Source organism: Neofelis nebulosa, chromosome 14 (assembly GCF_028018385.1).
Source record: "Neofelis nebulosa isolate mNeoNeb1 chromosome 14, mNeoNeb1.pri, whole genome shotgun sequence".
NCBI lineage: Eukaryota > Metazoa > Chordata > Mammalia > Carnivora > Felidae > Neofelis > Neofelis nebulosa.
This window is the reverse complement of record NC_080795.1, coordinates 15695505-15767593: the sequence shown is the minus strand read 5'-3', so window position 1 is coordinate 15767593 and position 72089 is coordinate 15695505. Positions and strand designations below refer to the sequence as shown.

The window sequence follows — 72089 nt, the reverse complement described above, 5'->3', positions numbered from 1 at the left end:
AGAGCCCAGCACCTGACGATAGGGCTTATGAAAGTTTGAAGTGGAGGAAGAGGAGCTGTAGCTTGGGGCTCTTGTTAATGACTCCCGCATCCTCACTCTGCAGCCAAGCCTGGCAAAGTCCACAAGAAACAGCAGGGCTTAAATAGCTCACTGCTAGTCCTAGCAGGGTTCTTGTCAGTCAGATATATTCACTGCCTACCTATTGTGTGCAGAACGTAGCGTTTCACTTGCCAATTCAGCACTGAGAGGTTGGTTTAGTCCTTTTTATCTTTATGACCTGCAGACTGGTAACAGCATTTCTAGCAGTGTGTTCATTTTAACAATAATTTATTCCAATAAAACAAGGTGGATGTTCCCTAGATATGGACACCATATGCCCTGAATTTTCTGGGCTAATCTTGATTTCATGTAATTCTATTTTCATTACAATAAAGGCAATTAGTGAAATACATAATGAAATGTGATTTCAATTTTTTATATTATTCTGAGACTTCATATAATGAATTGGCATATCAGGAAAAAAATATTTTGCTAGATTACATGTATGGATTTCTTTGGAAAATGTGGTTACTGGGTAGGTCATGGTGATCCTTATGAAGGGATTTTATTTTTACTTCTTGAACAAAAACCATGCTCTTTCAGGAAGGTGTTCTAGCACCTTTGTAAACTTTTGGCTCCACTGATGACTTCCCAGCTCTTCCGTTTCCCCTTCAAGGAACATTAAAGGCTGTATTCTGATATAGCCATGGATCTCAACATCTGTTAAGAAATGTTAGGTTTCAAGTAATAGAGACACCAGCTTAAACTGACATAAAAATACGGGAGATTTATTAGGTCATATACTTGAAAAGGTAAGTCAGGGCTGGCTGTAATTGAGGCTTAACTTGGAAACTCATATATGTTGTCCAGGACTGGTTTTGTCTCAAGTTTCCCTGTCCTTTGTGTTGACTTCATCCTCAGATTCCACACAGGGCCGTGGATAGCCCTCAGTTACCTTCAGCGTCTCAAAATGGCCCTCGCAGTTCTAGCCCTTTCATCTTTACTCCTCACTGGCAAGGAAAAGAAAGATTTCCTTTGGTAGCATCCATGAAAGAAGTAATTTCAGTACCAGAAACCCTAGCAAACCTTTCTTCTGCTTCATTGGTTCTGCTTGGGTTCTGTGTCTTTTTATCAACCAATTAGGTCCCACTTTAAAATTTGGGGTGAGGTCAATCTATATCTATGCCATGCCATGTGATTAAAAATGGTTCCTCCAAAACAAAATTAGGGAGGGGAAGGATGCTGGAAAGAATGAAATATCCAATGTCTACTGTAAGTCTCTGTGTTTGTGCATACCGTTAAAACACAATTTCCTAGACTAAAAGAGCAATTTGCAATGCAAAGCAGTCAGATCATATTATCTGTACATGTTGAGTGGTCAGCCAGACTCACACACTGGCTGAAAGGTTGTTTTTGTTTTTTGTTTTTGTTTTTTTTCCTGAAGACGAGGCACATAGTTCATAAGGTGAAATTTCATGCCTGACACAGAGTGTTGCACCCAGGAGATGGGCAGGTTTACTCATATTTAGTCAGAATTACAAATAGATCAAGAAACTCCACGTCGGCAGAACAAAGAAATATAATAATATCAGTATTTCTCTTAAAAAGCATGGGAATTATGAGGATTCCAGAGGCCCTCAGATCATGGAACAAAGAAGAACATCCTAGAATTATGAAGCTAAGGTGAAATCCTGAATATGCTGTCTCCTGTAAACTTACTCCACTATAAGAATTATCTGGGGGAACTTGTTTAAAACACAGATGTTCAAGTTCCACCCCAAACTTTCTGAATCAGTAGCTCCAGGGGAAGGGCCTAATAATCTGTATTTTCAAAAGCAAGCAAATTGGGAAACATCAATTTACTCTACATCTCCCACTCATCTGTGAAAATCACATAAATTTGTATTAGAACAGGGAGGATACTGTTGCCTCATTTATTCATTCAGCAAATATTTATTTTACATTTATTCTGTTCTAGATACCATGCTTCTAGGCAGTAAATATACAGAGAACTATAGTCAGATAAAGCCTCTGGATTCATGGAATTTATGGTGTTATAGGGAACACAATTAATAAATTAGGATTACATAGACACATGATTACTACAAAGGGGAATTATAGACTGCTTGAGGAATGATTAGGAGAGCTAGTGTCATCAAGAGAGCCTTAACTACTTACCCATTGGTGTTTTCACGCATGTGAGATACAACTGAATGTCCAGTAGGAGATGACAAACGTGAGAACGAGTCCAAGATAGACCACACTCCACTGATGACCAGGGAAGCAAACTGGCCAGATCATGTAAGTATAAGAACATCATGGAAAGAGATCTTGAGGAAACACCCCCATCACTGGTGTTTATTCTATCTTCATACATCTCCCGAATGTTTACTTAAACTGAGAGGTTAAGCTGTTTCCTGATCTCAAAAACCGAATTCCTAGAACCAAGGGATTGCTGATTTTACTACCTTCGGCACTTAACAATGGCGAAGTCAAGCTCATGCATATAGAGTTAGATGTTGGTGCTGTGTGCTTGTAAAGAGCTTTGCAATTTAGTCAATTTAATCAAATAGATAAAACTTGCCTTTGTCGTTTCTCTCACATGCAATTTGAATATCAGAAAAGATGAAATCAGAAGATGTTCTGTCACTTGCATTCACGAGAATAGAAGACTTTCTATCCACTTTTCTATTACTGTTTCAGTGTGGCCATTCAGTAACATGTGAAACAGTGGTATTACAATGCTTCTTTTGTAAATGAGAATTACTGTTGGGATGTATCACAAATTTTGATTGACGGGGGCGGGGAGAGGGGCAGAGGGAGAGGGAGGGGAAGAATCTTAAGCAGGTGCCATTCCCAGTGTGGAACCCGATTGGGGTTCCATATCACAACCATGAAATCATGACCTGAGCTGAAATCCAGAGTGGAAGCTTAACCAGCTGAGCCACCCAGGGGTTCCCCAAGTTTTCAGTTTAAATACCAAATTTTTATTTCTGAAGATTGTTGATTCAAATCACAGAGTAGTAATGAATATTTTGACTTTCTGACTATTCTTTCAGCTCTGAATCTGGTATAGAAACTGCAATTCTATTAATTCTATTATGTTGATATTTAAATGTTGTCTAGTAAAAATGCTATATGTAAGGCAAAGGAGTAAAAATATCAGGTGATTCTTTATAACACACAGATGAAAATCTATGGTGTATTAATTTCAAGTTGATAGTCCAATATGGAAAATTCTTGTCTTACTAATACCCAGGATTTTAAGATTGTGTTACTTTTATTGAAAACCAGCTTCTTGTTTTCCTCCAAAGTAGTTTATTGTGTAAACATAATGTATTGTTTGGCTTAGACAGGATTTTTTAAAAGTATCAAATTTATAAAATGCTGCTTTGAGACTGAATTGCACTGGTCAATATTGCCATGATTTCCTGGCATCTTGGAAATATAACTCAAGATTCATTATAAAATACTTGTTACTAAGACTAAGTTTGTGTCTTTGGAGTAAGAGCCCAATGGCCATAAAACCAACTCTTCTGTACACACAATTAGTTGCTTGTTTTTCATAAGTATGTTTTGAATTTTGCCTACATGAGGCTGAAATATCTTCAGGAAAATTAAAAATTCAATTAACAAATCAATATTTTAATTTTATAGCCTAGGCACTTGGAAATACAGACTGCTGGGACTTTTGTTGATGATGCTATTGTTGCTGTTGCTGTTTGGTTGATTTTTTTGGTTTCCTTCCAGATGTTTTACAGCATAAAGATAGCCATAGAAAATCCATTCTTAAGTAAATGGACACGTTTCTCTTCCTTATTATATAGAGGAGATAAAGATGACTGAAATCAGTATACTTGTTGGCAACTACATAATAATCTTTTGTTTGAGTTATACCTGGCTTAGAGGCTACAGTATCAGCATAATGAGATAGAATTCTTGAGGGAAATCCTTGGGGGGAAAGTCAAAAACAAAAACAGGAAAACAAAATGATTGTCCACTTATGATACTGGGTATTTTGGGGGATTCAGATGGTGTGCTGTTTGTCAGGCAAGAGAGGATAGGCAATGAGCAAAAGAAGACATAATTACAGAATGGAGAGACGGAGACCTGATAACATCATTTGAATTCTTAGATCCAGCCATGCTACATGCAACTTTAGACTTTCCATATTTATTAACCAATAAATTTCTTTTTTTTAAAACTTATGTTACATTGTGTTTTATTTCTGGCAATTGTAGCCAAAAGTCCCAACTTATATATCAGGTGTTGAAAAAAAATTGTGCAAAGTTCTATTTGTGGTTATGAGAGAATAAAAATATAACACCATGTTACCTATTATTCATGATCTTTAGTAGCAATATTATAAGTTTTGATAAAATGATATTTCTTATGAATTGAAGGTGGGTTCAATTAGAAAGTGGGTTAGGGCTGATAACAGTTTTACTGAAGGCAAAATAACAAACTAAGATAAAGTTTTTATGCCTTTAATTTAATAACTACTTTTGTACTTATATGGTATAGGAGGCTCTGCCATAGCACATTCTGCAAACCCTCTTTAGAAGAAAAAGACAAATGAGGAGAATTCACTGTAAAATATATAATGGTGGTTTATTGTGTTTAATAGAGTCAACCTGATGTCCCAAACCTTCTGCCTTTATAACACAGATGACCATAAGTTCAGTAAGTTCTGTTAACTAACACATAGCACCGTATATTATACGTCTGGGGAATGTTACTATAAAAAAAGGAAATTTAAAGATTTGGAGCACTAGGGGCTCCTGGGTGGCTCAGTCCGTTGAGGGTCCAACTGTGGCTCAGGTCATGATCTCACGGTTCATGAGTTCAGGCCCCGTGTTGGACTCTGTACTGACAGCTCAGAGCCTGGAGCCTGCTTCAGACTCTGTGTTTCCCTCTCTCTCTCTCTCTGCTCCTGCTCTGCTCACACTCTTTCTCACTCTCAAAAATTAATAAACATAAACATTTTTTGAAAAAAATTGGAGCACTAAACTATCCATAAAATTATTGAATAATTCTAGATAACTGAGGCCTTGCAGAAAGATGACAAATTTTAATGATCCTTAAGCAAGAAAAAGACATTTGATATGTGGGAAAGATTGTAGAATCCCTGGAGTTTAAAGACATGTTTCCTTCTGGTTTATTGTCTATTGCATACCTGAGGCAAACGCAGTCAACATTTTAGCCCATTGTTTCCTGACACCTGTGTCATTGAGTGAAAGTTTGTACTTGTGCTTTATTTAAATGCTTACTATAAATGAGACATACTTCTACTTTGTACCTTACTGATAAATGGACTTTGCTTTCCATACCAAACTTTACCTCTAAGCATTCACTTCTAAACCATCGCCACCATAGGTTAATCTCTGGCACCAAAGATAAGATAAAAGGTGCTCAGATATTTGAGATATGATAGGGAGCCACTTATAGATTCCCGTACTCCGTCATTGGACAATTTCTTCTTACCTGATAAGCATGCTTTCCTACAGGAGACTGCATTTTCTTTTTTCTGATTTTTTTTTCTTTTTCTTTTTACATGCCAGTTTAACATACAATGTTACATTAGTCTCACGTGTACAATATAGTGATTCTATATATTACTCAGAGCTCATCAGGATAAGTATCCTCTTAATCCCGTCACCTCTTTTACCATCCTCGCTCCCCCCTTCCCTTCTAGTAACCATCAGTTTGTTCTCCATAGCTAAGAACTTTTTTGTTTGTCCTTTTTTGATTTGTTTGTGTGTTTTGTTTTTTAAGTTCCACATATTATTTAGCATTATACCCTTTAGATCCATCCATGTTATTGCAAATGGCAAGATTTCATTCTTTTTCATGGCTGAGTAACATTTTATTGTATATACATACCACATCTTCTTTATCCACTCATCTATTGATGGATATTTGGGTTGCTACCATAATTTGGCTATTGTAAATAATGCCGCAATAAGCATAGGCATACATGTATCCCTTCGAATTAGTGTTTCTGTATTCTTTGAGTAAATACCCAGTGGTAGAATTACTGGACCATAGGGTAGTTCTATTTTTAATTTTTTGAAGAACCTCCATACTGTTTCCCACAGTGACTGTACCAGTTTGCATTCCCACCAAAGGAGCACAGGCGTTCCTTTTCCTCCACATCTTTGCCAACACTTGTTGTTTCTTGTGTTTTTTTTTTTTATTTTAGCCCTTCTGACAGGTGTGAGGTAATATTTCACTGTGGTTTCGATTTGCATTTCCCTGATGATGAGTGATGTTGAGCATCTTTTCATGTGTCTGTTGGTCATCTTTGGATGTCTTTGGAGAAATGTCTGTTTATCTCTTCTGCCTGTTTTAAATTTTTTTTTGGGGGGGTTGAGTTGTATAAGTTCTTTTTTCATTTGCATTTTATTCATTGCTTATGTTGCATATTTAAACAAATACAATAAACCTCATTTTAAAAACGTAAGGCACATAAAAGTCTCTGTCCAAGGTCTATATTATTCTTTAAATTTCTGTTGGTTAATAAAGATATTCCCACTACAGAACTGGAGCTATCTAGAAATGCACATGATAAACTTTTTGCATGCAGGATACCTGAAATATTATTATATCTTACCTCATGACATAATTGAACAGTCTCAAATCAAATGTTTGTATGTGAATAATGATTATAACTATTGTTGTTATTTGCAAAACCTTAATCAGCTTATCCACATATGTACAGTCAGGTCCCCAAATGTTAATTATATAAAATCTAAAGGAAGAATAGTATCTACCTGCATCTGTGTTCCATTTCTTTAAAGGGAGTTTTGGCATTTTTAGTCCTCCTTCCATGAGTCATGTTGCTACTTGCAAAGGCCAATGTTATACAGTGCTGAAGACCATGGATGGATACTGCTCATATGACACCTGAATCCAGCCATCCTGATCCATATCACAACACCTGAATATATCTGTCAACCCCTGCAAGATGATGCAGCCCTTGATGAAGTCATCAAGGGCCCCCATACTTGTATGTCACACTTGTGGATGAAGATGTCGTGAAACTGGTCAGAGGGCCCATACACTGAAAGTGCTTGCTTGAGCTCCTTCTTGTCAACCATCCTAGAGTGATTCCTGTTCATAAGTGTGGAAGACATTCTGCCAGTCTGTGATGTATTTCCAGATAACAGTGAACTCGCTGAAGGTCACACCAGCCTTGTTCTCTTGGTCAAACATAGATATCATTGACCTGACAGTCACTGGATTCAGTGGAGTCCACGTGCCATTGGATAGTGCTTGCTGAAGTTCATTGTCCAGTATCATTTGGCTCCTATCTTTGTCAACCCTCTGGGAACCCTCTGGGAAAACTCTGATCTGTCAGCGCTACACCTCTGGCAGGGCGGGACGGAAGGACAGCAAGGGTAGGTGGTCATGGACCCAGGCATGGTTGGGATGAGACATGGGAGAAATTTTACATATTTTAAATACTAACCCTGTATTGGACATATCATTTGAAGGCAAATGCCTTCTCCCATTCAGTAAGTTGCCTTTTTGTTTTGTTGATGGTTTCCTCTGCTGTGCAGAACTTTTTTATTTTAATGTAGTCCCGATAGTTTATTTTTGCTTTTGCTTCCCTTGCTTCAGGAGACATGTCTAGAAAAATGTTGCCACTGCCAATGTCAAAGAAATTATTGCCTGTGCTCTCTTCTAGGATTTTTATGGTTTTAGGTCTCACATTTAGGTATTTGATCCATTTTGAGTTTATTTTTGTGTATAGTATAAGAAAGTAGTCCACTTTAATTCTTTTGCATGTAGCTGTCCAGTTTTCCCAACACCATTTGTTGAAGAGACTGCCTTTTTCCCATTACATATTCTTGCCTCCTTTATCAAAGATTGACCATACAATCGTGGGTTTATTTCTGGGCTCCCAATTCTGTTCCGTTGATCTATGATACATATTTTTGTGCCAGTATCATTCTATTTTGATTACTACAACTTTGAAGTATATCTTGAGATCTGAGATTATGATAACTCCAGTTCTGTTCTTCTTTTTTCCTTTTTTTTTTTTTAAGACACGTGTACTTATTAAGTGCTTCAGCTTGTCACATTCTTTTTTAAAAAAAATGTTTGTTTCTTTTTGAGAGAGAGAAAGAGTGCATGCTCACAAGTGGGGGAGGCGTAGAGAGAGAGGGAGACACAGAATCTGAAGCAGGCTCAGGCTCCAAGCTGTCAGCACAGGGCCTGGCACCGGGCTTGAACTCAACAAACTGTGAGATCACGACCCAAGCTGAAGTCAGACACTTAAACTAGTGAGCGACCCAGGCCCCTTGTTCTTTTTCAAGGTTGCTTTGATTATTTGGGGTCTTTGTGGTTCCACACAAATTTTAGGATTATTTGTTCTAGCTCTATGAAAGCTGCTGTTGGTATTTTGACAGGGATCACATTAAATCTGCAGATTTCTTTGGGTAGTAGGGACATTTTAACAATATTTGTTCTCTCAATTCATGAGCATGGGGTATTTTTCTATTTATTTGGGTCCTCTTCAATTTCTTTCATTAATGTTTTATGGTTTTCAAAGTTTGGGTTTTTCATCTCCTTGGTTAAGTTTATTTCCGGGTATTTTCAGTGCAATTGTAAATGGGATTATTTTCTTTTTTTTTAGGTTTATTTGTTTATTTTGAGAGAGAGAGTGAGAAGAGGCAGAAGGGGAGGGAAAGGGAATCCCAAGCAGGCTCCATGCTATCAGTGCACATCCCGACACAGGGCTCTATCTTACAAACAATGAGATTATGATCCGAGCCAAAATCAAGAGTTGGATGCTTAACCACCTGAGTCACCCAAGCACCCCAGGGTTATTTTCTTAATTTCTCTTTTTGCTACTTCAGTATTAGTATATAGAAATGCAACAATTTTTGTGTATTGATTTTGTATCCTGCAACCTTACTGAATTCATTTATCAGTTCTACCAGTTTTTTGGTGGGGTCTTTAGGGTTTTCTATACATAGCATCATGTCATCTGCAGATAGTGACAATTTTACTTCTCTCTTACCAGTTAGGATGTCTTTTATTTCTTTTTCTTGTCTGCTGTGGGTAGAACTTCTAGTACTATGTTGAGTAACAGTAGTGAGAGTAGACATCCTTGTCCGGTTCCTGATCTCTCTTATAGTTGATCTATTTCCTCTGATTTTTCTTTTTTTAAATTATTTATTTATTTTGAGGGGGGAGAGGGGCAGAGAAAGAGGGAGACAGAATCCCAAGCAGACTCTGCACAATGAGCATGCAGAGTGCGATGTGGGGCTCAAACTCAAGAAACTAAGATCATGACTTAAGCCCAAATCAAGAGTTGGACGCTTAACTAACTGAGCCATACAGGCACCCCTGCTTTTTGTTTTTAAAATCTTTTCTCTGCTTCTCATATTTGCATGTCCTCAGTTTCTTCTTTCTTACTGGTAGTGTTCCTATTCATAGCTAACAACAAACCTCACCAATTTTTATCAATTTTTGTTTTGTTCATCTGTTTATGTGTTTATTATTTCTACTGGCACATACTATAATTTTTATGATTATGATTATTACTGAAGTATGTGGTTAAATTTGACCATATACTGGTTATTAAAGTTAAAATTATTTGGAGAATTAGTATGAACCATATGGTGATGATGGCTTCCTCCACTGAGAGTGTCATGGGTAGAACTATGTCCACCAAAAGTTAACATGCTGAAATTCTAACCCTCCATATTTCAGAATGTTAACTTACTTGGAAATAGGGTTATTGCAGATGTCATTAGTTAAGATGAGGTCATCTGGAATAGGATGGACCCCTAATACAATGTGACTGATGCCCTTAAAAGAGAAATTTGGATATAGATATGCACATAGGGGGAATGTCATGAAACGAGTGGAGTTGTGTTATCATAATCAAGAAGGTACCAGAAGCTAGGAGAGAGGCCTTCCCTAGAACTTTCAGAGAGAGCATGACTCTGTCAAAACCTTGATCTCAGAACTCTGGCTTCACAAAGTATGAGACAGCAAGTTTCTATTGTTTAAGTCACCTGGTTTGTGGCAGCTAGTTTGACCTCATTGTGGCAGCTTCAGGATAAGAAAGTGTACTGCTTGCACTCTGGGTGGGGATAAAGAAACCCATGCCTTTGGCTGATGAGTATACCTTAGGCTTAGGAGCTGGTCCTCACAGGGTCATTTAGAATCTCTCTAGTGCTCCTCAACCACCTGGTAGATGGAGACAGTTCTTGACTCAGTGGTCAAAAACAATAGAGTTCAAGGGCAGCATAGAGTTCCCAATCTATGGGAAGACCCTTCAACTCTAGATTTAGCACTGATTTTCTGTTCTATGTACTGTCATATTTTACATATCTGTGTTTACAAACTCAGGGCATTGGTGAGTGACTCTTTCCCCTTCACTACTCAGTCTGAGTTAAAATATGCTTTCACAAAGATGCCTGGATACATTTATAGTTTAGTGAGCCAAATAGCTTTGTTTTCTAAAGGTAGGTCAACTGAAAGAAGAGTTCAATACACTCTTTCCAGCCAATTAAATATTTCTGAAAATAGCTCTTTAGTTAGGCAGTTTAACCTAAATTTTCAGAGAAATAGTGAGTAAGCTTAAAAGCAGATTAATAAAGCAAATAAACCATTCATTATAATTAAAGACTTTATTGATTGAAACTTGACTTATATTGTTAACTTAATTCTAGATTTTATTGTGGCTTGAGCAGAATGTTTTCTCACATTGTTCTGACTTTCCCTAGTCATCAGGCTAACTTCTAGACTGCTTTTTTCCACCTTGCATGCATCATCCATATTCAATCATAAATGTCTATTTATATAATTCTTAATACCAGATCTTGAATTAAAAGCAAAAATAATGGTGATTGTTTATATGTATAGAATGCCTTCCAGTACACAAGGCACTTTATATAACAGAAGCTTTCCTAAACCACTTTCACATATACAGTCTACTAGATGAAGAAAACTTTTCATTTATTTCTGGGCACACTGAGGACCAGGGACTAGCAGGCCCCTTGTCAGCAACCTGGTCACCTTTGTGCCCCACAGTGGAGGAATTTGTACCAAGTTCTCTGTGCCCTCAAAACTGTTTAAGTGAGGAGTACTTGTTATTGTAATTGTATGATTTAGATAAATGTTATATAAATCAGTGACATAGGAGTGCAAAAAAGAGAATTGTGTCTATAAAATCTAAATCTTCAGAAGGACCACAAAAGACAAATCACATCAAAAATCAATCTGAGGTGTGCCCGGGTGGCTCAGTTGGTTAAGCATCCGACTTCAGTTCAGGTCATGGTCTCACAGGTCATGAGTTCGAGCCCTGCATCAGGCTCTGTGCTGACAGCTCAGAGGAAGCCTGGAGCTTGCTTTCAGATTCCGTGACTCCTGCTCTCTTTGCCCCTCCCCTGCTCACACACACACTCTCTCTCTCTCAATAATAAATAAAAAACATTAAAATTTTTTAAAAAATCAACTTGAAATTGGTTGTGGAACAGACATCATAAAAAAAATTGAGAGACAAATCTGGAAGAATTCTTCCCAGGTCGCTTTTCAAATGCTTTAAATTGTTACTTTAACTTTAAAGACACACAATAGAAATCATAGACAATAAACTTTATGAATGTTTCACCAAGGAAGGAAGATTCATCTTCAATGACACAGTCAGGCTATGGTTGGCAGAATAATATTCCCACCCCTATCATCAAAGTTATCCACATCCTAATCCTCCAACCCTGTGAGTATGTTACCTCATATGGCCAAAGGGGGTCTTTCAGATGTGATTAAATTAAGGATCTTGAGATGGAGAGATTATCCTGGTTTATCCAGTTTGATCCAAGGTAACCCCAGTGGTCCTTGTAAGTGGAAGGGAGATAGTAGAGTCACAGTCCGAGAAGGAGATGTAATGAGGGAAACAGAGGCTGGAGGGGTGAGTGCTGGCTTTGAAGCTGGGAAGGTACCATGGGCCAAGGAATGTGAGGGACCTCTAGAAGCTGGAGAAGGCAAGGAACAGATTCTTCCCTGAAGCCCCCAAGGGAGGCTTCCCTGTAGCCCTGCAGCCCTACAGACACCTTGCTTTTAGCCCAGTGAGATCCATTTTGGACTTCTGACCTCCGGAATTAGAAGAACAATTTTTTATCCTTTTAAGCCACTGTGCTTGTGGTAACTTGTTACAGCAGCAATAAGAAATTAATTCACATAATTTTTTGAAGTTCGTTTATCCACATATGTATAATAAGTGTACATTCAAGTTTGAAATTAAAATTAAATCATTATAGTGTGTACGTATCACTTTTTAACAATTTCCAATTTACCCAACTTTTTGGTTAATTGACCAACCACAGGCTCCAATTTTTTTTTTTTTTGAGTGACAAGACTATTATTCTATGTGGTAACTCATTTTATCCACAGTTTTGTGAAGTCCATATCACAATTGCTTTCAAAGTTCTAGTTTTGTCTTTGTCTCTGGCTTTCTGATTGGGGTGGAGGAAGTCATTTAATTTTCTTCTTATTTTCATTTATGAAAACTGGGGGCTTGGACTTTTACACTCAAACAGTGTATGATTTTAAAACTTTCATCAAATAATCTCACTTATCTTCTCTCACCTGTTTAATTTGTAGCTGAAACCCTTGGGTTTATCTATGCTTTAGCTCTGATTTAACTTGAAATTAAAGTCCGTGTGCTTCACAGCTGCTGGCTGCCCTTAACCAGGGACTTACAACTGAAATGTTTGAAGAACAGTGGAGTCAAGAGACCAGGATTTCAGATCTGATTGACACTAACTAGCTGGGTGTCCTTTGACAAATCTTTTAATCTCTCTGGGCCTTAGTTTTCTCATTTATAAATTATGAAGTTGGAGTCAATAATTTTTAAAGTCTTTTTTAGCTTTACAATTTTATGACTCCATAATTTAATTCTAGAAAAATTCGGCTGTAAGAAATGCTAAATTTCTCATCAAGGTGGGAAGAAAAATATTGTGGTTTGTAGGATATGCATGCATGTTCCTGTATATTCCTATGAATATCTTTTCCAAGAAGTTGAAAACATGTATTTACATTCTGTAATTTACCTAATTCCCCCCCCCCCCCTTATCATACAAACCTAAAAACTACATTTAGACACAAATGCCTTTTTGTTGGAATGACCTTGTCTTAGCCATGGATACATCCTGCAAGACACAGCAAGTTTCCACTCGGTTACGGACATTGAGCTCAGTACTAGAAGCTCCAACATGTCACATAGGAGGAATCAGACTTCAAGACAGATCCATTCTAGTATTACCTGATAAGTGCTGTCACAGAAGGTAGTACAAAATGCAGAATATGGGCAAGGGAAGAAGTGGTTAATCTCGTCTGTAGTAGTGACAAAAAAGGTTTTTGCACCTTTTTGAACAAAGGCTTTTTGACCCACAAGATGCATCCTGAAGGTTCTAAAAAATAAAAAGCAAGTTTGGGGGTCGGGAGAGTATTTCAGTCATAGAAAATAGCCTGTTCCAAATGCAGGGGTGTGAAAGGCATGGCATAATTGGGAAAAAAGGTGAAAATTTCATCATGTTTAAATAGAGAGCAAGTGTGATAAAGGACTGGGAAAGTGCATAGAAGATAAGACAGAAAAAGTGCAAGCTGTTTTCTACCAAGCTAGAGGTGACAAGAAATCAGCAAGTGTCTTCCTGGTGAAATGACATGATCAGGTGTTATTTATAAAGGGATAATTCTAGGGACGCCTGGTGACTTGGTCAGTTAAGTGTCTGACTTTGGCTCAGATCATGATCTCACCGTTCATGAGTTCGAGCCCTGCGTCAGGCTCTGTGCTGACAGCTCAGAGCCTGGAGCCTGCTTCAGGTTCTGTGTCTCCCTCTCTCTCTGCCCCTCCCCTGCTCACACTCTGTCTCTCTCTGTCTCAAAAATAAATAGTAAACATTAAACAATTTAAAAAAAATAAAGTGATAATTCTAGCAGGTATTGGGCAGGTGCAGACTCAGTACGGGAGGCTTTGTAGAAGGAAAGGGGAGAGGAAACTTCAAGAGATAGTGAACATTGAATTAAAGCAGTGCTAGCAGCCATTTCAGAAAAAGAAGCCATTGGCTTTTATAAACGGGTATTCTTTCCCAAAGCACTGCCCCCTACCCCAACAAGGGCTTCCAGGTCACAGACCAAGTCTTAGTTTATTCACCAGAACGGTACATGAAGAATATTTTACAATACAGAGCTCCTGACCATCAACACCGATAACACAAAACACATGTATTTTAAAAACACATGTAAACAGAATTTACAAGGATCAATGGATTATAAAGTGGTTTCTTATTCCCTCTCAAGGCTATGAATACATTGTGAAATCTAGGGCAGTTAAATACTGTATTTAAATTCGGATATGGTATTTACATATGTTACTTATTCTTTTTATAAAGATATGCCCTAGCGAAATTTAATCAGCCTTTGCAAGTTTATATACTGTGTCTGTTGGAAAAATATTTTAAATTAAGCTGTTGCTTTAACCTGACTAAATTGTCCAACCGACCTTACTGGCAAAGGGATGTATTAGAATCAGGTTTCACTACGAGTGACAGAAAATTCAAATAACAATGGCTAAAACAGATAGAATTTCGTCTCCTAGATAAATAAATATGATATGTTAACACAAAACTGGGAGTAGATAGAGCAGTCATCAGAAACTGAGGCTCCTTCTATCTTATTCCTCTGCCGTCCTTAGTCCATGACGTCCACTACATGATTCAAGATAGCTGATAGTGCTCCAAGTATCATTTTCTCCTTTACCAGTAGGAAGGAGGAAAGAATGTAGACAAATGTACCTCTTTAAGGACTTCTCAGATCTCATGCGTGTAGCAAGGTTGGTGAAAAATATAATCATTATTCTAGATTGCATCGTTTTGACTAAAAATTGGAGAGTGTATAAGGAAGATGAGACAGTATGTATTAAAAGATAACTAGCAGTCTCTGCTGGAAAGGGACATAGGACCGAGTGTGAAAACAAAGCAGGGTCAAAATTAATTACTTTAGTAATCCAAATGATCATTTGGTGACCAGTTCCATAATTACAAAAAAAAAAAAATTCTTGGTAGTTTGGATACAAACTGCCTAGGAGATACATCAGCTGGGAGATTGGGAACTGAATGGTTTGACTGTTCCAACTTTCTCATCTTGCTTATATATATGGCATATATTTTTCTAAAAAAATGACAGTGGGTTGGTATGGCAGTTTGTCTCCAAGATGGCTGCCATAAATTCCTTCCTTCTATATATATATACAGATGGAGGACTCTTAAATTATTTGTGTTCTTTGGGGAAAAGAGAGATGATTGGTGATTTATATTCTTTTGGTGTTAAATATTTTATATTATTACATCACCTAACACCCTTGCCAACACTCACTCACCAACCCCCACCCTCCGTGGCACCCCTCCTTCTTCTAGCCTGATGAACATCATGCCCTGATGCTATCCCAGGTGCCTGGTGTCACCAAGCTCTGCTCACTTCAAAGGACAATTGCTGTTCCAACACCATTTTCTTCCACTTCATACTCTCTGTTTCCCCCCCGGGGAAAAACCAAACATCTTATAAATAAATTGGCACTTCTGGATAAAGAAGTACTCATGTTTGATTGGTCATATCTCTCTCTCTCAGGTCATGTGTAAGCTTGTGCCTAGGCTTGTGCCCACCAGAAAGGTGTTAGTGACTCAAATCAGAGACTGGTGGGCTGGTTATGGGACATGACTTTGGAGTGTCAGGGCCTCATAGTGCCCTTAAATAGTTTTTCATGAGGTAAGGTGGGGGTCACTTTCCTGCTTGAACATAGCGCTGGCACGTATGTAACACCCTACAGATTAGGTAAGCGCTATTAGAATTTTCAAATGGGGAAGAAAAGTAAAACATTAAAATGAGAATTGTAGGTGTGGCAGTTTGTCTTCCAAATGGCTGCTGCCATCAATTCCTTCCCTCCCTGTAGGATCAAACCATCCCTTCATGGAGGGGTGGAGTCTGTTCCTCCCTCCCCATTGGATCTGGGCTGGACTTAGAGACCTGCTTGATCACTGAATGAAACCTGGCAGGTTCTACCTGGGCCTTGGGAATGCTTGCTTTTGAAAGGCTTATTAGGAGGAGAACAGATGTAAGAAATGTGACTGTCCTGTGACCGCCATGCTGTGAAAAGCCCAAGCTATGTGCAGAGGTCCTGGAGGAGGAGATTCTGGGTGGGGAATGAGGGACTGACTATGTGCATGAGGAAGCCTTCTTAGAAATGGATCCTCCAGACCACCCACCCCAGCTGAGACCACATGGATCAAGATAAACCATCCAGCCACACCCTTCTCACATTCCTGACCCACAAAATTGTTGAGTAAAATAAAATTAGTGTCTTAATCCCTTAAATTAATCCTTAAATCCCTTAAATCCCTAAGTGGCATAAATAGATAACTGAAAAAGTAGGTTAAAGAAAGAATATAATACGGGGAAAGAGGGATGGAAGATAAGCAAGAGGTAAAATAAGGTTGAAGGATTCAAAAGAATGTAGAAAGCTGTGAAGTCTTTGGTATGAAGCTGAATTTCAATAAACGAGAAGGCCAGGTGATAGAGAGCCGGATCCATAAAGACAAAGTAGAAGAACTGTCTAAGAAAAGTACGTTAACATAAAGAAAGACACTCCCAAAAGGAAAATAAGAGTCTCAGGAAGAGGGAGAATTCGACTTGCATTGCAAAAAATCTGGTCATACTCACCCCAGAAGAATTGTGTAAAAACCAAAAATGTGTAATATGAAAGGGAAGCTAGGAGAAAGAAAGAAAAATCTCATTGACGCCAACGTTCACATTGGATAAGTAACATCCATATATTGAAGTTGCATATGCGCAAGAAGTTGGTGGTTTATAGGTGGAGGAGACATAATTCTTGCCTTCATAGAGCTCACAAACATATTACATCAAATTTTTGTCCTAAATGACAACACAGTAACCCCTCCCATTATGAAGAAATACTGGAACCTCTAGTTGGTAGAGAATAGTAACATTTCTGCATGGTTAATATGAAGCCATATCCTTAAGAAGACTGACCTATGAGGGAGCTGTAGAAAAGCCAAGCCTGGAAGCTAAATCCTGACAATTGGAATGATCCTAATACAGGGCCATGCCTTTTAGGAAACCTAAGTTAAAGTTTGTTGGTGATTGATGATGAGAGTTCAACACTGGATACTATCATAAGGAAGTTACTCAATGAGCTGAAGGGGAGCCTGGTATTACTTTTTTTAAAAAAGAGAAGAGAGGATTAAATAAGAAATACAGAAATGTATCTTGATTCTTGTATTTCTGAAGGAATACAGGGCTCTGTATATCCTGTATATATCCTCTGTATATCTTGGGCTCTATCTTAAAAACCTTAGGATATCTCTTGTCAAGAATCTCATAGTAAATATTATAGTGTATTGCTAGGAGCGCAAAAGCTACCCGGACTTACTTTCCTTCATTTAAAAACAAAATTGATTTGGATCTTCCCATTCACGGTTAAATTTACTGAAAGTGGGGTCTTTCCATTTTGCAATGTAATGGGGGAGTAGATTTTTTAAACAGTCAAGATTTACACCACCAGTAAAGAACAAAAAAAGATACAGTCTCTGATGCTCCTAATCATTTGGCAGTTTTAGCCAGTTTCTTGCAGTGACCATATTTTTGCTTCCCTGTAACTCAGCCTAATCTGTTTTACAAACTTTTGTTCACTCCCACCTTCCCCCCTTCACTCCACCCATGGCCAATGTCCCTTTACCTGTGGCATGTTACACTTGAGGAGAGCTGCTAACAGTTGACAACAAAAGGACCGCTAATCGCACCAATTAAGAGGTGTGAATGTCACCCGTTACCTACCAGCTTTGTTACTGAACATGTTAATTAGTAATTGTACAGGTGCAGACTTTTAAGTTTACAAGGTTAACACTGATGCACAGCTTTGTTTTGGCTGTTTGTTTAAATATTGAAAAATCATGGGTAAAGGGCTGGTCTGTGTTGAAGAGTGAACAGATGTCATTGCTGTACTTTCTCAGACAGAAAATCTTTAGACTGACTTAAAGCAATAAAAGTGACCTTCCAAGAAGTGATTCTCTGTGGTCAGTCTATCAAAGAGTACGTGTTATTGGTTTTCTTGCCCCCCCGTGGAAGAGTGAGGAACTTGCCTTCACAGGACTGTGGAACTCTACTGGAATGTCATTTGAAGGCACTATACTAGAAGCATGCAGAGTTCATTAAGAGAAAATCCCCTAAAGGTGTTTTCAGTAAGCCCAAAGTTTCTATATATTGATCTTTCTGAAGGCTTTACTCATTCGTTGAGTCAGTGTTATAGATAGATCTTGTAGACTTCTTTTTAAAAAAGTTTTGACTAATAAAACACCTGGATGAGGGAATCTGTCTCAGAATCACATACCATCAATTTGATAAGAACCAAGGGATCACCCTGACTAGCCTCTGATTAGGGAAAGTAACAGAAATTCATTTTACAGGGAGGAAAACTGAGGTCCTAGGCATTACATGACTTGCCTGAGTCCATTAAACCAAGATTAACCTCAGTTTGCAGAGTGAGGTAGATATTTGGGAAGAGCTAACCTTCAATTGTTCTCTAGCAGAATGAGTAATTCCTGAGGAACTGGTAATTTTTAGCTTGTCCTCAAGCCTACTGAAATATCTTTGCTCTTTCCATGCATCTGTAAGAGCAACTGTTGTTTTCAGTCATTCAACGGGAAAGTGTGCGGTAAGGGCCTCTTCTATTTTTGTGGTAGACTCCACAACAAATAAAGAACGTCTCTCTGGCTCCTTGGAACCAAAACTGCAAGGTTTTGAGAACTGCTGTGCAATGGCAAAACTAGTTGATTGGTTTGGGACCAGTGCCCAGACCACATTTAAGGGAGTTGATCTAGGTCCTGGGTGACCAGGACCTCCTTGCCCCCTAGTGATGTGTCTCACTAGTTATCTGCCTTACTTCGAGGGGGAAAGTGAAGGTATGAATAGCAGGATGTCCAGGCATATGGGCTGCCCTTCTCTGTGAACACAGGGCATAAATCTGACTTTTTATCCATGATTAAACAAACGAACACACTCCAAATTTTTAGCATGTGCCTGGCTCATTGTAAATGCTCAAGAAATGGTAGCCATTATTGTTAGCAGTTTATTAGCCTCTGGGGACATTTGCATCTTACATTTAATAACCATAAAAATAACTAACATTTGCATTGGACGTTAGCCTTTTCTTTTTCATGAAGCTGGGACTCTTTTCTTCCCTTCATTTTGCATTTAAAATTCAGTTTTAGGTTCTGGTTGTTTTGCAAAGACATGAAATGTATAGTGTAGAAAACTGTAAAAATTTATGTCTTATAATTAAAAATCTATAATCCTGCCTCTCGAGGATAACTGTTATTAACACCTGGGTATGTTACTTTAAGCACTATATTCTATACATGCATAAACATTTAAAAAATTAAAGTGGGAATTGATTATGCAAGCTGGTTTAGAAGCTATATTTTCATTTATAGCTGTATTTAAAACATTTTTCTTTAAAAATATGTTTTTATTTCCATTGCAGTTTTTGTTAGCTGAATATTTCTTTGTGTGGCTTTTCCATAATTTAACAGATTTTCTATTTTTGCATATATTGTTTGTTTCTAATTTTTCATAACTATAAGATACTGTAATGAGTAACATCCTTGTGGCTAAGTTTCTTTAGATAAAATTTTAAAAAATTGTTTTAATGTTTTATTTATTTTTGAGACAGAGACAGAGCATGAGCGGGGGAGGGCAGAGAGAGAGGGAGACACAGAATCTGAAGCAGGCTCCAGGCTCTGAGCTGTCAGCACAGAGCCTGACGCAGGGCTCGAACTCATGGACCACGAGATCATGACCTGAGCTGGAGTCGGACACCCAACCGACTGAGCCACCCAGGCACCCCTAGATAAAATTTTAAATGTAGAATTTTTAGGTTAATATACACATATTAGTATCAATTGCTGCATAATGAATTATCTCAGACTTAGCTCAAAACACCACACTTTCATGAGCTCAGTTGCTATGGGTCAACAGTTTGGATGTGACTTAGCTAGTGTATCTTCAAGGCACCAGTGAAGGTGTCAGTCATCAGTGCGGGTTGTGGTCTCACCAGAGGCTGTGCTTGGAAGTATCCACTTCCAAATTCACTCAGATTGTTGGAAGAATCCATTTCCTTACTGTTTTAGGACCAAAAGCCCCTGTTGGCTATAGGCTAGAGGATGCCTTCAGCTCCTAGAGATAGCTGAAAGTTCACTGCCATTTGGCCTCCTAACAGGCAGCCCCCAGCATGGCAGTTTGCTTCTTCAAGCCAACAAGAGAAACATACTCCAGCAAGACACATGTGAAAATCTTATGTAACATAATCATGTAATCACATGTATCCTCCCCCTCTTTTTTTTTCTGTATTCATTCTATTGGCTGGACATAAATTACAGGTCCCATGATACTCTGGGGGAGGGCATGACATAAGGGCATGAACACTCAGAAGCAGGGTCATGGGGGTCATCCTAACTATTTGTCCACTATAGTACATGTTTAAAACTTTTGTTGAATATAACCGAACTGAAATATATCTGTATTAGCACAGAATTAGTGTGACCTTTTTTCTATCACGTTGGTTAATTTCTATATCATCATTAAAAAAAAAGAAATTACCAATTTGATAGAAATTGTGATACATTTTTATTTGAATATATTTGTTTATAATTGAAAATAAATGTATAGTCCTATGTTCTTTGGTTATGTGTACATTTCTGTTTTGAGAATTGCCTTCCATGTCCCCTGGGTAGAATATTAACATTGTTTATTGTTATACTTGTTGCAAGTATTTTTCTCCCATATGTCTGCTAATCTTTGTTTTTTGGGGAGGGAATATTTAGGAATATGACTTATTGTATTGTAGTTAAATCAGACATTCTTTACCTTCTTGGTATTTCATTACCACCACATAGAGTGTTTTCCTGCCCCAGGATTACAGAAATATTCTAAAATATTAAAAACAAAATTGTAAGGTAATCTCATGATTATTTTTCATTTACATTTAATCTGATATATGAAATAAATTCATTATTATTATCACAAATGGTTGGTAAATTTCTAGAAGCTTATAAAAGACTAAAGATCCCAAAGGACCTTAAGCTTAAAGAATTTTTAGCATCCTGAGGGGCATATGGAATAGATATTTATTTAGAAATGGGAGCTTAGGGGCGCCTGAGTGGCTCAGTTGGTTGAGCATCCAATTCTTGATTTTGGCTCAGGTCATGATCCCAGGATTGAGCCCCGCATTGGGCTCTTCACTGAGCATGGAGTCTGCTTAAGATTCTCTCTCTCTCTTGCTCTCTCTCTCCTCCCCCCACCTTCCTCCTCTCCCCCCTCTCCCCCAGGCTTGTACGCTCTCTCTCTCTCAAATAATAATAATAATAATAATAATAATAATAATAAAATGGGAGCTTAATGCTTCTTGTGGTACCTGCCTGCTCTATATGCTTTAAGGCCCCTCTGATATGCCATGAGTTTAGTTTTTGTCTGTGAATGTAGCAGAGGGGTGGTGTAATAAACCTCAGAGTGGTCACTGTGAGGTCAATCTGACAAAGTGTGGATGACTTTCCACTGGTCCCTCCTATTCTAGTATGGCAGAATCTGCTAACTATTCTACGAAGTGACTTATTCCTCTTTTAAAACAAATTTTTTTAATGTTTTTTATTTATTTTTGAGAGAGAAAGAGAGGGAGAGCATGAATGGGGGTAGGAGGCAGAGAGAGAGGGAGACACAGAGTTTGAAGCAGGCTCTAGGCCCTGAGCCTCAGCACAGAGCCTGACGTGGGGCTTGAACTCACAAGCTGTGAGATCATGACCTGAGTCAAAGTCGCATGTTTAACCAAAGTTGAATGTTTAACCGACTAAGCACCCAGGCGCCCCTCTCCCCTCCTTCCTCTTAAAAACAAAACCTCTTGAGTTGTAGCAGGATTCATGAACAACCATTTATAGTCTACATTTCCCAACTTCCCTTGCAGCCATTCATGGCCATATGACTAAGATTAGGCCAAGGGATGTGAGTGAAAGTTATGTGTATAATTTCCTGCTTACATACTTAAAGAGACTTTTTCTTGATGCTTTTTTCATTTTCTTTTGTGCCAGAACATGCATGTGCAAGAGATTCGCTTTGCCCATAAAGGCAAAGGCAACACTGTAGGGCTTTGGATCTCATTGTGCTGTCTCCAAACCATCAGCATAAACATCCCATGAGAACTTGTTAGAAATGCAGGTTTTTTTAATGTTTATTTTTGAGGGACAGAGTGTGAGCGGGGGAGGGGCAGAAAGACAGGAAAACACAGAATCTGAAGCAGGCTCCAGGCTCTGAGCTCTCAGCACAGAGCCCGATGTGGGGCTCGAACTCGTGAACCGAGAAATCATGACCTGAGCCGAAGTTGATACTTAACTGACTGAGCCACCCAGGAGCCCCAGAAGTGCAGATTCTTGGGTCAAACCTTTACCTAATGAATCAGAAACTCAGGTGGGCTCACAAAGCCCTCCAGGTGATTCCGATGTCCTAAAGCAGGAACTGACAAACTATGGCCTGTGGGCCAAAATCACTGGGGCAGCCTGATTTGGTACAGCTGGTGAGCTAAGAATGGTTTCCATATTTTTGAAGAGTTGCCACAAGAAGAGCGACAAATAAAAACAAGGAATCTTTAATTGAGACTACATGTGGGCTGCAAAAACTAAGATATTTACTCTATGGTCCTTTACAGAAAAATGTTACCAACCTCTACATGGAAGTGCCAGAACTGTCAGAGGAGCTGCTAAATCAATGAGATGGGAGGAACTTAGATTCAAATAATTTTGTGGATTCAAATAATTTTGCTCGTCAGTATGGCCAGTTTCTCAGGACTGCTAGGCAAAGGAAGAATTAGCTGTGTCCTAAGTGACCCACATGTATGTGGGGTCTCATTGTTACGGCAGCCGAGCCCGTACCCTAACTAATGGTTATTTTACCATTTGTTTTTACCCTAACAGGTAAGAAGCTGCTAGGTAATACGCTGATCTCCCTTTCCACACCTGTTAGCCGGTGGTCTGCAACTTGTTTTTAGTCTCCCACATTACGTCTTTCCTAGTGGCTGTTTAAAGATTCAGATGTTAGGTTCACCTAACGATCTTCCACATAACTTGAGCCCCAGAGGCTTCAGAAAAGTTCAAGGTCAAATTCAGTCTACCTGGCTGATGATACAAATGTTTTCTATTACGATAATTTCTTCAGAATAATCAGTAATCTCATAATCAGTAATCTTGTCTTTACATATCCTTATTCTGATATATTGGTTTAGAATGGTTGGTGTGTCAGCGCTGAACAAACCGTCATGACCTGTTTTCTGGCTGATGCAAACAGATTCACCCTTGTAAAAAATACACTGAGTGGCATTAGCTCTTAATAGATAGGATTTAATGGTAGTATCTGCAGCTGTCGGCTGTGGGATTTCTTTTTAAGAGCGCAGTTATGATTTAGGCCAGACACATAAGACTATTGCAATTAGGGAGGTAACTAAAAAGGCTTAAATGACCTTGTAGGGAGAGGGGTCTGTATTCCCAGCTGCGCTCCCAGTGCCGGCTAAGCATCCTGTCTAGATGGGGAGATGGTGCAACACCCCAGCCTTGGAAAGCATATCAGAGGGGAAGGAAGGGAAAGGGTGGTTTGAACTACAAAGTTCAGTTGGCAAACACAGCTCTTCTCTGTCTCTCTGGAAATTTATAAGCCAACTAGCAAGCAAGGTGGCAAAGCCGGATTTCCAGTGGGAGCAATGTGTCCCGAGGTAAGACACTGCACACAGAAACTGAGCTCAGCTTTGGGGCAATCGGTGGGTGAGTGGGCAGAAGAATTGGGTTGGGTTTGCAGGGACAGGCAATGGCTTCGCAGCACTTCATAAGCGCAGTTGTGGCCACAGGCTCGCTCGTGTCATTTTGTACGCAGTAATGAAGCCTGACGAGAGGTCTCCTGCTTGCCCGATAGCCGGCTGTTGTCCTAAAAATGCAAACCATCGCCTCAGGCCATGGAATCGGGAACAGGCAGAGGACAGAGGCTCCGGCTGGGCCTCCCACTGCTAGCTCTCCCTTCAGCACTCCCGACTTGGACAGAGAAAGCTGGTCTTTACCCTTGTACATAAGGACACAGAAGAAAGGGATTTTTTAAGGTGTCCCAGAGGCCGATGGTTTTAATCCAGACTTTTTGCTGAGCAGATATTAAAGATGGGGGAGGGGGGATGGCTACCACCAATCCTCACGTCCCCATGTGTTTTCTCATGCAAAATAAGCTTTTTGAACTTGAAAGCTGCATTTTCGCTTAGTTCCCCAGTGCCCCCCTCTCCCCCCTCCACCTCTATCCTCTTTGTTTTCTCTATAGAGTAGGCAAGTAAATCGGACCCTCCCTTAGCAAGTCTTTTAACGATGGCTCATTAATAATCGATGGGCCTGGCGAACGCAGGGGTTCACAGCTCCGGGGGCGAGGCAGCCGCAGACCCCGCGCCACGTGGGAGACCCCGGCCTAGAGGAAGCCCCCGGGCCGAGGCTGGCGCGGCGGGGCCGCTGATCTGGAGGCTGCGCCTAGACCCGCAGATCCACGGAAAGCAGGCCAGGTCCGGGGCTGCCTGCCTGGACCGAGCTTAGCTATGCAAACCGAGTCGTCCCTTTCCGCAGTGTTTGTTGTTTGTTTTTGTTTTGAAATGCTGGCTTCCTGCTTCCCCAGCAGCCTGCCGGTCCTAAGACTGCAAAGACTTCCTTGACTTGGGGAAAGGCAAATTTTGAGTGGTAACTTGTCCCCCATTGGCTCTGAGGGTCTTTGTTGCCCACTGCTCGTATTTCAGAAGCCCTCCTCCTATCTCTTGTCAGTCTCCTTGGAAGCAAACCCTGAAGTTGGGAAAAAAAAAATATGCATGCTGTTTCCTTGTGTTTTTAGGCATCTATTATTTCTATGGAATTCTTGACAGACAACAAAAGATTAAAAAAAAAACTGTCGATTTTTGCTGTCAAGGAAACAAGCTGTTCTCCCCATTTAAGGCTCCCTTGGTAAACCTGGTTAGAAACTTTATTAAGAATTGATGAATATAGTCAGTCTCTCACAGAAGTCACCTGGAGCTGTTTCTAGATCTCCACTATACGGAGAGCTTGATGAATCCCTGAAAGTGAATCCCGGCTGGATGAATGACCCTGGTTTTCTGAAAGGCCTGGTGGAAGGGGGCTGACCCAGGTGGGGCTTTCATGTGGTGGATGCCCTTGTGCTGCTCTGGAATAGGAACAAGAGCACTAGCCCCTCACACCTGTCTAGCGTTTCCTGGTTCAAGAGCCCTTTCAAAGAAACTATCAACTTTGCTCCCCTGTAACCCCGCGGGAAGGTAGAACATGCCGATCAGGTGGGCCACAAGGAAGTGATAGGGAGACCTCCAACTTGCTGCCCCCTTAGGGTTGCAAGTAATGGTAGCATGTAACCCCTTCTCTATATGTTTCCATCTTCCTTTGACACATTTTTCTCTTTATTCACCATTACGTATTTGTTAATTACTTTCCTTAAAATGCTACTTTCCAGGGAAATGAGGCAGGTATTCTGGGTCATTCTCCTTGCTGTGTTCATATCCCTATTGATTCTATCTCTTCTTGGTTAAGAGCCAATCTGTCCCACGAACCACTGTGATTTCAGTAGGACTTAATGAACTTGAATTGTGACCACATTGGTAGGACTCTGTTTATGTTTACACAGTGGTTTTAACTTTGTTGTCTTAATAGACCCTGACAGCAGTAATTTGGATATCTGGACCCACAAAACGGAGGCCACCCCAGTAGCCCGGCCCATGTCACACATCTAAACCTAAGTCAGCCTGCACTTATGGGAAATATTTTGCTCTTGGGGAAATCTACCACCCACCAATCACAATTCTCCAACTCAGCTCTAGCTAGTTTAACTTACCCTAGAAAGTAGGCCCTCATGGGGTGCCTGGGTGTCTCAGTTGATTGGGTATCCATGACTGATGACTGAGGTCATGATCACTCAGTGGGTTCAAGCCCTGAGTCGAGCTCTGTGCTGATAGCTCAGAGCCTGGAGCCTGCTTCGGATTCTGTATCTCCCTCTCTCTCTGCCCCTCCCCCACTCACATTTGTCTCTCTCTCAAAAAATAAATAAAAAAGAAAAAGAAAGTAGGCCCTGCTGGCTCTATAAGGAAATCCCCGGCCGCCTAGCCAATTCCGCCTTGTATCTGTGTTCTGCTTCTGATGCTCTTTGAAACTTGCTCTTGCCCAAAATCCCTCGAGAAGAGTGGCCCACTGTTTGTGAGGCAATGTACTACTCCAATTCATTAATTATTTTCCCTTGGATAACGAGTATCAGACTTGTTATTAAGTGGTATTACTTTCGTTATTTGACAACCTTCATAGCAATCCCATGAAGTAGGGATTTTCAACATCCTTCTCAGATAAGACAGCTAAAGCTCAAGAAAGTTATGAATTTTCTCTGCCCCCCTTTGTCATGCTGCTACTTGCCTGGCAACTAGGGCATGTTCACAGATGTACAAAGCTTATCGTCTATTTGGGGGAAGCCTGTAAGCCAGCAGTTAAGCTGTGGTATGTACCCCAAGAATCATAATTCAAGGTAGAATTGTAGTCCTCTGAAAAGAATATGAGCAAAGTACTGTATCATTTCACAGTAGGGAGAGATTCCTTTTAATGGAAGGAACATATAGAGTGGTTGGTTAAAGTCATGGTCCTTGGTATCACAGGGACTTGAGCTGAATCAGCTTCATTATTTGGTGGCTGTTGATATTGGACAAATTATTTAACCTAAGTTTTAGATTCCTCATCTGTAAAACTAAGTTTGTTATACTTACTGAATTTCCATGGGGATTAAATGAGATAATCCATGTAACTCATGGGGACTAGACAGAGTGAGGACTCAAAAAATGGTGGCAATTGTTGGAATACTCTGCATGCTTGGGATTTTGACAGCTAGAGATGGGGCAGATGATGACATTTCTGTCTTTCTTTTCTTTTCTTTTCCTTTTTTTTTCTTCCAAGTGTGATGGAAAGAATTTTAAGAAGGGGTAAGCAGGTTGTATTTACATTTTATATAAATCACTTTCTGACATTTTCTGCTTCATAGTCCTAAAATTGCACTGTGTGGTACAAGTCGCTTGCAAAGAAGGTAATTACCAAGATAGTTTACAATTTGACCAGTCCATTACAAAGCACTATTACCTCTTCTCTACAAAAGTTTCAATAGATATTGTTGTCTCCTATTAATAGAGGAGAAAATAGAAGCTCAAGAAGAAAAATAACTTGTTTCCGGTCACACTTTTAGTAGCCGGACCAGATTCCTTCCTTTTTCTGATTCTTGTTCACGACTTCTTTCCTTGAAACTATGCTATGTCTCTTTTGCCTAACATTTTCAGTATACTAGGCATTGCTTCAAGTACATTATACATTTTAAGTCAACTAACCTGTACTGCATTTCCTTGAAGTTGGTACTTTTGTTAACCTACAGGTAAGCGGGTAGGGACAGGGAAGGCAAGTGACTTGCCCAAGGTTTCTTAGCATGTGCTGGACCTCTGCTTGGCACTGTTCCCATGAAATTATGCATCCCCTGGTTGTGTGCTCCGTGACCTCCAGTTTATCTTCTATGATTCCTTCCACCTTGTTCCAAACCGAATAAGAACCAGCCTGAGGTGAACAGGTCGTCAATAGGTGTCTGCGACACCGGGCAGCTCACCTCGCAAGGAGACAACAGCCGAGAGTATTTGAATTGCTCTGTTGCACACTTTCCAGGCTCCCTGTGACCAGGAGAGACATGGCTTAGCAGAGAGGCTGCACAAGTGAAGGTTCTGGGGCAGCTGGGGTGGGGTGATCATGGGATTTGAAGTAAACAGAGCTGGGATGAAGACCAGTGCAGCCATGGGCACTTGCTCTTCCAGAACCCTAAGCAAATCATTGACATTTTGAGGGGGGTCTATGCTATGTCTGAATTGCTATGTCTGAAAAAAAACTGGGAGTAATATGAGCATTTTCCCACCTGCCTCACACATTGTTCTCAGGATAAAATAAAGCAGTGTATGAATATGCAATGTGAAGATTCTACACTGTATATAAATAGAAAGCACCAAAGGCCTCCAACCATTTTTAATATCAAATAAAATCCTGATTTGTCTATTGTCTAGAATGACGAGTGGAAATAATTTGTTTCTGTAACTGAACCCAGATTAGATCTCTGGACACCACCCTTCTATTAACGCACCTTGATTTTTGAATCCATGGAATTATTTTCACTTCCACGTCTTTTAATGATTGCCATCACATTCCTCATTTTAGGAGAGAATCTGAACCCACAGGTCTCATCAGCTTAACACCTTTGTCCAAAGAAGAAAGAGGGGACACTTTCCTGGTTTGTAACATTAACTGATAACTTTAGTCAATGTGGCCCCCTCACCAGGGTATGGGATATAGGATAAGGTCACATTCATTTTGTTATTCAAATTATAGTAGCTGTGTTTCATCCAGTTTCCTCTTTCCCCAAGGGGTTCCATGAAAAAACCAAGACCCTTAGAAATTTACTCAGTCCAAAGAGCTTAGTCTCCATAGATACATCACTTGACAAAGGAAGAAACTAGAACATCTGGCCAAATGGCAGAAGAGCCCCTTTCTCTGCTGCTGTTGTTGCCATCCACAGCAAACCCTGCACGTTGAGGAGCCGATATCCTGCCTATTGACAAGCTGCTCTGTCAAGATTGTAATGGGGTCACTGGTGGTTTGCCAGCATGAGGATCCGGGAAGGGATCCGGGAAGAGAGCCCCTTCCTGCCCCAGGATTCCTGAGCCTCCGGGGTGAGAGCCCCACGCGAGCAGCAATCTCAGTCCTCATGCCCACAGCACTGCCCTGGGGCTGCAATAGTTCCAGAGCCACCATCAGAAGGGAGTTGAGCCTTGGCCACTTCGGGGGGCCTAGGACCAGTCCTCCTCTCCAGCAATCCTGGTACCAGGGTTTAGTCACCGCTTTGGGACTCTCCTTTCCTTCTAATGACTTTCCTCCTCAGGGTCCTTTTGTTTCTCCTGCAGCCTAGTGCAAGGGTCGTCAAACTACAGCCTGTGGGCCACATCAGCCTGCTGCTGTTTTTGTAAATAAAGTTTTATTGGAACACAGCTATGCTCATTTGCTTACATATCTTCTATGGCTGCTTTCATACCGTGGAGTGGAGGACCTATGGTGACACGCTGTGGCCTACAAAGCCTAAAATGTCCACTACCTGGCCCTTTGTGGAAAAAATGTGTTCAGACACCCGTGACCATCAAAAGTGTCATAGTGACATTGATTATGGCAGTAAAATGTTCTTCTACAAGGTTCTGTAGTCAAATAAATGGAAGGATGTAAATGAGTGCATGTGTGAGGGATAGCGCCAATCATCAAAGCAGCTACACTCCAGGTTCTTGTCAAACCACCATCGGCAATTCTTTTATACTCTGTCCCCAGCCACAATGATTTTCTCCCCCAGAACAAAGAAGATGAGCTCTAAGTTGATTTGAGATCTCCACTTCCAGAAGTAGAAATAGGTAGCAAGTTTTAAATAGAGAACAGCCTGACTCATCAGTATCCCAAACACACGCCCAGGGATAGGAAATGCTATCATAGGGAACAGCCAATGGCTTCTCAAAATAAATAAGTGCTCGTACTCGGAGTAGTAGTAGTCACGTCAGGTGCCTTTTGGACTACTAAAAGATAAAGAGACATGAAATCAAACTTTTTTGGAAGATTTTGTGAACGGTAATCTTTATATTGAAAAACATTCACGAGAAAAGCACTAGAGTCATGTTGACCCAACTAATTAAAAATGAGAAGATTCACAATGTAGTTGGCTTTTCCTCTCTTGCTTCATGAGCCTTGTTGTCCAACAGCCTGAGCTAAACATGCTGTGTCAATCTTCTCTTTTACATTTCCTGGGTGTTTTCTTCTGAGATTCTGCAACAACCCTGTCATTATTTTAAATATTTTTGCCTGTAAATTTCAGAATACTTGATCTGATTTTAATAGGATCCATGTGTGAAATCCTTTATTTTTTTTTTTTTCATCTATCGTTCTGATTCTTTCTGCTCTTTAGTACAGCACAGCTTGGTAGCACTAGGTACGTCTTGTTGAAAGTATGTCCATAAATATGTCCCTTGCAGCATGGAACAGCTTGTTAAATTGGCAGTCCTCAGCAGTTTGCCTAGAAAAGTTTGCCTCACTTGCGATAGTCCAAATGTAGGGCAGAACACAGCGTAACTTTTTATCTAATTTTACCAATTGACATATTCTTCAAATTTTTAACTACCTCGTGTCTTTTCCTTACAGTGCCGACACCTGACTTTAAAGTGGCTAAATGTTCTCCCAATTGCCAAATGTGGATAGGGAAATTACCTTTTATTACTGGATATTAATCTGGGGAGAAATTAAAGAAAATAATACAATAATTTAAAACAGGATGCTAAATACACTGTGGGAAATGCATCCTGAATGGCTGGGGCCACTGATTTCTATTCCTTAGGTGGGATTGGTGTTGTTCTTCTTTATGGCAAGGGTGGGGCTCACTAATTTTAATTTTTCAAGTTTTGTTGCTGTCCTTTAGTGGTATACAGTACTTAATAATACCCCCTCCCCTCCTTGTTTTGGAGAAAGAGAGGGCGAGTGCAGGAGAGGGGCACAGAGAGAGAGAGAGAGTAGAGAGAGAGAGAGAGAGGGAAAATCTTAAACAGGCTCCATGCTCAGTGCAGAGCCTGATACAGGGCTTGATCCCATGACCCTGGGATCACAACCTGAGCCAAAATCAAGAGTCAGACACTCAACCAACTGAGACACTCAGGCACCCCTAAGATACACCATTACTGAGACTGATACACTTTGGGATTTTATTGGTATGCTCTGATTTTCATCTCTCACTGCTTAGGATCCTGTTAGAACTAGGAGTGACAAATATAGAAGGACTTTCAATCCATAATTTAATGTCACAAGGATAAGCCTTCAATGCCACAGCCCTTTGCCCTCACCTCTGTGAGAGGAGGCCAGGTTTTCTCCCTCCCTATGTCTATAGAACATGGTCAGGCAGCACGTATGTCTTCAGGCCTCAGAACACCAGAAAAACTCCTTGTCAGCCTGTAATTACACTATTTACAATGTACCAAACCTTTTCCTGGGGGGAAACCGCACAACGAAACAAGACAAAACAAAGCACATATCTGAATGTGGCATCGGTGAAGGGACCCACAGCTTTGTGTTCAGTAACCCTGTTTTGGTGGCCACACCCTCCAGATGGCCCTAAGTGCTTTCATGAAGTTGCCTGAAGAGAATGCATTTTCCATGCTTACTTCCTGTCTTCAGATTTTATCACTCAGCAGAGTATTTGCCTGTTTATGAAGAATTTATTAGAAAATATCATTGCTGGAACAATTCTTGAAGAAAGCCTTCTTAGAAATCCAAAGTGGGCTTTTTAGCAAAATGACACATACTTTTCCACCTTCTTTTTTTTTTAATGTTTATTTATTTTTGAGAGAGAGAGAGAGTAAGCAGGGGAGGGGCAGAGAGAAAGGGGAGCAGAGGATCTGAAGCAGGCTCCACGTGACAGTAGAGAGCCCAACACAGGGCTCAAACTCACTAACTGTGAGATCATGACCTGAGTCCAAGTTGGATGCTTAACCGACTGAGCCACCAGGTGCCCCTCCACCTTTTAAACATGCTTTCCCAGCTGCAGGTGAGTAAGGACCACTGCATTTAGATCATTTTAGTTTTACTGAAATTATGTGAGACATAGACTCGCCTTTGATTTTCAGAGGTGAACATTTATATTCCACACCTCTCTCAAGGGTAAGAGACAGAATCTGAATCTCTGTCTTAGTATTTCTTAAAAGGGCGGGGGGGGGGGGGCGGTTGGAGTTTTACTGACTTCAGAATCAATCATCTTGGGTAGAAGTTACAAGTGCACATTGCTGGGATTTACTTCTAACTCACTGAATCAGAGCCACTAAGGTAGTATTGGGGTAATTCTGATGCATATGAAAAATTTGAGAGCATCACATCCATTGCCCTGTACATAGCTGGTGTTCAATATATTTGTGTGTGTGTGTGTGTGTGTGTGTGTGTGTGAAGGGAATAAAAATATTCCAAGGAAATTTTAAAAATTATTCAAATATAGTACGGTTTAAAAAAGAATTAAATGTCCTTCAGGCTTTATGTTGATTTAACCATGTTAAAACTGTGACCAAAGACATTCTAAATTGTGGAACTGTGGTTGATAATTGAAAGAGAAAATCTCTTGGCATCTTGAAGAATATTTTCTAATACTCTTGGAGGGGTCTGTAAAGCACATTTAAAATAACTATCCTGGATCACTTTACTATTTTTTTAATTAGAAAAATTTAATTATTGCCAAAAGCTATTTGCTGGAATTATATAAAAATGTTTACAGATGCCTTAGGAAGAAAACAGCAGAATGTGGAACTAATTGTGTTGATTCAAGATAATTATGAAACACAAATGACCATTACTTATAACAAGTCCCCTGACAACCAAGGGTTGACTCCAGGGATCAGGCTCAAATGAAGGAAATAATAATAATAATAATAAAAGAGTGGTGATATACTTATGTGGTAATAATCAAAGTAGAAAATGTGCCCTATTCCCAAGTTAATAAAGGCCTTTAGCGACATTTCGGTTTTTCAGTTACACAAGCTATATTTTCACTAAGTAAAGCTTCTTCCCCCACCCCCTAACTTCAAAGGAGTATCTTGTTTTTAAAAATCTTGAATTCCTATCGCATTGACTCTTGGGAATACGAGGTGAATGAATTACGTTTCCTGACTTTCCCTTATGGTGGAGAGAGACATATTTGGGTATGAATTATTTTCATTTCTTTTCCATCCTAGATTTTCAGTGAGATTTCTTGCCAGGGTTGCAGGTAAGAGCCCAGAAGAGACTTTCTGGGTGCTATAAGATGTCTTGGCACAAAAGACCTGAGCAACTATCATCAGGGTGTTTGCAGGTGGTCCCCAACCTATGTGGACTTCTTGTTCTATTGTGATTTGATCATGCTCTATTTAGACTAAAAGGTAGAATTAAAAACACAGAAAAGTCCAGAAACTTCTATTGGGAATCACCCCAATAAGAAATGTTAGAGGACCAAACATGATTTTGAGTCTTCTATTGAACAATAACATCTTGGAGAGAGACTCTAACACCTTTGTAGGAAAACAGTCAGGTTTCAATTTCACATTACTAAACTGAAAGACAAGCTGTAAATCAACATGTAAGTCACCAGATCAACAATGTCTAATAGAAATAGAAGGTGAGCCACAGATACAATTTAAAATGTACTGCTAGCTACTTCAAAAAAAGTAGAGAGAGACAGGTGAGAGTAATTTAATATTTTATTTAACCCATTATTTCCAGAATATCATTTTAACATTTAATGACTATAAAGATCGTTAATGAGATATTTGACATTCTTTCATCATACTAGGTCTTCACATGTCACTTTGAATTAGCCAAATTTCAAGTGTTCAATGGCCACATGTGGGTAGTGGCTGCCATATTGGACAATTTAGCCCTGGACTGTTAATCTTCCATCCATGTATTAGTTCTCTAAGAGGGACTCTTTTGAAGGATGAATTATTTCAAAGGCTGTAAAATGTTGTCATTTCCATGTGATCTTAAGATGAGTATGTGTCAGTGAATGACCAGGAGTGACAGTGGGAAATGTGCTTTCTGTTGATGTATTTGAAAGTTACCCTTGGGTTTTCCCAGGCTGCAGAGGATGACCTTTTCCAGCACTGTTACTTGTTCAGTTGCTGCATTTACTAGGTTGGGCTGTCAGACAGACACTGCAGTTTGCAATGTGCTATGGCTGTGCTGGACTGTTGGACTGTTGGATGATACTTTAAGATGTCTTTACTCTCTGCTAGTGGCTGTCTCACTGCAGCTTGCTATCTAGCAACTGCTTATGCCTCCTCTGCCAAAGATGCTGAGCCAGTGGACTGGTCTCATTCTAGGCTTTCACTGTTGGCTAGTAACTGGACAGAGATCTCAAGGAGCCAGACGTGGTGTTCATGGCAAATGTGAGTCTCATAGGCAGAGTGAAGGTTGAGCAATACCGTGACTCAGTGTTTAGACTTAATCTCAATCTGGAGTGTTACACATCAGTAATATATTATTGACTTAGAAACATATCCGCTTTCTTGAACTGTTTTCATTTATTTCTGGATTTCAAGTTCAGAAAGTTGATAATTATATATCATATAATTCATGACACCATATCATTGGTTTGCACAGGTTTCTGTCAACCAACTGACTGATTCACTTATATGTCACCTATCTCTCTATCAACTGTCCATCCATCTTTTTATCAGTCCATGTCATTTGATTCCCATTTTTCAACTTCTGTCATTCTGGTTCTTTCTCCTATCACAAACAGTCATATTAATATGTTTAATGATATCTTTTTGTTTTCATGTTTTTATAAGACATTTGTTCGTGCATTCTAGTTTATACAAGTGTCATTATGTTATACAGATCATTCTATTTTTTTTATCATTATAGCCTATTGATTCTAAGACCTATCCATATAGCTATGTAAACATTCAGCTATTTGTTTCTAATTACTGTAGAATACTTCATAGTTGGTATCTACCATGGTTTACCTGTCCACCAGCAATAGACTCCATGATTGCCTCACACCATGACAAACAGCATTGTGATAAATATCATGGAGGATGCCCCCCTTCCCCGCCCTTCCCCCCCCCCACTGTATGAGAATATTTTTGAGAATTGTATCCAGGAAGAGTACTATTTGTCATAGGGAATATTTAATTTAACTAAGTACTACCAAGTTGCTTCCAGAATGTCTGCACTGGTCTATGCTTAAATCATCAGGCATATGAAGGTTTTCATATAGCCATATGCTCAACAATAATGGCATTATTCAGCTTTTCAATTTTAATCAACCTAATGAGTTTCTTAAACTTTTTTATGCTATCATGTCAAAGTGTATGGTAAAACATAAAATTGGGAAGCAAACTGAGGTGATAAAATCCAGTTTTCTATTCTTTTTGAAAAACATTTGACCATGTGCTGGTTGATACAGGCCTAGAGACAAGTCACTATGCTCAATAAAAGTAGTGAGAGTGGGAATCCTTGTTTTGTTTCTGATCTTAGAGGAAAAGCTTGAAGCTTTTCACCATTAACTATGGTATTAGCTGTGGGTATGTCATAAATGGGCTTTATTATGCTGTGGTACATTCTGTTTATACCTACTTTGTTGAGAATTTTTTATCACAAATAGATACTGAATATTGTCTAATGCTTTTTCTGCATCTACTGAGATGATCATATGATTTTTATCTTTCATTTTGTTAATTTGGTGTATTGTGTTGATTGATTTGCAGATGTTAAACCATCCTTGTATCTCTGAATTAAGTTCCACTTGATCATACTGTATGATTGTTTTAATGTAATGTATTATTGAATTCAGTTTGCTAATATTTTGTTGAGGATTTTTGCATCTGTGTTCATCAGGGATATTGGCCTGTAATTTTTGCGGTGTTTTGTCTGGTTTTGGTATCAGGGTAATGCTGGCCTTGTAAAATGAATTTGGAAGTGTTCCCTCCTCTTTAATTTTTTGTCAGATTTTGAAAAGCGTAGGTGTTAAATCTTTGAATGTTTGGTAGAATTCACTAGTCTGATCCTGGACTTTGTTTCTTGGGAGGTTTTTTAAGACTAATTCAATCTCTTACTAGTAATCAGTCTATTTAAATTTTCTATTTCTTCTTGACTCAGTCCTGGAATATTGTATATTTCTAGGAATTTATCCATTTTTTTCTAGGCTGTTCAGTTTGTTGGCATAAAATTGTTTGCTTATGATCCTTTGTATGTCTGTGATATCAACTGTAACTTCTCCGCTTTCATTTTGATTTTATTTGAGCCTTCTCTCTCTCTTTTTTTTTTCCCCTTGGTGAGTCTACCTAAAAGTTTGTCATTTTAGTTGATCTATTCAAAGAACCAGCTTTTAGTTTCATTGATCTTTTCTTTTTTTTTTTTTTTTTTTTTTTTTTCATTGATCTTTTCTATTGTCTTTTTAGTCTCTTATTTCTATTCTGATCTGTATTGTTTCCTTCCTTCTAACTTTGGGCTTCATTTATTCCTTTTCTAGTTCCTTTAGGTGTAAATTTAGATTATTTGTTTTGGATTTCTCTTATTTATTGAGCTATTTAGATTTCTCTTATTTATTGCTATGAATGTCCCTCTTAGAATGGCCTTTGCTGTATCCCATAGATTTTGGTATGTCATATTTCTGTTTCTAAATATTTTTAAATTTCTCCTTTTATTTACTTGATGATCGAGTGGCTGTGCAGTTGCATGTTGTTTAATATTCAGGTTTTTGTGTTTTTTCCAGTTTTCTTCTGTCCCCATTTAGGTCTGTTAATATCTGCTTTCTAATTTTGATGGTTCTATGTTGGGTGAATATATATTTATAAATGTGTATCTTCTTGCTAGATTGGCCCCTTTATCATTGTTTAATGCCATCCATTGTCTTTTATTAGAGTCTTTGTTTTACAGTTTATTTTGTCTGATGTAAGTATGGCTACATCAGCTTTCTTTTAATTTTCTTTGCATGGAATATATTTTTTTCATCCCTTAACTTTCAGTCTCTGTGTGTCTTTAAATCTGAAGTGAGTCTCTTGTACGCAGCAGTCTCTTTTTTTATCCATTCAGTCACAGCCTTTGACTGGAACATTTAGTCCATTTACATTTAAAGTAGTTAGTAGTTAGTGATAGGTATGTCATTTAACTTAACTTATTAACTTAACATTAACTTATTGACATTAAAAAAAATTTTTTTAATGTTTATTTTTGAGAGAGAGAGACAAAGAGACAGAGAGAGAGAGAGACAGTGTGATCAGGCGAGGAGTAGAGAGAGACACACACACAGAATCTGAAGCAGGCTCCAGGCTCTGAGCTGTCAGCACAGATTCTGATGCAGGGCTCAAACTCATGAGCCATGAGATCATGACCTGAGCCAAAGTTGGATGCTTAACTGACTGAGCCACCCAGGTGCCCTGTACTTATTGACATTTTTAAAAATTGTTTTATGGCTGTTTTTGTAGTTCCTCTCTGTTCCTTTCTTCTTCTCTCTCTTCCCTTGTGGTATGATGAGTTTGTTCAGTGTTTTGTTAAGATTACTTTCTCAATTTCTTTTGTGCATTTACTATATGTTTTTGATTTGTGGCTACTGTGAGGTTCACATGTAACATCCTAGGTATATAACAGTCTATTTAAATTGATAGCAACTTAAATTTGAACACATTCCAAACTCTACATTTTTACTCACTCCATCCTCATATTTTATATTTTTGATGTCACATTTTACCTCTTAACAGCCTGGTTTGTTCTTGATGTGTCCCTGTTGTTGAGGGTATGCCAAGACCTGTCTGTGTTCCTAGGGGAGGAATCTCATTTAGCACCTAGTTTCAGGCTGATGAGAAGCCAGAGCCTCAGGCAGCAGCTTTTAAAATATGCAAATATACATAGTCCTGTGGGACCACAATTGTAAACCCTGTTGGCCTCCAGACCAGGAGATCTGGAGGTTGCCCCTGGGTGATGGTTGTAAAAATTGGAACTCCAGATGTGTGTGTAAGCTCCTTTCTGAGAGGTATTTGCCAAGGGAGTGTGCCATGATGGTGTCACTCTGCTCACATTCCTAGGAGTACCTCCATAACCTCTAGATGTGTGAGAAAACTGAATCCTTGCTCCTTAGGCTGAAGGTACAGGATAAAAGAATAGGCCTTTTTCAAGGGAAGACTGGGGTTGTGTTTCAGTTTGCTGTCTGTGCAGAGCCCTGGGCAGGGGGGTAGGGGCTGCCAAGACTATCCTTCTGATTGTTACAATCTCTTGGAGCTCAGGAACTCCAGCCCCCTTGGCCACAAGGGCCAGGCAAACATGGCATCCCCTGTGTGGTTTATGTGGACCAGCCATCTTCAGTAGGGCAGCTGGAAATATAGGGGCTGGGGCACATTCACCGGCTTCAGAAAAGGCAGTGGGAAAATGTCTTGACTGTTTGGCTTCAGCAATGCTGGAGGAGAATGCCTTGACTATGGGTATATGCTTGCCCCAGGACAGAGGTGGAAGAATGCCATGACTGCTCCTATTTGCCAGCCCCAGCCAGGGTGCAGGGTGAGTGTTGCAACTGCCCATGCTCACCAATGTTAGCAAGGGACTGGAAGAATGCTATTACAATCATTGGTGCTCACTTGCCCCAGCCAGGGAGCAGGGCATCACTGCAGCTGCCTCCCCTCTCTGGCCTTGGCAAGGCAGTGAGATAGTGTCATGACCACTTACCCCTTCCTGACTCAGCGAGGCAGTGGGAGGATGCCGTGCCCGAATATACCACCAGCACTAGTGGGATAGGTGGAGAGCACACAAATGGAATGCACCAGTACTTCCATCTCTGGAGAGCACTCCCAACTGTCCCCTGCCCCTCCAGCAGATTCCCCCAGGCCAGAAAATGAATCTCCTTTATATACAGTTGAGGCACTTTTCAAATCAGTGCTTTTTCACCAGATCCTAGGGTGAGAGAGACTGCCCACGAGCTATTTAACAAGAGAATCTGTTTTTATAGCATTTTGTGTCCCTTGGACATTAGCCTCATTGATTTTCTAAGCCAGACATTTTTGGGGGCTTCTGTCTCTGATGTAGATCCCAAGGGTTCTGGTGTCTGATTTGGGGGACCAATCCCTCAGTCCTCTGGGAGAAGTGCCAGACATGTGAGATCCCTCTTTACTCTGCATCGAGGCACAGGGGTAGGGTTTTTGGTGGAACTGTGTCTCTACCTCTCCTACTCATCTTGATGTAGTAGTCCTTTTATCCTCTTGTGGAGAAGCAGTTGAATTAGTTTTCAGAGGGAAATGATCAGTATGTAGCTGTAGATTTGATATGTCCATAGGAGGAAATGAGTTCAGAATCTTCTCATGTTGCCATCTTGAATCCCACTTCTCATTCATCATTTTAAATAGCTTCCTTATGTCCATGCACTTAACAAACTTTCAGTAAACATTTGTTGAGTGAATAAATGAGTAAATGAATGGCAAAATAGAGGGCTATTAACTTGCACGCCATGTAAAGGCAAAAGAGTGTGTCTGTTACTCTGTAATATGAGTGACAGTGATTATGGGAAGGTGAGAACAGGATCTAAAGACAGTAAATTAGAGGATATGTACAAAATGAAAAAATTACAAATAGCACAATTTATACACATATGCTCTTAGATAATATTCATAATTAGGTTCAATGTAAAATAATTTCAGAAATTATCTTACACAGTTGGTAAACACTACTCTTTGGAGTTTTAAGAAAGTCCTTACCATTTGAACGAAAGTACAAGGTCATTCCATAATTTGTTACCAGTATGAGATTCATCTTCGTGCACTCACTTCCCAACTGCACAACTTACTGACTGAGAACTACTGTCAGTTTTCCAGTCCATTCTTTAACGCCTTACAAGAGACCTTGCAAAAAATTCTAAACCTTCCCTTCTGACTTTGGATCACTCTCAGTTCAGAAGCTGTAATGGGGTGTGTGCTTCTCAAGGCCTAAGCTTTGGTCCTGCCCTTCAAAATCAGGCGTTAGCTCATCTCCAGCTTAGGGTGCTGAGAGAAATTTCACAGTCAAAGGTAGATTGGTTAAAGCTAATAAGAGTCTAAAAACCTATGAAGACAATAGATAATGTAGCAAGTCAAAATTGCAGAAGTTGTTACCACTGAGTATTCAGGAAGAAAGAGGTAGAGCTAAGCACATGGACCAGAGATGTGAGACATTTGCCTACCTTAGTAAAAATAAAGGACCAACAATACTAGATTCTGCCAGATGTTTGACATTACATCAGAAAGATGCTGAAGTTAGCACCACAACATGCTTTGCTCACAAAGGTTGGCAGATTCTGGGATGAGAGATCCAGATGGCTGAGGGTGTGGCTAGTTGTGCTGGGGCCAGAAGCTCTTTGCCACTTGTCTTACCTCCAGATATTTTGGGCAAACCTAGAACCATCCCACCTCCATTCAGGCAAAAATAGAGAAGGTCAGAAGGTTGTTTTGCATGCTTCCCTTCCATTATCTGATTGCTGAGCACCCAGTTTCTCCAGGTTTTCCAATTTTCATTGGAAAAGTCAACAAGTAGAGGCTACAGTAGAGCCCAAACAGCAAAGAGCAGAATGAGCTGATCTGGTCTTTATATCCCTTCCCAGACTGTGGCACTGATCCTGGAGCTGCACTCAGGCCGGGAGGGATATTCTTCCTTTGCCTCATTTCCTCACATCGTGAGGAATTAAGGGATAGTATGGACTTTCCACTTTTATGGGTTGGCCAATACTTTAATGAGATCAGATCCCTTTGACTCTTGTTAAATTAGTAAATGAAAAGGTAGTTGAGGGGCAAATTAATCTCTTGTAGCAGTTTTGCCCTTCTAGCAGATATTAGTTAAGGGTTTTAAGGGCAACAGATGATTTTCTTTAAATTTTTTTTTCTTTTAATATTTATTTATTTTTGAGAGAGAGACAGAGTATGAATGGGAGAGAGGCAGAGAGAGAGGGAGACACAGAATCCAAAGCAGGCTCTAGCCTGCTGGGGGTGATTTTCATAAGCAACTGACCCAAAAAATGTTTCCGGCAAACAAATTCACAGCAAATTTTGGGCTACAGACATTATAAACTTATGATCGGGATAATATGTCTGTTCTCCAGTTAAAAGTATGTGGTCAAGGGGCTCCTGAGTGGCTGACTTTGGCTCAGGTTATAATCTCACAGTACTTGAGTAAGAGCCCTGCATAGGGCTCTCTGCTGTCAGCACAGAGCCCACTTCAGATCCTCTTTCCCCTCTCTCTCTGTCCCTCCCCCACTCACTCTCTCTGTCTCTCTTAAAGTAAATAAACTTTTCTTAAAAAAAAGTATGTCGTCAATATATTGCATTATATGTTAATGTGTGTATCAGTATATGCCGATATGTATTACCCTTACACATACAGATACATAAATAAGAGGGGTGAAAACCATAGCCTTTGCCTTCTCTATACCCTCTACAGAGAGATCCTAAGCAGAATCTTGGTGTTGTCCCATACAGAAATGGAGAAGAGTATTAAACCATATTTAATAATAATAATAATAATAATAAAAGGTAAGTGATCAAATGCCCTAAGCAAATAAGCCCATTAGTTCAAAATATTATTATTATTATTATTATTATTTTTACTTTTCATTTTCCTTGGACAGCAAAAGAATGACCACCGTCCTCCTCTGACCACCTTGCCACACCGACTTGTTATTATTTAAATTTGATACATAATTATAAAGCATCATCAAGGCACCTCAATTCATTCGACTTAAAACTCCCTGGTATTCTAAATGCAGTAGCAGTTTCCAACATGTAGTCCCCTGACTGGGATTTTAATGAAGGATGTTCCTTTTCCTGGTTTTTTTTTTTTTATTTGTTTGTTTGTGTGATTCTGTGAAAATATTTAGCCATTTTCAGCTTCTGAGATAGTTTTCCAACTATAAAATAAATATCTGGTGTCAAGCATTTCTGCTTCAGAATGAAATGAGAAGCGAAAGGCAGTATCCATTAATTTATAATTAAACTAGTTGGGAAAGGGAAGCACATGCTAGCAGATTGGTCCTCGGTGACTGATACGCTCCCTGCCACAGAGCCACTGCTGGAGGATGATTTATTATTTTTCCTAATGTTCCTCATTCTCGTTTCAGCCGAGAAGGTCACCCACAAAAGACAGAATCCAGAAAAGAGGCGACACAGTTTGACTTTGGGTGGCTGCCTTTTTTTTTTCTCCTTTTCTTTCACTTAAATTTCAGTATTTACAGCTTACCAGTCTTAAATTTGACACTCAGCAGACATAAACTGTATTCTTGAGAGGATTAAAGGATTATTCACTCACTAGCTTAATCAGATTAATCAGAGATTTTGAACAAGATATCTAATGCCATTCACAAGATGAGACGTGTGATCACTGCCTGCTAGTTGAACTTGGCTTGAGCAGGCACACACACACGCACGCACACGCATACACTCATGTACACACAAACACATGCATTGATATTTTACACACTATGATATTATTATTTAAAAATACTTGTTTTTAAAAAAGTTTTTTTTTCAATGTTTATTTTTGAGAGAGAGAGAGACAGAGCATGAGTGGGGGAGAGGCAGAGAGAGGGAGACACAGAATTTGAAGCAGGCTCCAGGCTCTGAGCTGTTAGCACAGAGCCGGAGGCAGGGCTCGAACCCACCAACTGTGAGAACATGACCTGAGCCAAAGTTGGAGGTTTAACCAACTGAGCCAGCCAGGTGCCCCCAAAATACTTGTTTTTTAATCATAATCAATTAGCTTCTAATGCTTACTTTATCTAATGAGAGAAAGAAAAAAAAAGGTTATGTGCCTCTATATTTTCTAATGCTATTTAGATTTGAATTACTTTGTTCATTATAGGTTGAATTTATTTTTGTAACTGCCTATTTATTGTCATATCATTCTTTAAAAGAATCTCTGGAATTTTTTAAGGAAAAATAATTATTTCCATTTTTTACATCCATAGAAAGTAACCCTTGAAATCTGAATATTACTGAATTAAGTTACAGTGTAAGAATAAAAAATAACCTGAAAAATAGATTTATTTGTTATTAATAAACAATAATTATTGTTTTTCCATTCCTATTAGGAGCTTAAATTCTATTCTACATTTATTTTAATAAGCTCCTTTTTCTGCAGGAACAGGAGGCAGCAAAGACCCTTTGTACTGCAGACATATTAAACCAGGATGGGACCAACTGTCCCATTGTAGGAACTCTTATTTTAAAGCAGCCTGAGTTAAGCAGATTTTGTTGGATTTACTTTCATTTGGGTCTTATGCTATTTGGAGGATAGAAAATATAATATTGGAAGTATTCTCAAAGATAGGAAGAAGCAAAATTAAAATGTGAGCCCTATGCGTCCACTCTATTAATCAAAATCACCTGATCTAGGAACTCCTGAGACCCTGGGAGCAGAATTTAGTTATTGCTCCGTATTGGCATAGTGGTTCAGAAGGCTGTGGATTTTGATGTTCTTGCTTCCCAACTAGAATCTTATCTCTGACGGTTATACAATTATTATGAAATCTTCATTAATCTGTACAATGCTCATTAATGTTTGGTGGTGATGCTGTCTCAACATAGAATATGAATACCTGATATTTAAGCTTGTATTGTGTCTCTGATGTTTTGAAGTCCTTTCACAGATTACAGCAACCCCATGAAATAACAAAGCACTGCAATACCTATTTTATAGCTACAGAGAGGAAAAGTGCTTTATCCAAGGTTAAGCAATAGAATTAGGGCCAATATCCAAGTCTTTTAGTTTTGAGTCCAAAATAATGCCACTCTTTCTCCTGTTGTGGAGGTGTTGTCTCAGTAATGGCTATGGGTTTGGATGGCTCCAGCAACACCTACCCTGCCCAAAGAATGTGTGTGTGTGTGTGTGTGTGTGTGTGTGTGTGTGAGAGAGAGAGAGAGAGAGAGAGAGAGATGGGACACAGCTTAGTAAGTTTATAGGTATGGTTTGCAGCAATGAAATAAAATAAACAATAGTTCCAACTTAGCAAACACTGGAAACCAAAAACAGCCAATAAAAGTGAACAATGAATTTTGGTCAGTTTCCTGGGCTTTTGAGCTGCAATGAGATTTTATGGCTACGCCACAGCCAAAAGTTAGCAAAGGATGAAATCACGAGCCACTATTTCACTGCTCATCGGAGCAGTCGGAACGCTGGCTAACTTTTACAGTGTTTACGATTTGCGATGCACATAACCTATATTATCTCATCTAATCCTGAGGTACGTTCCTCGTTGTCATCCCTTTTTCAGGTGGAGAAACGGGAACACAGAGAATTTAAGTAACGTGCACAAGGTCTCAGGGTTACCAAGTGGCAGGTGGAGCCTACAGCTGGACGCAGGATGTCTGTTCTTCACCACCGTGCCCACTTCCCTGCCATCAAATATGCATTTACAGTTCTGGCTGCTTTACAAAATATGATTTCTACACTGACACCTAGTAATCTTCATTGTTGCACTGTGTATGTATTTGTAGTCCTTTTACCAGAAATGGTGACGCCTGTTCTGGTTTCATTTCAGTCATAGCATGCTTTAAGGGCTTAGTCCGCACCAGATACATGTGAGATGTTTTCTCATTCATCTCAGTTAATCCTCACTTGGGAGATTGGAATTGTTTTGCTCATTGGCAGATAGAGAATGTGAAACTGGGAGAAAGTAAGCAACCTGCCGAAGTACAAGGCCAAGTAAAAAGGCTGCAATTCAACCCCAGCCTGATTCCATGCCCTCTTGGCCTCTCCCTGCACCTAACATGAGGCCGCAGTTGGGGGCAGGGAGGGGGGTGGGGGCAGCGCACTGAGCTTTTCAGCCTAGCCTTGCTAGAAGGGACAGAACCAGCACACAAAATAAAAACATTCCAGATTTGCAGGATTACCTTCTCCCCACATGGGGGCCAGGAAGTCTCCTCTCTCTTAGCATGTTTCATTAACACTAAGTAATCAAGCCCAGTTTCCCTTTCCTTTTCCTGGGCCCTAGTAATCTTTTTCACTTTATAAAACTACATTTTTATTTTTAATCAAATGCACTATATTATTTCTGATTCTCTTCTTTCCTTTTGGAGAGGGTGAACCGTATTTGGTTTTCAATTTGCATCCCTATAAATGGTTTTTGCTCCAAAAGCACAGAACAATGTGATGTTACAAAGATCAAGATCATCTGTTTAACTAGGGTAGAGCTAATCCCAAACTTATTCCTATCTGTGCTGGGTAGAAAAAGGATAAACATTGGGGAGAATGCTGGTATTTTTAAAAATCCATGTGCTATGTTCAGGGACCAGGAATTATTTTAGACAGACATGACTAATTTTTTCTTGTGTTTAACTATCATTTGCAAAATATCTCAAGTATAGTGAGCACAAGAGCCTCCCAAATACACACATTTCCTGCACATATCCACACCTTCACACAGTGTTATGGGCACACATTTCCTCAATGCCCCAAAGTGGAAAAAAAAAAAGCTGGTTTAAGAATAAACCTCTTCTCTGAAAAAACACTTGCCTTGGATTAAAACCACACTAAATTTCTTCCTCTAAAAATATTTGGTAGTGACTTTATTCTGTTAAGAGCAGTTGTTTTATTTCACAGAAAATGTAAATAAAGCCGTACCATCATGGAAGTTGATGGGTTTTATAAATGAACTTACAAAAATGAAGTTGGTCTGTTTGATACATTATTGTCTTTATTCAACTATCCACTGGAAAGGTCCCTAATATGTCAACTGACATGGAATGGAATAACAGTGGAATAACTTTGGGCTTGGTGTAGGAAGTTATTTGGATGCAATTACTTTTTGAGGAGATGTAAGCAGCTTGTGTGTGTGTGTGTGTGTGTGTGTGTGTGATTTCTCATAGTCACTTTTTTTTACAACTACTCTGTTGTAGCTTATTCTGCACTCCCAATAAAGGCTAATACTTCTGGAAGAGCCAGATCCTTGAGAAATGGTGTGTACGAGATTGTGGACTTAGCATTTCACAGAGAGAGAAATCCTGTGCCATTTTAACATAAACCAAAGAGATTATGTGACTTAGTGGGCTCTGGGATCACTTATATTTAGTGTGTGAGCGAAGATATTGGATCTCAGTAATTGCAACCATTGGGTTAACATGGCAGTTATTCGAAATGAATGATTCATGTAGGTGAGCCTTCAAGGTTATGGGTCACTGAAAAGCTTTCCCTAGATTCTGCATATAGCTGCTCACTGATAGGGGCTTTCCTACATTGCTGGGGTCTCCTGGTGGCAAAGGCCAAGCTCTTCTCTCTTTCCCTCTCTCTTCTGTGTGTGTGTGTGTGTGTGTGTGTGTGCGTGTGTGTATGTGAGAGAGAGAGAGAGAGAGTGTCCATGTGAGAAGAGACTTCTCATCTCAGGTGTACTGTTTATGGAAAGAGCAGTGAAGACAGGGGACATGGGCTTCTTAGTGAATCTGCTTATAAGTATTTATTTATTTATTTATTTATCACAAGCCCGCTGCTGCTGGAGTTTTGGAAATGTCCTATATCCGGCCCTGGGTAAGTATTTATATGTAAAAACCAAAATATACATTTAAGATGTAAGTGCTCTACTATATGTAAGTTACACCTATGTAATCAAAAAGTTGAGAATCACTTCATTTACAAATAACGTGTTATTTTGTCAGTATTAATTTTTGCACGTGTTACAGTTTCACTTAGTTTTCTTTTGGACCCTCTCGGAATTCCTAACAGTAAGTGACAATGGTGGTTTGGGAGAAGATGCACATTTTTAACAGCCATCGGTTGGCTCTCTGAGCTGCGCTTGCTCAGCTCTTCAGACATGTCCCCAGCCTTCCACATTATGTCTCTTTCGCAATGGAGAGTTTGCTAAAAGAAATTTTTCTAGAGTTCCATCGTACTTGGGGTTTTCCATTCTTGGTAAACAGTGCCTCGGTCCCTTATGTTTGACACACAGGTGGTCCCCTTCCTGCCATTATTGTAGAAAAACAATGTAGAATTGTAAAATATGTAAAACGAACCAGAAATCCTTAAATAAAAAAGAATGAGGCCAATACAATGGAAGCCATGATCCCAATAACAGAAAATAGGATCATGTCGCTTTATTTCTGAGCAGCTGGCCCTCCTGACCTCTTAAAAAAGCAACACATTAATGATGCATTCGCAAACAACTTGTTTTTACCTTGTGCTGACAGTCAGGCAAGTGGGAGGTTAGAGAAAAGAAGGGAAGGCCAGGCAAGGGGATTGCTTTGCTGTACAGTCTTGGTTTCCCGGCCTTGGCTGATGGAATTATTGTTTATTTTTTTAATTTTCAGAGGTAGGCTGATGACAGCTGAAGAAGACTGTATTTGCTGAGGAGCAGCATGATGGTAGAGAGGAGCAGAGCTCCTGAGGGAGACCTAATGGTTCCTCTCCTTCCTGCACGGAGATAAAGACTTATAATAAGCGTGCATGTTCACCATCTGGCTCTGTGCATGTGGTCCTTATGGAGGGGAAAGCAGCACAATCTGTAAATGATCAGGAGCCATGGCGCTCTCTCCAGAGAATCCACGATGCAATCAAGGTGACAGATGGCATGGCCACTGCTGTGGCCTCATGGAGAAGATCAAAATCACCTTCAATAAACTCTGACTGAAATGGGCATGAGCACCTCAAAAAAGTCAGTTTGTCAGTCAAACTGCGACAGCAAGCTGCATTGGGGAAACATAGCGGCCAGCTCTCTGTTTTCAATCGTTTCCGTCTGACTGGGCCTGAACTATGATCTTTCTCAAATTGTCCTTTCTGTTTAGCTGAAGCAGGCCAGCAAATTGCCAGATTCATTGCTTTATTGAAGAAAATTGAAAACACGATGTCCTCAATTCCGGGGACGTGCGACTGGCAGGTGCTGGGACACCCAAGCGCTGAGAGTGGATCCCCGTGTCTTCAGCCCAAGTTTGCTCAACTTTAGGCAGATTTTTGGATATGAAAATAAAATGCAAATATGTGCCTGGCCTGAAAAGATCAGCTGGCAATGGATATGTGAAGGGTATTAGATGTCCAATAAATGTGTGTAGAATAAACACAAGCTTGAAAGGAAAAGGAGGAAAGGAGGAAGGAAGGAAAGAGACGAAGTCTCCGTGTTGTTGGTTTCATGTATTTTGACAGCAGGCTGCCTTGATGATAGATTCGCTATCCATTTCCTTTTCTGTGCATGTTTATCGAATATAGATTGCTGTGAACTTGAAGCCTGGGACATAAGATCAGCGAAATACAGGTGGAACATTTTGTCCTAAACAAATTGTATAGAATTTGTAGAGGTCAACGAGTTCAGACAAATTTCCATTTTTGACCCCCTTCCTTCCACAGCTGAAACATTTTTGAAAGGTCCAACTGCTCGTAAAACTAGAGGGGGATGAGTAAAAGTTACCTGTAGTGGGAGAAAAATACTGTACTGTCTTTTTGAGAGGTAAGGGCACTGATTTCAGGTCAAAGATGATGGATCTTAATGAAAGGACTCTCCCCCTCCCTCTCCCTCCTCCTCCCTTGGCAGAGTTCCACTGTTGTTCTTCCTCCCAAGCTCCAGGAAATGTACATTTCAAGCAAAAGTCGACTTTCCCAACCTTGTGGTTTCCCCAGAACCCCGTATCTGTTCTCTGATCCTGGTGTTTTATATTATTAAGCCTGTGAGGATATCTCACAATTCCAACATCCCATTGATTTTCCTACTCGAGACCATAATCTTCTAGTTTGCATACTTGCTTTATTTAAAATCCAAATCCTGCTCCCGCCCCTGTCCCCATACTCCATGTTGTAAATTATTTGCTTGACAGCTGAGAAATATCTTACTATTGGGTTCTGGATTCTCATAATGGCTTTCTTTTCCCTCATAGTTGCTTCTGAATGCTAATGTCCTGCTGTAGAGATTTACAAACAACTGAAGGACTTCATCTCTAATCTGTGTACACAAAGCGAGAGAAACTATGAAAAAGGGCTCATATTTTGAGTAACAGAAATAGCAAGGACTTCATATAAGGACTGTCTTTTCACAGAACATGTAAGTGTAGCTGACTTGTTATGTGTCACGGTTCCATGTGGTCTCCTGGGAGCCAGGGACTAAATTTATTCAGGAGGAAATATCTATGGAGTGCTGAACACCTTCTAGGTATAGGCTGTGTCAGGAGCTGAGAAATAAAACTTCATAAAGAAAAGTAGGTATCACACAGCACTTTTATGGTCATTCTCCCCTCCGGCTGGCTCTCTGCTGAGCCCGTTTGCATTCTCATCAATAATAGCTCTTGTGGAACACAGGACCCAGACGTGTGGGCTGGTGGGAGCATGCTGTCCTGTCCCTGGAGACGCTGTGTGTATTCTCCATCCTGGCCTTTGGCTCTCTGGAATGACAGGCTCTGTAATAGACATGTTCATCAACACGGCCACAAGGAGGGGTGGCAGGATGGGTCATTTCTGTCTATCGGTAGCAGTTTCTTCCCCCCCAGACTCCAGCTGCTCACATGGAGTTATGCTTCAGAAAGGCAAATGGGTCTAATCCTTTCCTTAAGGAAAAAGATTATATGGGGAAATTCAGCAGGGGCCAGAAGGTTGAAGTAGCCTACACTGGAACACGAATGTTGTGAGGCAACCAGCAGGAAATTTAGTAATCAGAGCTCGGCCTAAATTCAGATAATTACGTTCAAGTTCTCTCTTGCGTGCAGTGTCACCTGATCGTATGCAAATTGTGTAACCATATATCATTACTCTCTTTTATGTCCTATCATTCCTAAATAATAAATTGCTTAGAGAAAGTTTCTTGTGGTAATTTGCAAATGTGAGTCTGAAAGCAGAGCTTTTCCTTTATAATGCTGCACATATACCCTTGCTCTCTCGGCCCGTGGGTGCGGCAGGTAAGAAGATATGCAGATCTTCAGATCCCACAGGCTCTGAAACTCACAAGGAGGATGGCTTGTGGTCAGAATATGGACAGTAGCTGCAACATGGACTGAATAATTTTTAATCATGGAGAGTGCTTTTTATTTTAATGTTTTGAAAGACTGACACAATGCTGAAAGGAGAGGCTACACAGAAGTTTTAAAAGGTGCACACAAGAAGATAAGCAATCTATTAAAAACTCAGATTTTGAGGGGCGCCTGGGTGGCTCAGTCGGTTAAGCGTCCGACTTCAGCTCAGGTCACGATCTCGCGGTCCGCGGGTTCGAGCCCCGCGTCAGGCTCTGGGCTGATGCCTCAGAGCCTGGAGCTTGCTTCCGATTCTGTGTCTCCCTCTCTCTCTGCCCCTCCCCCGTTCATGCTGTGTCTCTCTCTGTCTCAAAAATAAATAAACGTTAAAAAAAAAAATTAAAAAACAAACAAACAAACAAAAACTCAGATTTTGAAAGCATGCCATTGGCCTGAAATGGCCTTTGGGTAACAGTAATAAATGAATGTTGATTTCCCAAGTTCTCTGTGCACCAAGCCGTTTGGACTTCTCAAGAGGACAATGCTGTCTTCTTTCAAAAGAGGGAGTAGATGGCTTGCTACCAGTAAAACAGCTCAGACATAGCTCTACTGATTTCGGAACAAAGAAATGGAATATGGTTTTGTGTGTGTAGGATGTCATCATATGAGCTCACACCAGCTCTAAATTGGGTATTTGGAGGCTACTACATCTTTTGGTCAGATTTCAAATCAAATCCTCAATGTCTGCATTTTTCTGTCCATGCTTCTCTGAACAAGAATGATGGTGAATGAGGATGCCACCCTGTACCTCAAATGTTTCTCAAGCTGCTGGTGTGTTTTGGTTCAGCTTTCATGATTTTTTATACCAGATTTGTGACTTAAAAAAAAAGCTCTCAGCAAAATATTTCTGTTATAGTATGATGTCGTGCTTAGAAAGGTTAATAAACGTTTTACAGAACACATTCATGTTTCGTTCTACTGATTGCTAGACACTCATTTTAATCTTCCTCAGGCTAGCAGTGAGCGAATGGTTCCTGTTTCCCATTAGATTCCTCCCCCCTCCATAACGAATGAGCTGTTGATTTGCTTTCAATGAATTCTCTTTGGTGAACAATTCACTATAACAAATGCTTTCTTTGGCCATAAAACCATTTATCCTCCATACAGGGGGATAAATTTCTGGGGCATTTTGTGCTGGTGTAGGGCATAGTTCTGTTCTTGGGGGTTCTTATAATCAGAAACAGCCCACTTTCCATTCTTCCCCATGACACTTAAAAAATTATTAAGGTCATTTTTTCCATGCTTCTCCATAAGTGTATGAAGACTCTAAAGCAGCAGTGTCCAAGAGACGTAGGATGTCATCTACAAATGTGAGTCACGTAAGTAATCGTTCCTTTTCTAAGAGCCATATTTTTAAAAAGTAAAAAGCAAATTAAATTAATTTTGATAATAGATGTTATTTAATCCACTAGATAAACAAAATGTATTGTATCCATACAGTAGAATATTTTTTAGTCATAAAAGGAATGAAATTCTGATCCATGATACAACATGGATGGACCTAGAAAACATTATGCTGAATAAAATCAGCCAGATGCAAAAGTACAAATTATATGATCCCATATGAAGTATCTAGAGTTGAAGATACTCTAGACAGAGTACTTTCAAGACAGAAAGTAGAAATGTAGTAACCAGAGACGGGGATGGGGGGGGGGGGGGAAGGAGAAATGGGAAGTTAGTGTTTAATGGGTACAGGGTTTCAGTTTGGGAAGAAGAAAAATTCTGGAGATGGATGGCGGGTGATGGTTGCACAATAATATGAATGTTCTTAATACCACTGAATTGTTTTTAAAGATTAAAACTGTATTTTGTATTATGTATATTTTACCATACACACACACACACACACACACGGATCAGATCATGCCGTTCTTTTGCTTAGAAACCTCCTCTGTCTTCCCATCACTTTATAAACTATTTTTTAAAAAATTTTAAATCTTTATTTATTTTTGAGAGACAGACTGCGAGCAGGGGAGGAACAGAAAGGGAGACACAGAGTCTGAAGCAGGCTCCAGGCTCTGAGCTGTCAGCCCAGATTCAGATGTGGGGCTCAAACTCACGAACCTCGAGATCATGACCTGAGCTGAAGTCAGACGCTTAACTAAGCTACCCAGGTGCTCCTCCCCTGCCCCCCTCCATCACTTTATGAACATCCGAGTGCCCTTTCCATGAACTTTGCATTCTTGTGTACCTGGCTTCTCCTGCTACCTTTTCCTGACTTTGCTACTTACAGGCCATGTGATCTTCTGTAATTTACTTAGCCTGCTTAAGCTTCAACTTCTTTATATATAAATTTGGGATAATTTTAATCTGTCAATCACATGGGATTAGTGAGCATTCAAATAAAATAACACGTGTAAAGTGCTTAGCACAGTACCTGCCTGCACCTAGTAAAGTCTAAATGCAGGCTTAGCTATTAAACTGTGTAGTTTGTTATGTGTATATTTTCACATCACATGTTTAACACATTATACATCTATAATTAATTACTTTAGAAGACCTGAACAAAAGATACAGCAGGCAAATTAGTGATGTGTGAATAGAGAGGGGGCAAGTATATGTTAACAGGGTTATTTGTTGAAGAGTGGTCAATGTAACCATACATCGTCTAACACGTAGATGGGTACAAAGCTTTCTGTAGAAAAGATTACTCCCGTGGAGCCAGCATGTCACAGTGGTCATTTCTGTTGATCTGGTTGTCATTTTTCATGCATTTTGCAGAGCATCAACATTGGCTAAAGAAAAAGCCATATCAGAAATATCAGAAATTTTCAGTTTGGCACTTTCCTACAAACAATATTTAGAGGGAATTCATTGTTTCACGAAATGAGGCAGACATCACTTGCATTCACAAATAGCTATTCCCAAGGGAAGGTTCATTTGCATCACTGGATCCACCTTGACCCCTCCTTCCACTTCCCCCCACAGCCAAGATCTGGGCCAGTGTGGAAGTGGTCTAACTGGCTCACCTCTGTATGTGACCAAATCATCTTGTTTTTACCAAGATTAAAATTGGAATCAATAAGATGTGGTCATGTCAATCTTTTTCTTTTTTTCTATCCTTTTCTTTCTTTCTTTCCTTCAAAAACTTAGAAGCAACACTTTGAAATATTTAAAGCATAATCACTCTGTTTTCTACTACATACATGGTGAATGCAATCTATCCCTGAACATCTAGAATCTGGAGACCTTTGCTATCCGTTTTCTAGGGCTCCTGCTCTGTTCTCTCCCGTTTCCTGGCTAGTAACAGGGAACAATAGAAAAACTCAAACTAGTTCAAATTAATTAACAGGTTTTGGGGAAAAGGAGAAAACATACTTACAATGAAGTAAGTTGTTGTTCTATGATCTTTTTGAGTCCTAAGAACAGCATTTGGTTTAAACAGCATTTGTTTTTTTTAAAAAAATCACCACACACACACAAAAATGAAGAAAGTACACCTTCAGAACCTTCCCTAGCCAATTCTCTGGCCAAATAACTTCTCTGGGGCTCTAGGTTTCCTTCCCAGTTAATAGTAGTATTGCCAGTTCTATGATATAAGAAGTGTTAGCTATACTGCAACTTTTATCACCTTATAAGCTAACAAAGAATCAGACATCCAGAATGCAGGTTTGAATTCATTTCCTACTTATCTATTATTTTTACCATGAAAGGATTGGAAAATTATTTAACGTAAGGGATTACTATCCCACAAGACTATTGGAATAATGGATTTGCATGTGGGTGGTAGTTGGGCACGATTTTACATTACATATTATTCTGGCAATTCAACTTTGAAATAATCCATTACTAGTAAGAAGCTGTCAAGCACACGAAGGGTTTGAAACTCTGAACAGTTTCAGCAGGAACAGTTATTAAGGGCTGAATTCGGTGAACAAAGTGAGATCTGTATTTTGGCTATTTTATGTTATCTCACATTTGTTTTTTGTTTTATGTTTCTTAAATTTGACAATAATTGCAAAAAAAAATTACTGATCCAGACTTTATTTTGCAGATGACTAGACAGTTTCAAGATACAACTTAAATTTTATTTATTCTGATTGTTATGTTGGAACAAAATGATAGTCAATAAGTATTTTATCGGAAGGCTATAATTTCTATAATTCTTTGGAGACTTCATTATCTGAAGATATGCTATGTGGTCAGGAGATATAGGGAGGTATTTATAGAAACCTTAGATATAGAATCAATTATTAAAATTTTATAAAAATAAAACTCCAGTGTTGGGCGTAAGAATATGAACAGTTGGTTTTATATTTTCAGTTGATGACTGGGTTTTACATCAGACTGTTGAGTAACAGAATAATGAAATTTGTGGGTTTCCTGAGGAAATTATTTACTTTTTATTTTTATCTTGTCAAAGGACAGGTAGCCTTCTTGTCTGTTTTGCAAATAATGAGAAAAGTGTGAAGACACACAAACACAGGAGAAGAAGCCAGTGGGTCTAGATGCAATAGGTCAGACTCAATTTTTAGAAAGGATTTCTCAGTTAGGCTTTCTCTGCCTAACAGACGCAGAGCCTTAGGCAAGGGACTGCAGGTATCCTGGCCTCCAAAGACTTTTCTTATGTCGGTTGTGGCTAGATGTGACAACTCAAGGTGCACAACTAAAATTTGTAAAGGCTGCCAGAAAAGCCACAACAACAATAGCATGCTCCTACTTAAAATATTTAGGTCTATAGCATATTCAGCTTCTCTGAAAAGGTTTCACTATTTCTACAGTTTCTTCCAGTGGCCAATGCAGGTGGGGACTATTGAGTCATTTGCACCTCAGCCACAGTGTGGCAGAGAAGAAATACCCCTTTGTGCAATAAAAGGCATTTTCTCCAGCAGAGCATCCTTTTGTGAGCACATCATCCAGATGGCTATTTCCGTCTGTCTCCAGGGGTGAACCAAGCAATAGAGCAGCATAAAGAGGATTAAAAACACTATTTTCTCCAACCTCCATTCTCTCCAGTGTCACTCCATTTCCTCTTTCAACACATTAAGCACTATTAGCAACTAACTTGTTTCATAAGATTTTACTTTATTCAAGATATTTCTTAGGATTGGAGGAATGGATGTCCGAAGTCTGTAAGGCATTTGGCTTTCCTTTTTCAGACGTAGTTAACTTCGTATACAGGAGGATGGTACAAAGAAGAAAAGTTTGAATAATACATGATGAGTCATTTCTAGTGAGTTAAATCTAGCCCAAATGTTTCTAGGTGTACAAATCTTCAATCTTACTGCTATGTGGTTAGCTCCTGGTTGCTCCTGGTTAACTTTATTAGAATGAGGAACATGCACCAGAAAGAATGCAATGCATTAAGATAAATATTAAAACAAAGTAGATAATGGCCTTAATAAATTCATAGCTTATATAGTATGTCACAAATTTTATGTCCTTAATAGATTTCCTTTGTCTTACAAACAAAACTTAAGCAATATTATATATATTTTAAATATATATTTATATATTTATATTATATATTAAATATATATATATTTATATATATTTATATATTATAAATATAAGTAAGGAATATTATAAGTAATATAAGTAAGCAATATTATAAATATAAGTAAGGAAATATAAGAATGAAGGATCTTACTGATACATATTATTCCTGTTTTAATTATTTAACTTATTTTATTATTTAAAAAAATTTTTTTAACATTTTATTTTTACTTTTTTAAATTTACATTCAAATTAGTTAGCATATAGTGCAACAATGATTTCAGGAGTAGATTCCTTAGTGCCCCTTACCTATTTAGCCCATCCCCCTCCCACAACCCCTCCAGTAACCCTCAGTTTCTTCTCCATATTTAAAAGCCTCTTTTGTTTTGTCCCCCTCCCTGTTTTTATATTATTTTTGTTTCCCTTCCCTAATGTTCATCTGTTTTGTCTCTTAAAGTCCTCATATGAATGAAGTCATATGATTTTTGTCTTTCTCTGACTGACTAATTTCACTTAGCATAATACCCCCCAGTTCCATCCACTGGAACTGGTAGTTGCAAATGGCAAGATTTCATTCTTTTTGATTGCCGAGTACCATTTTATTTATTTTTGTGAGACAGAGAGAGAGACAGGGCATGAGCAGGGGAGGGGCAGAGAAAGAAGGGGACACAGAATCTGAAGCAGGCTCCAGGCTTTGAACTGTCAGCACAGAGACCGACACGGGGCTTGAACGCATGAACTGTGAGATCATGACCTGAGCCAAAGGCAGATGCTTAACTGACTGAGCCACCCAGGCACCCCTCAACTTATTTTAGATGATTAGACTGAAAAGTACATATCTGACCTATACATCCCATGAATCTTACTTTATTATGAAAGGACTATATTACTTTTCTGATTCAGACAATTTACAAATATAGAATATCAAATTAACCACTTGAATAACACAATGAATTTTGGAATCATATAAAATAACTTAAAGAATCAAAGGCTAAATTTACATATGAACATTTTTTCCACCAATCCCCAGTTTATAACATCAGAAATATAGTTTTCTTTCTTCCTCTGCTCCTTATCACAAGAAGAGGATACAAGGGTGGACTGGGGACCGAAGAAGATAGAGATGAGAACTAATTTTGGTAAAGGACAGTGACCAAGAGCAAGAATTGTAAGTTCTGGACTGGGCTCTAAATTCTAAATTGGACTGTCCAGTCTTGTGTGAGCCATTCTCTTCTTTGTCTATTGAGATAGCAGCCTTGTCTATTGAGTAGTGCAGGCTTGGAGAAATATATATACCTAGGTTGAAATCCTCATTTCAGCTCTTACTAGCCACATGACCTTGAGACATCCTCACCTTTTAAATGTGGATGTCAATAGCTAGGCTCCAAAGCGGTTGGGAGAATCCAATGAGATTATATTGGTAAAACATCTAACACAGTGCTTGTTACATAGCACATACTCAGTAAGTACAGCTCTTCATTATTTTCAAAGGAAGTGGTTAGATCAGTTCCCTATGAGTGGTAGTATTCTGTGATCCAGGAGCTGGTTGCTGGCATCCAAATATTGGCTCGGGTAATCTGCTGACACACTGCCCCCACCACATACGTGGTAGCCATGCACTGGTAAGAGTTCCCAGTCACACACAGAAGGTCACGTTCCAGACAAAGACATTGGCTCAGCTTAGTTTAGTGCCTAGTATGGAAGCAGGACACCCCGGAACTGTGTAATCACAGTGTTACACAGAACTGTGTAAACGTGCCTCAGCCACGTTTTAATCCTCCACCATGACTGACTAACCTATTTTTTTCCCCCAAAGCTGCTATAAAATCAGAGAAGGAAACTAGCCCCGAATCATAGCCCTGTGGTTCTCTGTCATATACACTCTCTTGGTTTCCATCCAACTTTATTTTAAATATCCCTAGGGATGCGTTTTCATCACTTTTCTTGCAATATTTTTCTTAAATAGTAATTTTTACTGTCAGAAAGTTTTCTCTCCTATTCAGGGTAAAATTTTCTTTCCTTCCTTACACTTCTAGCTATCCTGTCCTAAACCTGATTAAATAATTCTTACTGCCTGTTCAGTATTTCTCCTGTCAGATTTTTGTAGTCAATTATTGGTCCCCCCTCAGCCATTACTTAGCAACACCAGACATAATCTTTATCTTTAATCATTTCTCATAACTCACTCCTCCATCACCACCATCATTATTCTCTCCTCTGAATTAATCCATCTGTTCTTCTGAAGGTAACCTCAGTGTCTTAGGAGCATGTTCCCTTGAAGTGAAACACATACCTATATTTATTTCAAATTTTACTGAAATAACATAACAGTACAGACACTTTTGAAAACAAAGAAAAATTGACATGTTATTCTAACATGATGGTTATTGTTACCTTTGTCTTTTCCATTTTTATTTTTTTTTCAAAGGTAAAGGTGTGGAAAAAATGTTTACTCATATAATGTAGGTGGGATTTAAAACAGATGCAATTATTTAGAAGTAATTTGCGATATATATTGAAGCTTTTACCTTATGTTCTTTGATGGAGCACTTCTGCTCATAGAAAGGAGAAAAGACCTTTACATATGATTTGAAGTAAGTTACTGCGAGAGTGCATCTTCTGGAATCTAACTTGTTATATTTAGGCAAGATTCAGGTAAAATCTAACAAAGCAACGTTATCTTTCCTAGGACTCTGTGGAACAGAAATGCCTGTAGATTTTGTTGTTACCATTGTGAAGAAATGGACATTTGTGATAGACATTAGCCATGAGGAGAGTCTAATCCTGGCCCTCCAAAAATTAGGTTTGAAAAAAGAGAGGTATTTTCATACTATGAGAAAAGTAAAGAGGCATGCAAGTCCTCTGTCTCCTCTTGAGGAGAGGGGCTGGAGCAAGCTGTCAAGCACCCTATAGATGGTGCTCCTGCCTAGAAGAAACTCTATAGGAGAAGGCAGTCTGGGAAGTCCATCCTTTTGGGAGGGGGTCACCGTTAAATCCTAATAATGTGCTATCACATCTAATCATTGCCAGTTACAAATTTCTTGGAGAGAACCTCCCATCCCTCCTACTACCAACTTTATTAGAGAATTCTGCTAACTTGGCTGTCTGAGAAAAGTTTTCCACAGAAAAAATAAGAAACTATCCCTATAGCCCAGCAATACAGTGGACTTGGGTATTGCCAGTGTCAATATAAATCTTGGAAGAAAATCGGTGTGTCTTCTCTTCAAGAGGGAAGGAACCAGCAAAATAGATTAGAAGGGATTATGAATACTTTTCTCAGGCCAGGTGAACCAGAGAGAAATGTGTTCTTAATCTTACTGCTTTCTGGATCTGGGTGTGTGTGTGTGTGGGGGGGGGGGGTGACCAAGTAGCTGATTTAAAAAGCACAATTAGTTGTGTGGGGGCACATGGGCATTGATTCACTTTCTCAATAATGCATTCATTCAACAATCACTTGTTGAGTGTCTATTATATGCCTTGTATTTTCCTAGGTGCTGGTGATGCAGCAAAAACAAAACATATTCAAGTCCTCCATTATGGAGCTTATTTTCTAATAGTAATTGGAGGTAGATCCAAACACAGGGCTGCACTGCCTTCACAACTGAGTTGTGAGGGATAGATATGCAAGAAAACGAGTGACAGTAAAACTGGGCACAGTGTAAGGAAGGCTGGAAAATAGCTGGACTGGAAGACATCTGTATGGAAAAATGTCATGGGAATTTGGGCTTTGGACTGAGGTCATGTGCTGGATGGGGTGTGATGTAATCTCTTCTTATACACTGCCAAATCTTCTTTTAGTCCAGAGAAATAACAATTAAAAATTTTTTAATGTTTATTTATTTTTGAGGATGAGAAACAGAGTGCGAGAGGGGAGGGCCAGAGAGAGAGGGAGACAGAATCTGAAGCAGGCTCTAGGCTCTGAGCTGTCAACAAAGAGCCGGACGTGGGGGCTCAAACTCTTAAATCGTGAGATCACGACCTGAGCCAAAGTCATTTGCTCAACTGACTGTGCCACCCAGGTGCCCCCAGAGAAATAAAAATTAAATGTTTCCTGAGATAACATTTCTGTGGACTGTAGTGACAGGACCAAGGTCTGCACTGTAATGGCCTTGAGAGTGGGAGGGTGAGTAAGCAGCCGCGAAGGGAAGTACACATCTAGGTAACATCCACCTCCATGCTGCGTGTGCCTACAGTGAGCTTAGAAAAAGTTGTTAACATGTTATCTCTTCATCTCTGGGCATTTGGGGACTTTTTTCCCTGTTTTACCTTCCAGCATTAATTTTTTTTAAAAAAGAGTAATAGTATCTTAAAATTGTGTTTACGATTTTGGTATCACCTTAAGATTTCTATGGTTCCAATTTTTACCCTCTCATTGAACATTTTGTTTTGTAACTTGTTCTTATTTCAGAATAGGGGAAGGGAAGGAAAACTAAGATAAAAACAGAGAGGGAGGCAAACCAAAAGAGACTCTTTTATTTATTTATTTATTTATTTTTTTTTATTTTTTAATATATGAAATGTACTGTCAAATTGGTTTCCATACAACACCCAGTGCTCATCCCAAAAGGTGCCCTCCTCAATACCCATCACCCACCCTGCCCTCCCTCCCACCCCCCATCAACCCTCAGTTTGTTCTCAGTTTTTAACAGTCTCTTATGCTTTGGCTCTCTCCCACTCTAACCTCTTTTCAAAAGAGACTCTTAAATACAGAGAACAAACTGAGGGTTGCTGGAGGGGAGGGAGGTGGGGGGATGGGCTAAATGGGCAATGGGCAGTAAGGAGGGCATTGTTGGGATGAGCACTGGGTGCTATGTGGAAGTGGGAAATCACTAGATTCTACTCCTGAAACCATTATTACACTGTATGTTAACTAATGTGGATTTAAATAAAATTAAAAGCAATAAAAAAGAACAACGCAGTTTGTCTGCATGTCACTTTGTTCTGTTTCTTCCTTTACTCCCAGAGGGTTTTCCTAATTTAATTTTTATGTGAAAGTTCAAAACTCTGGTGATTGCTCCATAGTATTCAGTTCGGGTGTCCCCAACTTAAAATGAATTTTTTTTCATCCAGAAAAATATAAAAATGATTATGGGGTGAGGAAGTAAGAACTCTACTGAAAGAGTCTAGGGGGTGAGATCATATTTGTAAAATACACATGAAAGATTTGTTTAATCCATTGTGCTTCACATTTTGGTCTCCATTTCTCAAGAAATTTATCTGCATTTGGAACACTTTTCCTAAGAATTCTGGTTATAACTATTCTCAGAACCTCTCTTTTAGAAACCGTTATTACTCTGTCCTTATTTATGTTAACACTAGAACATATGTGTCCAATATTATATTTGTCTTGGGTATGGAGTTTGCAGTTTACATGAACAAATGAATAAATAATGCCTCAAATGTTTTTATATTGAGAAAATGCTGATAACCAGATGTTTTTAGTTTGTATTCATAAATAAATAAGAGGAAATTACTCTACACTGCAGCCTAAAATATTTTGGTTTTATACAGTGTGGAATTACTAATAGATATGTTTGTTCAGTATTAGAATGGGGTCATCATGTTTCTGGAAGAAATCTGTGTGAGCCATTCAGGGTGTTTCTCCAAAGCTGCAAATGGCCTCTTCTATGTGGCAGAAAACTGGTCTTTCCCTGCTGCTCTGACTCAAGTGTTTGTCTTACAGATAAAATTGTTAGGCTTCTGTCCTTTATTCTATTTCTTTTTCTACTTTTTTATGCTCTTTCCTCATATCAATTTTTAATGTCCACGAGAAGGATATATTTTTGTGCACATAAAGATTATTTAGAATTATTTATTTTGTCTAGAATGATTATATCTTATAGTATTTTTTTTATTGGATAGAGATTGTGTGCAAGTGAGGGCAGCAGGGCAGAGGAAGAGAGAATCTTAAGCGGGCTCCATGCTTAGCATGGAGCCTGACGTGGAGACTTGATTCCTAGACCATGAGATCATGACTTGAGCTGAAATCAAGAGTCTGATGCTCAACTCAGACTCTGATCAGACTCTGAATTACTATTCAGTGTTTATTAACTTAACATTTGGATTTTCATAATAAACAGAGAGCAGTCACCCATACTTTTTATCTGATTAAAATTCAATGGACAACAAGGACCCAAGCAATGGAGGGACCTGAAGTTTATAGTTTATAAGCTTCGTGGTTCACCCGGATGAGGTGCCACTCATGAAGGCTGCAGGTGAATGATTCTGATATAAGTCCTTGTTTGCCAGGAAGTTCCAGATTGTATTTTTATTCTTGTTCAAATTTTAGTAATTCCCTTGTCATTCTGTCCTACTTTACATGACAAATTTATATGGTCACTCTATTTATGTTGACCACACAAACCGAGCCCAGCTGAGATGTTTTGGGTTCTAACTTGAGCTTCTTTCTGCATTGCCTTTCTGTCCCAGTCTTAAAGTGAGGCAATCACATTGACCTACTTGTAGTGGATTGTAAGGCAACTTCCTGTTGTATGTTTTTCTATCATCTTAAAAGTCATTATTTTTGTATTACATAAATTAAGACAAAAAATTCAAAAGGGGCACCTGGGTGGCTCAGTCAGGTGAGGGTCCAACTCTTGATTTCAGCTCAGGCCATATCCCAGGTTCATGGAATCAAGCCCCATGTCAGGGTCTGCGCTATGGAGCCTGCTTGGGATTCTCTCTCTTTCCCTCTGCCTCTCTCCCTGGCTTACACTTTCTCTCTCTAAAAAAAAAATTCAGTGAACAATGAACTAAAGTTTGAGATTAAACTCCCATAAACAGAGTCTAATTTATAACCTAGTTACTTAAATTTCCTGAAACGTTTAAACTATGTACCTTTTACTTCAAGATTACATATTTTAAGCCAATTATTCAATTACCTACTTTAAAATAGAAGTGAAAGGTAAATCTGTCAGAATTTCAGTATGCAGAATATTTAACAATTTTGAATGTATTAATGCTGAATTTAAAACAGAATTGTCATATATATGTTGGTTTAATTTCATCAACTATTTTCTTCTAAATCTTTTTAAGGTTGGAAATATGTACTAAGGCAATAGTTTTATCTTTTCAAAAAAGGTAATGTATCCCCAAACTGGGAGAGTTACCATCCCAGAAGAAATTTTGCACCTGCAAAATGAGTAGAGGTTTTTCTGGATTTCAGTTACCTATGTTGGGTAGCAAACTACCCTTCAACTTACTGATATGAAACAGCCATTTTACTACACTCCCTGATTCTGTTGGTCAGGGGATGGCTTATTTCTGCTCCATAGAATCACAAGGTCTGAGACCTCAGTTCTGAGGACAGGAATGGCTGGAGGCAGGAATCACCTGGAGGAATGTTCAATCTCATGTTTGAGTCTGGTCTGGGGTCACTCACAGGCAGGGTTCAGCTGCGATGGTTGATCAGAGTACCTACACATGGCCCCTTCATGTGGCTTGGGCTTCTTTAAAGCATGGCATAGCAGCCCAGTTCTGGACAGAAACATCCTGAGGGGGAGTAAGCACCCCAAAGGAGTCAGGTGGGAACTGTGTGGTTATTTACAATCTAACCTCAAACATCACATAACATCAGTTTGTGGTATTCCATTGGTCGAAGCAGTCACATCCCTGCCTAGGTTCAAAGGAAAGAGTGATAGACACCCATCTCTTAATGATAGGAATGTAAAAGAATTTGTAGCTATTAAAAAAATTCCCCAATCTGCCAGACCTTTTTGATGGAAAAATGAGAACTTAGACTGCGGATATCCAGAACAACCATTCTCCCACCCAAATGGGAATACTGGGACCATTTTATAGTTGCTTTGAAAATAGAAGCCTCCAAGTCTGTAACCCTTAGAAGGAGATTTCACAATCCTCAGAGTTCCAGATAATCTTTTAAGTGTTTTTCTATCATTTCTCAAACTGATTCGAGCGGATGCAATTCAGTAACGTCTACCCTGATTGTTTACCCACCCAAATGTACTGCATGAATCTATTTTCTCTCTTGATATTGGTCATAGCATTAAGGCTATTCTAATGATAGCATTTTTTCTGAGAAAGAAGTTGCTAGAACTTCTACCTTCTTTGGTTTCTCCTTTCCCCATTTATTTCCTTTTTTTCATTATCTTAGACACATAATCATCGACAGTACCATCATCAACATCCCCCAGCCTACTTTTAAAAGTTCAAAGCACCTCTTATGTTCCTTTCTCTTCTCCTTACATCTTTCTATTTTTGCTTGTCTTCTTCTTATTGTAAAACAATGATTCTGTATCATATATCCTTTACCACCATTAAAATATGTGCCACCGAAAGGCTGTGCCAATTTTTAGCAGTGTGTTCTCCCCAAGATTTCTCTCATTTATTAGAGTGAAATCAGGGAGGCATTTGGGAAGCAAATGGCTGGACTGAAGACCTCCCAGGAGCTTTCCTGCCCTGTGAGTCAAGAGTCGCAGGGAGGTTGTGTAATAGTCAAAAAAGTAATAGCCTACCCTTTCACAGAGATGTTTATTAAGGAGTAAATTATCCTTATCCCCAAGTCATTTCATTACAGTTCTTAAGAGCATCATTTTCAGAGAAACAAAGTGAAATTGCAGTTAACTAAATGCTAGCATCTGTTTAATTGTTTCAAATCTACAAAATGCGGTGATTCGTAAAGATTCTCTGCCATGATGTACTGTTTATAAATCCCTGCAGCTGTAATCATAATTTATTAATTAATTCCCTCATTTATTTGGTTTTTTTGGTAAACATTTATTAAATAGTCATTAATTCACCAAGCACTGTACCTAGGTAGTGGGTTACAAAGAAAAAATAATTGAAGGGACTTTTGTTAAACTATTTTACTTAAATATAAAATAAAGCTATTTAAATAAAGTCGCTTTTGAGGTTGCCCTTAATACATGTTGGGCCTTAGGCTTAGTGCTTTGATACTGAGAATACAATAGGTGTATCAGTCAGAGTTTAACCAGAGAAACAGACCTGTAGGAGATATACATTAAGAGATTTATTGTGAAATGTTGGCTCACATAATGTGGGGTCTGGCTAAACAATCTAAAATCCAGAGAGCAGGCTGTCAGAAAGGCAGGATGGAATCCTTAGGCATGGGCTATATTTGCTGTTATAGGCAGAATTTCTTCTTCTTCAGGGAAGCCTCAATTCTGCTCTTAAGACCTTTCAATTGAGTGAGTCAGGCCTATACAGATTCTCTAGGGTAGCTTTCCTTATTAAAGTCAACTGATTATGGACTTAAAAAATTTTTTTTAATGTTTATTTGTGTGAGAGAGACAGACAGACACACAGAGTGTGAGCAGGAGAGGGGCAGAGAGAGAGGGAGACACAGAATCTGAATCAGGCTCCAGGCTCTGAGCTGTCAGCACAGAGCCCAATGCGGGGCTCAAACTCATGAACTGTGAGATCATGACCTGAGCCGGAGTCAGACCCTTAAACCACCGAGCCACCCAGGTGCCCCTGATTATGGACTTTAGTTGCATCTATAAAATACTTTCATAGCAACACCCAGATTGGTATTTGATTGGATAACTTGAGGAGTGTAACTGAGCCAAGTTGATATTTAAAGCATTTTATCCCTTGTCAACATGCTGTCCATTCACATCTCTTTAAGCCATATTTAATCTACAAATAAAGACAATAAAAAGTCATACTTCTGCCTAACATAATATAACTATCACCTGTCAAACCAAAAATGTGGTTACCCTTTACTTCGAAGAGAATGTAAAGTATTTTACTCTTCTTTGATATCCCATAACTCAAACACTGTGATATAAAGTTAACTGTTAATAATACAGTTTATGTTAGATGATAAGGGTATAAGAGAGGGAAGAAAACAAAAATATTTAGTATATATACATATATATGCACAAATATATTTATAATAAGTAAGGAAGAGATATTTATAACTATTATAGTTCTTATTTCTGCAACTGAACATACAGTTGTAGCTGGAATTTACAACTACCTTCTATCACCCATTCCCTTTGCCCTTAGGAAATACCTCAGCTGGCCATGGTTTTTTGCCTGGTGAGGTGACTCAGACCTTCATTCTTGTATCCTCTGAGTCATTATTAGTTCTGCCTGAATTGTTGTCGTTTTCCACCCTAAGGTGTAGTTTTCCACACCCTAAGGGATCTCCTATATTCTTAGACATACTCTTCCCTACCTCTGTTGTGTAGTAGCAACCCAAAGTCTCCTTGGTAAGGAGGATTGTCATTCAAACCAGTACAGTAACCTCCTTCTTGACCCATTCATTCAAAGGCATGAATAGCCCAAAGTAGCCAGGTGGCAGTCTCAGTTCCCAGTTTAGTAGAATCATTGTTGCATCTCCCAGTGGAAGCACTCTTCCCTGGGGAAATAAGGCCTCTAGATAACCAGAGTCTGAAGTTGTAGTGACAGGAAGCACAGATTTTGCTAGTGGATCAATGGGAAGGATAAGAGGAAACTCCCATTTCCACCCCTTGATTCCTAGACCGATGAATCCTGGCTATGGGAGATAGAGCACTATGTATTGGATACAGATTTAGAGCATATGCAGCCTCCTGGAGAACCTTGCTCTGGAACTGCAACATTTTTCTACTTTGTTGGCTCTGAAACTGGGTTTGTAAACTGTTTTAAGTCTGAGAATTGACTGAGGGGCCATGTTTCTGTTTTGGTGATTCAAGTTAGACTTTTGTGCATTAAACCCAGAACTCTTCTGTTTATATAGATCAAGTTAGAAATTAGTAGGCTGTCAACTCTATATTTCTTAGGGAACACCCTGATCAACTAGTTAACACTGTAAGTCTCTGCAAGTCAGACTATTCCACCAACCTTGTCTGTCATGATTAAGGGCCACAACATGGCCCCTGCCATCCTGGGGCCTCAATTATCTCCACTGCTTTTAGGGTTCTCATTTAGAGTAGAAGGCCCCATTGTAATTTATGTCCTACAGAAGAGAGTGACCATGGACCTCTTCAAGAATTCTTGGGTTCCCCCCTCTGAGAAAGGTTCCCCTCCCTTTCTCAGTCATGATGAAAGTATGTCTCTGGATGCTCCCATGGTGGGTGTGTATGGCTTACAGGATAAATCTGCTCTAAGTGCTCTTCCACATGCTAGCTCTTTAAAAATCTTATATCATTATTTACTTCACTTTTTTCAAAAGGCACAAGAGCCAAGAGAAGTTATTGTAATTTTCACTGGAAAATTTTGGCAATGGGATTATTTGATCTCTGGTCAGTTAAATAAAATTGTGGAATGACTTGACATTCTACTTTATTAAAGTGACAGAGTTGAACATTCCATCTTGTTAACAATTCAGGAGAAGAAGAAGAAAAAAAAAACAAGTAGTTGGGGAAAAGGAGCATATTTTTATTTATTTTTTCCTTTTCCTTAATCACATGCTTTAGTTTTCTACTTATATTTTTTTCTATAGAAGCAATTTTCTGTACAGTGAACTATTTCATTTAAGAATTATGATTAGGTTCATGATTGTCACTGACTTCAGATAATCTGATCTCTTACTTTTAAAGGTAGCTAGGTTTGTTTTATACTTCAGTGGTAGGAGCTCATCATGTCCTTTTGGCATGTCCATCAAAAGGATATAAGGGGATTTTTTAGATTTAAATTGAATGCTGGGAAAAAGTTTAAACTGATACAGACAAAAAGCTACCCATTAATAGCTCTTCACTGTAAAATTGGGCTTATTTTATTTATTTGGATTCATAACTATATTTACTCAGAGCTATACAATAAAAAGTTGCAATTTAATTTCAAATAATTTCTTTAAACTTTCTCACAAAATTTGTTCTTAAAATCAGAAATTGTATCCTAAGCTCTAAATATATACATTTGTAGAACTCTTGTCTTGCTCATGAGACTGGAATGTGTATTACACTTAATAAAATGCTTTATCTTCCTATGTGGCTAACAAATAAAGACCACCTGCTTCCAATCTTTATAGCTTTCAGGCTATACCAACAATGCATCTGAGACAAATTATAGTATTTTCCCACTTAAATAACAAAATGATACAATAAGTGGCATTTCATCACTTTTTTATATTATTGAAATGATACTGAAATACTAGCAGATGGAAATTCATAAGTGCTGAAATAATTATATATTACTTATTATATTATTATGCTTATTAGCAAGTGGCCCCATGGAAACATGACCCTAAGTGCTAAGACTATTCCCTAAAATCGGTCTTGCCCTGGATATTAACCCAGTGGCTTTTCACTACTTTTAAAAGTTTTCCATGGTTGTGATCTCTCCTCTTTCATTCGTGATTTTATCTATTTGGGTTCTCTCTTCTTTTTGAGAAGTCTGGCTAGGGGTATTATCTTTCAAAAAATCAGCTCTTAGATTCATTGGTCTGTTCTACTTTTTTTTTTTTAATTTATATTATTTATTTCTGCTCTAACCTTAATTATTTCTCTTCTTCTACTGACTTTGGGGTTTCTTTGTTGCTCTGCTTCTAGTTCCTTTAGGTGTAAGGTTACGTTTTGTATTTGGGGTTTTTCTTGTTTCTTGAAATAGGCCTGGATTGCAATGTATTTTCTTCTTAGGACTGCCTTTGCTGCATCCCAAAGGGTTTGGACAGTCATGTTTTCATTTTAATTTGCTTCCATATATTTTTTAATTTCTTTTTTAATTGCCTTGTTGACTCATTCATTCTTTAGTAGGGTGTTCTTTAACCTCCATGCATTTGGAGGCTTTCCAAATTTTTCCTTGTGGTTGATTTGAAGTTTCATAGCATTGTGATCTGGAGGCATCACAATCCTGGACTTTAGCATGTACTGCAAACCTGTAACTATCAAGACAGTATGGTATTGGCACAAAAACAGATACCTAGACCATTGGAATAGAATAGAGAACTCAGAACTATACCCACAAATGTATGGCCAAGTAATCTTTGACAAAGCAGGAAATAGTATCCAATGGAAAAAAAGACAGTCTCTTTAGCAAATAGTGCTGGGAGACCTGGATAGCAACATGCAGAAGAATGAAACTAGGCCACTTTCTTATACCATACACAAAAATAAACTCAAAGTGGATGAAAGACCTAAATGTGAGACAGGAAACCAACAAAACCCTAGAGAAGAAAACAGTCAACAACCTCTTTATCCTCAGCCACAGCAGCTTCTTGCTAGATATGTCTCCAGAGGCAAGAGAACTATTGGGACCTCATCAAGGTAAAAAGCTTCTGCACTGCAAAGGAAACAATCAACAAAACTAAAAGGCAACTGATGGAATGGGAGAAGATATTTGCAAATGACATATCAGATAAAGGGTTAGTATCCAAAATCTATAAAGAACTTACCAAACTCAACACCTGAAAAACAAATAATACAGTGAAAAAATGGGCAGAAGATATGAATGGACACTTTTCCAAAGAAGACATCCAGATGGCCAACAGACACATGAAAAGATATTCATCATCAGGGAAATAGAAATCAGGACCACATTGAGATATCACCTCACACCAGTCAGAATGGCTCCAGTTAACAACTCAGGAAACAACAGATGTTGGCGACAATGTAGAGAAACGGGAAGCCTCTTGCACTGCTGGTGGGAATGAAAACTGGTGCAGCCACTCTGGAACACAGTGTGGAGATTCTTCAAAAAATTAAAAATAGAACTACCCCATGACTCAGCAAATTCTACTAGGAATTTATCCAAAGGATACAGGAGTACTGATTCATAGGGGCACATGCACCCCAATGTTTATAGCAGCGCTTTCAACAATAGCCAAATTTACCTATATTATCATATTATATATATTTACATTTACTTATTTTTGAGAGACAGAGAGAGACAGAGAACAAGTGGGGGAGGGGCAGAGAGAGAATGAGAATCTGAAGCAGGCTCCAGGCTTTGAGTTGTCAGCCCAGAGCCTAATGTGGGGCTTGAACTCACAAACCGTGAGATTATGACCCGAAGTCGGACGCTTAACCTGCTGAGCCACCTAGGCACCCCTATATGTATGTATATTTTTTAAATAAAAATTTATGTATTTATCATATGTTTCTTCATTGTGAATTACATTGAAAGTTTGGTTAGTGGTTGTGCACAAAAATTTCTGCAGCCAGATTGCCTAGGTTTGAATCTCACAGCCACCACCTACTAACTGTGTGACAAACCATTTTACTTACTGGCACTGTGCCACTATTTTCTCATATGGAAAATGATATAATAGTACCTATACCAAAGAGTGGCTTATAGTTCAAATGAGTAAAATATGTAAAAACCTTGGAAAAAGTGACTAGCACATAATAAGCTCTGTCTAGTATTACATGTTTTTATTTTTGTCTATTTTAGATTACAAAATAAAATTCATTATTTCTTGAATATGAACTAAATATAAGGTGCTTTAATATGCTGCTTTCTAATCACACAAGGTAGAATTCGTTATTTCATTTTTCTTGGGGGTTTAGAGTGATCTAGTCACCTTCCAAAATACAGAGCAAGTTAAATGACAGAGACGGGAATCATGCTCAGTATAACCTTCCCTCAAAACAAGGATTTAAAAGTTCCCCAAAACTTAGAAAAAAAGCTGATTGCTCTGTGGCCATGCTAATAAGTAGCCATGGGAATGTATTTTAAGTCTATTCAATTAATCAGTGATAACTCAATTCAGTGAACATGCTTTTGCAAGTCAATTCAGTATCAATCTCTTGCTTCTGTGATTTAGTTAGAGATGGTCTTAGCCTACAAAACAAACCACTGAGTGCTAATCAGTCAACAACTGCCATGCATGAGCAACCACACTTCTACTGATAATTCCAATCCATTTATGCCTCTGAAAGTCCACCAGTCCCTAAATTCTGTGCTTCTCCAAAACCCAAATAAGATTAGCATTCTGCTCAGAGAGAATGTGCGGACCAACATTGTTCTTCCTTACTACAGTAAGCAATAAATTCAGCTTTGTTTATTTTAGGAGTTAAATGATGGTCTCATTCTTTAACAATTCAGAAAGTGCCACTGACATAATTTTGAAGAGCCCTGCATGGCAGCATTCTATGCAAACCTTACTGGGGCCCTTGTGCCCAAACTCCACTCATCCTTCATAGCTGCTGCCAGGGATGTGAATCCATCAATGATCTGAATTCTGACTAGTTTCACTGAGCTCTTCCTGATGAATTGGTTGTGTTATCCTAGGACTTGTAGCCAGGTAGATCTTTGGAGGTGGCCATTAGACTTAGTTCTTTGTGTTAGGTAATTGGGTCTCAGTTTTTTCTTTATTCAGTAATTCTTTGATTTGAAGAGCACCATTGGGAACAAGGTAACTAGACTTTTCATTGTGGAGTTATACCGTTTCAAAAATCTATTTTCCATTTCCCTGCTGTTCTTCTGTTGCTTCTTTGCTTTTGCATATATATATATATATATATATACATGCAAAGTTTCTTTCAAAGGGTTTGTTTTTTTTTCTTTTAATTTTTTTAATGGTTATTTGTTTTTGAGAGAGACAGAGTGTGAGCTGGGGGAGGGGCAGAAAGAGAGAAGGAGACTCAGAATCAAAAGCAGGCTACAGGCTCTGAGCTCTCAGCACAGAGCCGGACAGCAGGGCTCGAACTCACCAGCCGTGAGATCATGACCTGAGCCGAAGTCAGATGCTTAACCTACTGAGCCACCCAGGGGCCCCTCAAGGGGTTTGGTTTTTTGTGCAATGTCTTGTTATCATGTGTGTAAGAGAGTGGATTGAGACATCTGTCTGATAAATCTCCAATCCAATCCAATCCAAGTAGGTCCTGTGTTTAGAGGTTCACTAAACTGGCAGCACATTTGCAGAAAAGAGTGTCCAAGCTATGCAGCTCTTCTACAAACCTGTAATGCATGTACTCCTTGTCTTGTGAACTTTTGAAAGATGGTAATTTTCTTTAATTTGTAATCCTTTATTAATCCTATAGCCCCTTCCTCACCTCTGCTTGGTCTGTGGACCTGAATTATCATGAATAAGCACATATTGTTGACCAGCTATCATGGCTCCTCTTTCTAGTTGGTCCTATTTATGCTAGTTGGATCTATTTATGCTAAAGTCTCAAACTTCTCCTAGAAGAACTTCTACTTTCCACATACAGGGGTATTATAAACCCAACTGTTGCACTTAATTTTTTAATGTAAAAGAAGTGACTTCAAATAACAATGTCAAAATAACATTTGACATTCAAATGTCAAAAATCAGTAAATTAATGTTTAAGAGGATTTCTGAACACTAAGTAGTCAATAGTTAGCTTTTCAATAGATACACTAAACCTTCTAAACAAAATCCTGACTCCAGTATTTTCTCAAACACTTTGAAACCTTCTTGCATCCTTGCATCCCTCTCTTTTTCTATCAGCTCTACCTAATGTTCTATTTGAGATATATTTTCTTCAGGGTTTCCTAAGGAAAGAATACTCACATTGTGAAACTGATTGACAAAATGAATGTAGATCTATAGAAGCTGAATTAAAACCTTTTCTAGAATTAATAGCTATAATTAAGGTGTTTCCTAAACCTCAAAAGCATAGGCGAAGTTTCCTATAGAATTCAGGACTTTGCTAGCTACTTGTTTTTCTGAACTGAAGATCTATACTAACTAATCAGTTAATTTTTAACTCCTCGGTTGGTAAAATATTTAAGAGAAACAGAGTAGAAAAGAGAAGACTTAAAGAATACTAGTATGTAAAATTTTAAAAATAAAAGTAGGAAATTCCCTAAGTCTTTCTTTTAATAAAAGATCAAACTAAGATTCAAACATTGAATCAAATAAAGATAAATAATAGATTTAAGAAAACTTTCATGCTGTATTCTGGGGTAGACCCAAGTCCTGAATAAAAATAGCCCTTTCCTCTATTTTGGTAAATGCTTTCAAATCTGAATCAGGGGATTTAATAAGAAAAAAGTAAATTAAAGTCTGAAATTGCCAACTTAAAATACATCCAAAAGGTGGGTGGGCATTTCTAGATAGCCTTAAAAA

General features: G+C 39.0%; 1 long non-coding RNA gene and 1 pseudogene across 1 annotated transcript; one reads left to right on the top strand and one right to left on the bottom strand.

Moving 5' to 3' along the window:
• Nucleotides 1–6691: 6691 nt before the first annotated feature.
• LOC131494509 (programmed cell death protein 6-like) lies at nucleotides 6692–13459 on the bottom strand (annotated as a pseudogene).
• Nucleotides 13460–23404: 9945 nt separating this feature from the next.
• LOC131494965 (uncharacterized) lies at nucleotides 23405–49501 on the top strand. The gene is made up of 3 exons (XR_009253686.1): nucleotides 23405–23878; nucleotides 46215–46259; nucleotides 47036–49501. It is a non-coding gene; the product is annotated as an uncharacterized LOC131494965 (long non-coding RNA).
• Nucleotides 49502–72089: the final 22588 nt, after the last annotated feature.